Source organism: Quercus robur, chromosome 7 (genome assembly GCF_932294415.1).
Source record: "Quercus robur chromosome 7, dhQueRobu3.1, whole genome shotgun sequence".
NCBI lineage: Eukaryota > Viridiplantae > Streptophyta > Magnoliopsida > Fagales > Fagaceae > Quercus > Quercus robur.
The window spans coordinates 29,129,321-29,200,737 of NC_065540.1; the positions used below are offsets into that span (position 1 = coordinate 29,129,321).

The 71,417-nt window shown below is 37.1% G+C and overlaps 6 protein-coding genes across 9 annotated transcripts in view; 4 read left to right on the forward strand and 2 right to left on the reverse strand.

The window, feature by feature from the left end:
* The first annotated feature begins 251 nt into the window (after positions 1-251).
* Positions 252-11,491, forward strand: LOC126693049 (casein kinase 1-like protein HD16). 2 transcript variants are annotated; one of them, XM_050388911.1, is made up of 17 exons: positions 252-605; positions 1,402-1,848; positions 2,240-2,356; positions 2,634-2,707; positions 2,842-2,911; positions 2,988-3,043; positions 3,302-3,373; positions 3,493-3,587; positions 4,347-4,413; positions 4,485-4,614; positions 4,710-4,928; positions 5,050-5,180; positions 7,479-7,653; positions 7,750-7,840; positions 9,346-9,503; positions 10,480-10,668; positions 11,087-11,491. In XM_050388911.1, exons 2-17 carry the CDS (start codon positions 1,438-1,440, stop codon positions 11,144-11,146), a joined length of 2,115 nt encoding a protein of 704 aa, XP_050244868.1. In that variant the 5' UTR covers positions 252-605; positions 1,402-1,437; the 3' UTR covers positions 11,147-11,491. The 2 variants fall into 2 exon arrangements, with proteins under 2 accessions (XP_050244868.1, XP_050244867.1); XM_050388910.1 differs by having other exon boundaries at positions 253-605; positions 1,371-1,848.
* Positions 11,492-15,220: 3,729 nt separating this feature from the next.
* LOC126693050 (putative H/ACA ribonucleoprotein complex subunit 1-like protein 1) lies at positions 15,221-18,477 on the forward strand. The gene is made up of 4 exons (XM_050388912.1): positions 15,221-15,492; positions 15,607-15,755; positions 15,837-15,952; positions 18,037-18,477. The coding sequence occupies exons 1-4, from the start codon at positions 15,336-15,338 to the stop codon at positions 18,203-18,205; spliced, it is 591 nt and encodes a 196-aa protein (XP_050244869.1). The 5' UTR covers positions 15,221-15,335; the 3' UTR covers positions 18,206-18,477.
* A 315-nt stretch (positions 18,478-18,792) lies between these two features.
* Positions 18,793-26,622, reverse strand: LOC126693051 (glutamate dehydrogenase 1). 3 transcript variants are annotated; one of them, XM_050388914.1, is made up of 10 exons: positions 26,428-26,620; positions 22,935-23,086; positions 22,079-22,192; positions 21,475-21,696; positions 21,274-21,348; positions 20,782-20,898; positions 20,079-20,329; positions 19,712-19,787; positions 19,542-19,628; positions 18,793-19,256 (listed from the first exon to the last, which is right to left on the reverse strand). In XM_050388914.1, the coding sequence occupies exons 2-10, from the start codon at positions 23,040-23,042 to the stop codon at positions 19,071-19,073; spliced, it is 1,236 nt and encodes a 411-aa protein (XP_050244871.1). In that variant the 5' UTR covers positions 23,043-23,086; positions 26,428-26,620; the 3' UTR covers positions 18,793-19,070. The 3 variants fall into 3 exon arrangements, with proteins under 3 accessions (XP_050244871.1, XP_050244870.1, XP_050244872.1); XM_050388913.1 differs by having other exon boundaries at positions 22,935-23,090; XM_050388915.1 differs by lacking the exons at positions 19,542-19,628; positions 19,712-19,787 and having other exon boundaries at positions 22,935-23,090; positions 26,428-26,622.
* A 15,034-nt stretch (positions 26,623-41,656) lies between these two features.
* On the forward strand, positions 41,657-42,268 carry LOC126691253 (uncharacterized). The gene has a single exon (XM_050386313.1). The coding sequence runs from the start codon at positions 41,657-41,659 to the stop codon at positions 42,266-42,268; it is 612 nt and encodes a 203-aa protein (XP_050242270.1).
* Positions 42,269-67,055: 24,787 nt separating this feature from the next.
* LOC126693054 (uncharacterized) lies at positions 67,056-67,859 on the forward strand. The gene is made up of 2 exons (XM_050388917.1): positions 67,056-67,495; positions 67,589-67,859. Exons 1-2 carry the CDS (start codon positions 67,334-67,336, stop codon positions 67,691-67,693), a joined length of 267 nt encoding a protein of 88 aa, XP_050244874.1. The 5' UTR covers positions 67,056-67,333; the 3' UTR covers positions 67,694-67,859.
* Positions 67,860-67,944: 85 nt separating this feature from the next.
* The window catches only part of LOC126693053 (uncharacterized), a 13,051-nt gene continuing 9,578 nt past the window's right edge, over positions 67,945-71,417 (reverse strand). The window contains exons 2-3 of the mRNA XM_050388916.1: positions 69,360-69,428; positions 67,945-68,827 (exon numbers count right to left, since the gene is read on the reverse strand). Coding sequence (XP_050244873.1) covers positions 68,213-68,827; positions 69,360-69,428 — 684 coding nt within the window. The 3' untranslated portion in view covers positions 67,945-68,212. The remainder of the gene's footprint in view (positions 68,828-69,359; positions 69,429-71,417) is intronic.

Genomic DNA, 71,417 nt, shown 5'->3' on the forward strand with positions numbered 1-71,417 from the left:
ATTTGAGTAGGTGAAAAATTTATGGCAAAGACAAATACACCAAAATTTATATGGTAGTTGAAAAAAAAAGAAAAAAAGAAAGAAAGAGAGAGAAATAGAGATATCCCTTTGGTTATTACAAGGCCACATTTGCAATTACATGCCTCATGTTTTCCGCATAATATAAAATAAATATAAACATATAGTATAAGAGAGGAGATAAAATAGACAGAGATAGAAAAAAGACACGCACAGATACAACAACAACGCAACACAAAGAAGACTGGCACCACCAACACCCACACCACCATTGCCCCATAATCACAAACAATAATAAATATAAATATAAAATAAATGCCTATTTATATGTATTGTATTTTATTTTTTTCTCACAAACAATAACACATTATCACTTTCTCTCTTTCTTTCCTTCTTTCTCACATAAAAATCCTCACCTAATAATATCCATATTTTCTCGCTTCTCATAAGAACATGTTTGTGTGCTTTTCACTGAGGCAGCAGCAGCAGCAGAAGACGAAGATGAAGATCCGAACGCGATCGATCGCTTTTTTTTGAATCGATTCGCTTCCGATCCTTCTGCTTTTCCTCTTTCCGGAGATCGATCTGTGAGTGCTTTTGCTTTATTTTATTTTTTTGCTTTCGCTGTTGAGCTTTGATATTATATGATAGTGATCGGTTTGAAATTGTTTTCAAAATGTTTAATTTTTTTGTTGAGATCAATGATCGGTTTGAAGATTTTAAGCCTGCGCACTGTAATTCATGTCACTGATCAAAATTTATGTATTTATTTTTGTTGTGGTTGAATTTGGTTTAATCAGCTAATGTGTACGTCCATTTTTGCATATATTTGTTTATATATGCATTTAAGTGCATTGGCTTTGTTATTGAGGGAAACAAATTAAGATTTTGGGGGTGAATTTATGTTTTACCAAAAATAGTATCTTTCTTTATTATCTATTGCTTTTTCAGTACGCAACTTTTCTTTCTGTTAATCTCTGATCCTCTACATGACACAGCAACTGAGACAACTTTTTTTTCCTACTATTTTTTTTGGCTCTTTAAGTAGGTTTTTTTTTTCTTTTTTTTTAATTAAAAAAAAATCCATGCATTCACTGTAATTGTTGTAGTTGAAAAACTATTACATCATTATGGGGAAAAAAATTGATGTAATGTGATTTTCCTGCAAAGGTTACGTTAAAGTTTCAAGATTTAAAATTATTTAACTTCATAACCAAAAAAAAAAAAAAATTGTGTCTATGTTGGTTTATATGGAAAAGGGAAAGTTGATTTTTTTTTGTTGTTGTTTAAACAGCTTTCCTTGTATACATTCTTTTAATTTTGGTAGTATAAGGTGATCTTTTTGGCTGCAGATGATCTAAGTGAGGGGATTTTGCCATTTAGGTGAACTGAGTGGAATGTGATTTGCATGGGGTGAGGATGCCGGAGTTGAGAAGCGGAGCCCGAAGATCAAAACGAGTTGATGATCTTTACCCTGCCCCACAGCCGATTGATCAAGGAGATAATTGGTTACTGCCTGCTCAAAACAGGACCAGGAGGAGAGCTGCTGGAAGAGGAAGAGGTGGTGGTAATGCCGCTTTAGCAAAAGGGCCTTCACCGGCAGTACCAACTAGGCCAACTGCAGCAGCTAGAGGCCGAGGCATTAGGTTGATAGATTTAGACCCAGAACCCTGTGAGGTTCTTCCTGAAGCTGTTGCTCTAGGGGCTGCAGAACCCCTTTATAATCAAGTTGAGGTAGTGGCGGATATAGATATTGGAATGGAGGGTGGAAGCGCTGACAAAGTAATGGGGGTTGAGGAAGAAGCAAGCACAACTCCTGTACCTGAGAGGGTATGTCTGGTTTACTTGGTTTAATCAATATCTTTTGAAGTGTCTTGAACATAGCAGTAATATGGTTTTCTATTATGACTTTTTCTTTTTTTTCTGATTATACTCTCTTTAGATGACTATTACTGTCTGATAATGCTTGTGTCTCTCTATCTATCATTACTCCACTCATCATACTGACTTGGAATGGGCTATTTAAAATTAATGAGATGGTGTTGATGTTTGTTTTTAAAATTAAACCAACGATTGTTGTGCCATGTCACTCTGCAGATAATTCTGTTAGCTTAGATATCAATACCCTTATTAAGATAGTTTCCAATCAATGTATTTCTCATTGTCTAGTTGTTCATTCAAAGGTGTTTCGCTATTAAGATGGAGGTTCTGTTGGGTGCAGGTGAAAGTAGGTAATTCTCCTGTATATAAGATAGAAAGGAAGCTGGGTAAGGGTGGTTTTGGCCAGGTCTATGTTGGCAGAAGGGTAAGTGGTGGCACTGATGCTGACGTGACTGAGGTATGACTTGAGACTTCAATCTCATTTTTATTTAGAGTAATTATAGTCACACGCTCCTTATTACACATTCACTGTACATACTCTGCCACATGGACTGAAATTGTTTTTAAAACTGGATTTCACAGTTTTGACTGAAATCGTGTTTTAAAAATACGATTTCAACAGGCAGTGTGTATGGAGTGTGCAATAGGGAGTGTAATAAGATTTTATGTTTTATTTATAGGATTTTAACAAGTGAATCACATGAGACGTGATGGCTTAAAGGTACTTTTCACAGGTTGCATTGAAGTTTGAGCACCGAAATAGTAAAGGCTGCAATTATGGCCCTCCTTATGAGTGGCAAGTGTATAAGTAAGTTGTGTGTCTTTATCATTTGGATATGCTTATCAAGGCTATATTTGTTAAGCTTTAAATGTTTTGAATTAATTATCTGATTCTTGCCTATTTTCTTTTTGCTTTTTTTTTTTCTTTGGGATATTAAAAAGTACTCTAAATGGATGTTATGGAATTCCTTGGGTTCATTACAAGGGTCGCCAAGGAGATTTTTACATTCTGGTGAGATTTGATCTGGAGCTCCTTATCATCAGGAATTCTGAACTTGTTGTATCTGATGGACATTAATAAATTTCAGGTCATGGACATACTTGGGCCTAGTCTCTGGGATGTTTGGAATTCTTTTGGTCAATCGTAAGATATAAACTCTCTCTCTTACCTTCCAATGAACATGTGTGTTTGCTTGGATGTCTTATTTAGCTTACAAATAAATGAACTGGATAAAAGTAGAACTGTAATTAGAAAAAAGATGCACTTAGTCAAATAAGCTGGAAAACAATAAGTGGAACTAAGCAAGAATATATTTCGTTTATTCTATATATATATATATATATATATATTTTGTTAACTTTTACAAAAAATTTACTTTTAATTTGTTACTATCTGCAACAGGATGTCACCAAATATGGCTGCCTGCATTGCTGTGGAGGCTATATCAATTCTTGAGAAGCTTCACTTGAAGGGGTAAGTCCTGTTGATAATTCTCATGCTTTCACTTTTTCTTATGCTCGCCATATTTTCCCCTGTATTGGTCAAAGTCAACTAATTTGCATTTATAATGATTTGCCTTGTCCTTGAACTAGGTTTGTGCATGGAGATGTGAAGCCAGAGAACTTTTTACTTGGTCAACCCGGAACACCTGATGAGAAGAAACTATATCTTATAGATCTTGGTTTGGGTATGTTGTCCTTGTTTGATGTCTTTCATCCCTCCTATTGTGTGTTTACCCCAAATGTCAACCTTGGGTGAATTCCTTGATCCTGTGAGTTTTTGTCAAGGGGAAGAAAAAAGAAAAGAAAGTGAGGAAAATACATCAACATTCTCCCTGTGCCTACCCCCCCCCCCCCCCAAACCAAAACAAAATTCTCCAGGAAGAGGAAAAGAAAAAAAAAATGGTCAGTGGAGAAGAAAGGAAACAAGAAATGATTTTATATATTTTTTTAGTATGATTAAAAGAAAAGAAATGAGTTTACTTTTCTGGGTTTGGGTTGAACAAGGAAAGATATACCCAATAACAAAATTATGACATTTGGTAGCATTTAGGGAGGGTAACAATGTAAATTAACCAAGTAAGTTTGTTTCTCTTATCTTCATTTCTGTCCAAATTTGGTGGAATTCAAAAGGTGAAAAAATTGTGGGTCCTAGGGAAATGTTACCCCCATGAACTTCCTTTCTTTCCTTACTGTTTCTTCAACCAAACAAATATTTACTTTCCTTTCCTCCCATTGTTTTCTGTTCTATTCATTTTCCTCTCAACCAAACATAACGTGATAGAAAGTTTGGTAAGAAAGGAAATCGTTAAAAGTTCATTTTATTCTCTTTATTTTCTCTGCAGTTTCTTGCAATGACTAAACAAGGAAAAGTAATTTCCTTTCTTCATTTTATCTTCTCTAATGGAGTATTCATTTCTGGGGCCATTAACACGCTTCTGTTTCAGCATCCAGATGGAAAGATGCATCGTCAGGTCAGCATGTTGAATATGATCAGAGGCCTGACATATTCAGGTTTGTTGGTTTCATAATATTTACTCATATGTGCTCAACATTATATATTGAATGCATACCTCTTTTGGCAGGGGAACAATAAGGTATGCAAGTGTACATGCTCATTTAGGTCGGACAGGAAGTCGAAGGGATGATCTCGAATCATTAGCCTATACGTTGATATTTCTCATTAGAGGAAGGTTACCTTGGCAGGGATATCAGGTAAATCTGGTGGTGTTGCTTGGACAAGTTCATCTTTAGGTTTTGCTTAATCTGATATCCTTTTTATCCCTTTTTGTTTGTTTTGAAATTTACAGGGAGATAACAAGAGTTTTCTTGTTTGTAAGAAAAAGATGGCTACTTCTCCAGAGCTGATGTGCTGCTTTTGTCCACCCCCTTTCAAGCAGTTCCTTGAAGCTGTTACGAATATGAAATTCGATGAGGAGCCAAATTATTCCAAGCTGATATCTTTTTTTGAAAGCCTGATTGAGCCATGCACGCCGTTAAGACCAATTAGAATTGATGGAGCTCTTAAGGTTATTGCCATCCTTACAGCACACACACACACGCATGCACCCATAAATTCATACATATATTATTGAGTTAGATTGCACATTTTGTTTCTTACCTATTTCCTAATGTCTTTTATATAAATAGGTTGGGCAAAAGCGGGCTAGATTGCTTATAAATTTGGAAGAAGATGAGCAACCAAAGAAGAAAGTAAGATTAGGTAGTCCTGCTACCCAGTGGATTTCAGTGTATAATGCACGTCGTCCCATGAAGCAAAGGTAAATTTTACATGCCTATTATCCTTATCCCTTTTCTGTTTTTGATAAGTCAATTTTGTTTTTCTTTTCTGTAATTGAATGTTTCTGTTTTCTTTACTTTCAACATGTGTTAAAGTTCTGGACTGAAATTCCTGCATTGTGGTAATATACGTTATTACTTTGATATTTTAAGTACCTCTTTGTCCTTCCACTTTCCACCATATTTCATTAGTATTGTACCTTTTTCTGTCACTATATCTTCTTTTCAAGTTGGTTTTTCTTGTTGGAACTTTCCCGAATTTTACTTCATTTAATGCACCTAATTAATAGACTGTTGTATAATACCTGTATAAGCTCTTGTTTCCAGTGTTTGTTGCTTGCAATTTGAAGGGTTTTGATACTCCATGGCATGTAATGGCAAAATGTTCTAGAACAATTATATGATGTCAAACCATCTGAATTTGTTCTCGGTAACGGTGGACATTTTTTTGCAATAGAGAGGGTAAAGCAACTCATCTTATTTAATATATTAAAGCTGAATCTTAGAGAAATTTCAATTCTAGAAACCCTAGCATTGTCAAAATTATGCCATTTGGTTGTGTTTAGGCTTACTTCCACCACGTCTTTTTTCCTTTATATATATATATTAATTTATTATAGAAAAACTCAATTAATATTATAATTAAATGCATTAAAAATTATTGTTATTAACTTCTCGTTAGATATCTCATTAAAGTTATATCTCCTCATTATCAATGATTCCGCTTGGTTCTTTTAGTGAAAAAATGATCTTTTTGATCATTATTAGATATAATAGTCAAAGCTTAAAATAAGTTCAATCCTGAGCCTAGAGTAGCATAATATTATGCCAAGTGGCTAAGTCAACATTGCACAAATGTCTTGTCTTTAGAGCCCTCATGTTGTCCCACATACAAATTAATGCTTAACACTAAATATTATATTCAATGTAAATTAATATTGAATAATTTTGCTTAGGAGAATTCTGTAACTGGTTGTTGGATGATTGAGTTGTAATACTATGCTTATTATGCCCTCTAATATCTATTTCTTACTTTCTGGGTGTACCTTACATATGATATATCTTACAAGACTTCATAGGTTGTGCCTTTTGAATTAATTTTTAGACCTACTAACTTTAAACAGGTAAGAATGTCTACAAACAGATATGCCATCATTAAATACTGATCAATGCTTCCCATCCCCATGCAAGTTCCTAATGTTTGAAGTAAGCAATTAAGTTTATATACTAATTTGCAAAAAAAAAAAAAAAAAGAGTTTGAAAAGTGCTGTAAGGTTCTGGATAGCAAAGAAAATGACAAAAAAGGGTCACCTCCTATCTTGCAGGAGGTTTTACACAAGCTTTCTTACAAGCTTACATTTAAAAGGAAAAGCAAAAATCACAAGTAACTTAACCAAGATTTGTATATTACTATATTTACACTTTAGAGGTAATGCTTTAATTTCTGTATTCATAATATGACCATGTGATCTTTTTAACTCACAATCCAAACCTATACACTTAATCAAGTAGTTATAAGTACTGAAACTAATATATATATAGATATATATAGTTAGAACAAAGGTTAAATGATTAAATTCACCCTCTACTCGCCTAAGCTTTAGGGACAAGTGGTAGTTTATCATGGTAATAGACTAGGTGTTTCTACGTTTGAATCTTGTTTTTGCTCTACCTCCCATTTAAAAAGTTAAAATTTTCATGTGTTAGAATAATGGTTAAATGATTAAATTCACCCTCTAATAACATCTAAAGCTTTTGGGAAAAGTGCTACTTTGTCATGTTTATAAAAACGAGGTCAATAATGTAAAAATTCTAAAATCAAAATATTAGTGAAAAAATTCAAATCATACATGCACATGGTGCAGGTTGTAGGGTAGTGATAATGATTATAGAGAATATTAGTATTTCTCTTGCCTTTTGCTTAGGAGTAACTTTTTGTAACTAAAGATTTCTTATGAAAGATTGTTGGTTATCTAGTTATTCAACTTTTAAGCAAATTATGTGATGAATTTAACACATTGTATTTTTAGGAAGACCTCTGTGTTGTTTTTCTTTTTCCCTTGCATTTGTTTATTGTCAAATATGTTTGTACATGCATGCATGTAGTAGATCCATGTGATCTGATATGTGCATAGAAACATGCTTGTTTAGGCATGAGCAATTTTGTCTTGGAAAATGGTGTACTTCGTATATGTGAATTCTTGTTGGGGTTTGAATGCATTAGCTGGTTCAGTGATTCTTTTACATGGCATTAAATAAAAAAATTTCTTCAATTGCAGATATCATTACAATGTAGCAGATACAAGGTTGCGTCAGCATGTAGACAAGGGGAATGAAGATGGATTATATATCAGCTGTGTGGCCTCAGCAACAAATCTCTGGGCCCTAATAATGGATGCTGGAACAGGTTTCTCTTCCCAGGTTTATGAACTGTCAGCAGTCTTCCTGCATAAGGTTGTTATTTTAAAAGCATTGATCTATCATCTTTTCTGAGTGCTTCTACAATAATAGATTTATGGATCTTTATTATTCTGTTTGGATTCTCATCAGGACTGGATTATGGAACAATGGGAAAAGAATTTCTATATCAGTTCAATCGCTGGTGCAGCTAATGGGAGCTCCTTGGTTGTTATGTCCAAAGGTTAGTAACTATCTACGCTGTCATAGAACTGTATATTATTTGTATGTATGGAACTATGGGTATAGCTGAATTTAAAGATTTTGTGTGCACTCCTGTGCTCGCAGTCTTCCTTCTTAATTTCCATTTATTGTCTGTCAATTATTGTCTATGTGAGTTTTATGCTACTGATTTATTTAGCCGTCAACCTAAACTGTATCACTAGTGAATGGTGTAATCACCGGCTTTGTTGCACATGACCGAGCCATATCAAGTGGTTTCTTTTGTGTGTGCGCGTGTGACGCACACGCATGCTCTTCCTCAATTTTCATTTCTTATCATTGTCAGTTTTATGCTACTTATTGACTTATCAATAGTCAATGGAGCAATTACTGTCTTTGTTTCACATGCCCAAGGCATATCAAGTGGTTTCTCCTTTATTGTCTTCAGTTTCATGTCTTGTCTTGTTCGGTGTATCTTTAAGCATCATTCTCATTTTATTACGCCTATTTTATCTTGTTTCATGATAGCCTAAAACGTTATACCTTTAGGTGTGCTTAGTCTTATCATCTTATAGAATGTCACCTTGTCTAAATTCATGTTTTGATGGGTGTATGTTAGACATACAGCACCCAAAAATATTCTTCAGTCATTTCATGCATATTCTATGTCAGCAAATATTTAATTTATACCTCTTTGCAGAAATTTTGACTTGGTGCTTGTGCTTGGGTTTTTGCTACTGAGTAGCTAGCAATATAAATTCTGCAAGTCTTGCTTCTCAGCTTGTTTTGGGGCTTATGATTAGTCTGAGGCATGGCCCTTTGTGGTTTCACAGAATTTGTAACTTGCTATTCTCTCTCTTCTGATTCAGAATCGTGGTGTAACATGTATCCCCCTGTCTGGTCACATCATACATCCTCTTAAGGAGAAGTTTGGCATCAAAGCCTAATTTTGATTCGGTTTGGCCTCAACTATTCCCCAAGCCTGCCGATTAGTTAAACGTAGACATATTTTAGTTAATGGTCGTATAGTAGAGATACCAAGTTTGTTTCCTCCAAGCCATTGTTTGTAGGAGTCAAGTCTGCTACAGCTCTAATTTGTATAATCAGCTCCATATATTTATTTATTAATCCCAACAAGAAATATTGAAATTATCTATTACTTCCAGGGCTTGAATCTCAAGCATTTTTTGATTGCCAATTTCCATCCCATGTTTCCACCTAAAGGACTGCACTACAACACTTCATTTCTTAACTTTGTTGTCACTGAAATTGATGCAGCAACTTGATATTGTGAATTAGTTTTTATGATGACTACTGTATAACAAACTTCTAAATATCTATTATGATGTTTGTTTATGCTTCTAGAAGATGTTAGTTTGGATGCAAGGCATGCTGGGTCCTGTCAGTTGCCAAACCCAAAGTTGATCATGGAAACTCATTTCTTGTTTGCAGTGTTATTCTTTTCCTTAAATGACTGATTTAGTAGGCATACCTTTTTTTATCTCATGGGTTTCCGATATTTTGCAGGAACTCCTTACACTCAGCAATCTTACAAAGTGAGTGAATCTTTTCCTTTCAAGTGGATAAATAAGAAGTGGAAAGAAGGTTTCCATGTCACATCCATGACAACCGCTGGCAGTCGCTGGGGTGTTGTAATGTCCAGGAATGCGGGATATTCTGATCAGGTATGACTAAGTTACTATCATCGAAGTTTTAAATTTTGATCTGGTGACCATTTAGAGCTTTCCATATCATATCTTATGATTCTAAAAGTTCACAAAACTTGTTATTTTAAACAAGGCCCCTAAAACTTATTTAGGCTCACAAATTCAAAATCTAAAGAAACCTCAACTCTTTTTCCCCACTTTTACTTTATTTTTTTTTTTTTTAAATCTTGGTTCTCTCCCTTGTCTCCCCTCGCCCTCTCTCTAATATAGTGACCCAATTTTTTTTCCCTCTCTCTCTGACCATAACATCTTTTCTCTCCAACTGATCGTTTTCTTTTAAATTCTTTCACTATTTTCCTTATATTCTCTCTACTAAAATCTCCTTTTCTTATCTCTTCCACTCTTTTTTTTTTTTTTACCAGTCTATCCTCTTCCTTATTTCCATCCTTTTATCAGTATTCACTGCTCTCTCTCTCTCCTCTGTTAGCAGCCTCCCCATGGATGGGTTTGTGTGCGTAATGGCATCACATCCCGGTGCCCATCCTACTTCACCTTCCAATCATATCTTCCTTACAATTCTGTGGTGTCCATCGGCTCTTGGACTCCCAGCCTCCCTCATTTCTGTTGCCAAAATCTCCAACAACATGGGAAACTGAAGTTTCAAAAAAAGAAAAAGAAAAAAGAAGAAGGTTTTATTAAAATAAAAAAAAAAAAAAAAAGGCCTGAACCACACAAACTGGCCAGTATTGTCTGGTACTGAGTGGGATTTGAACTGATATGAAACTAAGGGGTTTCCTGTACTGGTTTTGGTATCGCTATGTTAAATACTGTGTCAACTGGAATGATATGGAATTTGAAATTTTGCTGTCAATTCAAATCAATATTACCCGTATGTCTTTTCAAGCCTCAATGAATGTATGAACACCAAGCTTTTATGTTTCTTTTGAACATAGCTGATCCATCTCTTCCCCGTCTGTTGATTTATTGGTGCAAGGTTGTGGAGCTTGATTTTTTGTATCCAAGTGAAGGAATTCATCGGCGATGGGAAAGTGGTTACAGGATAACATCCATGGCTGCCACTGCTGATCAAGCTGCTTTTATACTAAGCATACCAAAACGTAAAACAATGGATGAAACTCAAGAAACTCTGCGTACCTCTGCCTTCCCAAGCACCCATGTAAAGGTAGGTGCATGCCCTTATTGTCCCCACATAAAAGTAGTTCAATGGGTTGGGTGCTTGAGCGTGCTCCCTTGTCAAAGGGAGGTTTGTGTGCTTTAATTAGACTCCAACATGATTGTTGCTCATTCATTTAATGACTGCTTGTTAAAACTGATGGTTTAGATGATTTGCTCAGCAGTCTCTGCAATATTGAGTAGCTATTCTGCTTAAGGGAAAAGGAAAATGGAAATTAGAAAATTAAAACGGAAATAGAAACAAACAAGGGTGCTTCCATGCCTAAGATATTTCATAAATGAGTAATTGATTAAATGTGGTTTTATTGTATATTTTCTCATATTTTTCTGCTTTATTTATCTGTTTGTTTTTCTCCTGTTGTGCAATAATGACTGCTCACTTATATATATATAAACACTTTTTGCAGGAGAAATGGTCCAAAAATCTGTACATCGCTTCAATATGTTATGGAAGGACTGTGTGTTAAGTTGTGGAGGTGTATAATTGGTGTCACCCCAAAGAAGAATTTTGAAGGCTGAGAGGGTTTATGCAGGCTTGATATGGGAATGGGCGGGTTAGATTTCTCATACAGGTTAAAGAAAATCGAGGCTCCTTATATAAAATCTTCTTCATAGATGAATGTAAAAATGAAAGGAAAAAGAAAATAGAATTGAGAGTTGGAAAGCAAAGTACCCTTAACCAATCTGGTCTACTGGGGTAACAACGGTTTGCCAAAAACATATATATGGCAATTGCTGCCAAAGTTGTGTTTCATAACGGCCAATGTGCTTTTAAATTATTTTAAAATGGGAAACAAATCCCATTTGCATCACTGCATTTTCTTATTGAGAGAAAGATCAACCAATATTATTAAGGCGTTGGTAAATCAGCTACAACAACATTATGTATATTTATGTCTGGAGGACAGATTCCACTTAAACTGAAAGCACCCATAAAAAAAAAAAAAACTTGCTCTTAATTAAAGCATGAGCAACAACATTACCTTGTCTAATTGTATGACAGAAGCAAAAACTCTAAAGAGAGCTAGAAAAAGACGAAGTGTCCTGAATTAAATGATTAAAAAAAAAGAAGAGAATATGTCAGAGTTTATAATAAATCTGAGTCCCCTTCAAAAGAGAATGATTGAAATCCACCTCAGGAACAAACTGAACTGCTCTTCTAGTTGCTAAGGTCTCCAAAAAAAATTTTTTTTTTGGGTGGTTGGGGGGGGGGGGGGGGGGGTGGGGGTGGGGTTGGGTGTTGGATTTTTCCAAATAGGGCTGCCCTGAAAAGTTTGGGTGTGGTTTAAAGTTTGGCTGCCCTTGTGTCTCTCAAGCAGCCATAAAAAACAGGAAAGTTTAGAAATCCCACATATTGACATATGGGCACACGTGAAATTAATGTGATTTTTTTCCTCTTCTGGGTAAGTGTATAAGAAAAAAAAAGTTGATACAATAGCGCATGATATGGACCAAAAATACAAAGAAAGAAGCCAATAAAAATCCAATCCAATTGAAACCAAGGCATCTATTGAGAAAGCAACCCAGTGTCCAAAGATAGCCTGAGCCCGCTTCTCATAGTCTGTTCTTTTTTTCTTTTTTTGAGAAATCATAGTCTGTTCTTGATTCCGAGGAATTTGACTATAGTGTGCTCAATTTGTGTCTGTAACATATGCTAATTTTATTCAGCACAAATTTTAACCCACCGGGACTTATTTCCGGAGTCTTAGATATTTGGGAGAAACTTGACTCTTGACTTTGTTTTTTTAATTGGTTGACATGCATGCATAGGATTAACCTTATAGAATAATTAGCAATTTGTAATTATTATAACTAATTAATTATCCTCACAAAACAATAATTAATCTTGATAATTAAAGAGCCTAATTTCTTTTGAGGTCACCTAAATTTAGGGCTTTAATTGAGCTGAACTGAGCCAAGTAGTGAATGACCAAACACGACCTAACAATAAAAAATAAAAAGTTCAAGTTTTAACTCAAGTTAAGCCTACAAACATTGTTCGAATCAAACTTGCTGTTTGAGCTCTATTGGGCTCTTCTTCATTTGTTAGCAAAATTGAGTCCAAACTTAAAGTTAAACCCAACATAAGCCTTTGAGGTTGCCCTTAAAACACATGCTTAGTATCAAGCTAAAATTTGAGCCTTATGCTCCTGAAACGAGGTGGGAAACGAGCAACATAAATCGCAGTACATCGAAAGCAAACAAAGCCCCAATACAATAAGAAAAGGAACATAATTACCACTTTTACAGAGAGTCTAGCAACAAAACCAAAACAACTATAGCACAAATATATTAGATTACATCAATGAGACACCCCACTTATTACACATTGCTCTATTAACATCAATGTTTGGGAAACCAATCAAGATTATTATTATTATTATTATTATAGGGCAGCACTTTCTACCGTTAATCCTTTAGAGAGCCATGTCAAAACCCATAATACAATACACACACAAAAAAAACACAAACACACAAAACAAAACAGAGAGAGAGAGAGAGATTTGCCTTCACGGATGAAATCACTAACAATGAGTTAAACAGGTTGACATGAAGTTGATTAATTTCTTATTTGACCTATTTTAACACAAATCTATTTACGTTAATCACTAAGCATTAGCATCCGGGATGCAAAAAGAAGAAGAAGTTATATTTGCATCCTCACATACCACTTTATCTATTTTACAACTCACCCTACATTCCAATTTCTATTTTTACATACAACTCATTAAAATAATATAAACTATACAATCAAATAATATAAAAAATTTGTTTCTCTCTCTTCTCTTCTATCTCTTCACAGCAATCACCACTAGTACAACAATCAAAACCAACCACCACAACCTGGAATCCAACACAACCACCAGAATCACAGAGAGGGAGAGTGACGAGACATAAAGACCTTGCCAAACCCATCACCCACATCCGTTGCACAACCCATAACAACCACCAAACAACCCACCATTGAAACCCACCGTCACCGGAATCCACCAACATTGAGACCTATCATAGTGACCCACCACCAAAACCCAGCCATCGATTTAACTCCACCACCGAAACCCAACCCAACAACCACCGAATTGCCACCTCTAAAATCCAACCACCATTGAAACCCACCATCACCAAAACCCACCATCAATGAAACCCACCATCAACAAGACCCACCACCAAAACCCACCCACCAATTTAACTCCACCACCAAAACCAACCCAGCAACCATTGAATCTCCACCCCTAAAACCTAGCCACCACCGATTTTATCCAACCAAAAATGTGTCACACAAGAAAAGATAGATTAGAGAGAAACAAAGAGAATAGAGAGAAGATGGAGAAATGGAGAAGGAAGAAATAGAGAGAGTAGAGGGAGAGACGGAGAAGAGTGAAATAGAGAGAAGAGGGAGACATGGTGAAGAGTGAAATAGAGAGAAGACAGAAAAGTGAGAGAGTTAATAAAATATTAGTTTTTAAGTTTACATCTTGTGATCAATGAAGTTACATATATGCAACATTTAAGCATTAGCATTGGGGGTGTAAACACCCTCCAGTTGCTATTTTACAACTCAAGGCATTCAAAACCCACTCTATCCAGGTTTGTAAACATAAAAAAAATTGCAACCTATGAATAGAAAGGTTGCATATATACAACCTATTACTGTTCATTGGTGGTAAAGAAAAATATATTATTTTAATCTTGTGGTTTTGTGTGAAGAGAAAAAGATAGTAGGAGAAAAGAAAGAGAAAATAATACTTTTTATTATTTTATTAGGTGATTTATATTATTTTGTTGGATTGTATGTAAAAATAAAAACTGAGATGTAGGGTGAATTCTAAAATGAATTGGTAAAATAGATAAAATAGTGTTTGATGATACAAAATAGGGGTACGTTTGGTACATTGAATGTAGATTACATTAGGAATAGTAATTTATTACTGGAATAGAAGACATTGTAATGGAATAACTATTACTATTCATAAGTTTGGTTGTTATATATGGAAAGCTTGTAAAAGATAATGTATAAGGAAACTTTATATTTTTAGAAATATATTAATTTTAAAACCTATTATATACACTAAGGAATAATTATTACATCCATTTTAAAGAGGAATGACTATTCTTCAATTTAAAGAATAATTATTTCAATATAATAACTAATCCATATAATAAAGATGCAACCAAATGACCGAGTTGATATTACACGTGAATAACTATTCCATTACAATAGCTATTATAGCGTACCAAACGTACCTAAGTTTTTTTTTTTTTTTTTTTTTTTGCATCCCCGGATGCTAATGATATTGTAGCTAGGATGGAAAAAATTTTGGATTTACAAACTCGGATGGAACATAATTTTAAGGATTAAAGAGATAAAATAGCAACTGGAGAATTTTTATAACCAGTGCTCAACTCATAAAAAATTTTGGCGATGGATTTACGAACCGTGTCAAATGAGGAGTAATTGTTAGTGATGGGTTTCATGAGGGGGGTAGTTGAGTCATTTCAAATATTGTAACAGTTAGGCATACATTTAAAACCCTAAACCCTTCTCTCCCATGACTCCATAAGTCCCCATTCTGTGAGACTGCGCCTCTCCCTCTCTATCGTATATAACTCAGGAGCCACACTCACTACTCACTCTCTCTGCTTAATCACTGAACCATGAGACCACCGAGAGGCGGGGGCCGTGGGCGCGGCGGCGGTGGTTTTAGAGGTGGTCGAGACGGAGGTCGCGGCGGCGGTTTTAGAGGTGGCCGTTTTGGTGGTCGTGGTGGAGGCGGTGGCTTTCGTGACGAGGGCCCACCTTCCGAAGTCGTAGGTCTGTTTCGTTTCATGGTTATGGTTTGTGTTTTGTTGAAATAATGAAGCTTTAGGAGTAAATAACGTAATGGGTTTTTTTTTTTTTTTTTTTTTTTTTTTTTTGCGTGTGCAGAGGTCTCTTCATTTGTTCATGCATGTGAGGGTGATGCAGTGACAAAGCTCACAAATGAGAAGATACCCTTTTTCAATGCTCCAATATATCTGCACAACAAGACCCAGATTGGCAAAGTTGATGAAATCTTTGGCCCCATCAATGAATCTGTCAGTTCTGATCATCTTCTCTTCATTTGGGAAAGTTGCTTTTTTTGTGTTTGTTTTTGACATGTGGTATGGTTTTGACAGTTATTTTCAATTAAGATGATGGAAGGCATTGTGGCAACTTCATATGCTGCCGGGGATAAATTCTACATTGACCCTGCTAAGCTTTTGCCTCTTTCAAGATTTCTCACACAGCCTAAGTATGTTCTTATACTTGCCCACTTTCTTTTATGAAAATTGCATATATTGGTTGTGAGACTGACAGCGGATGACTATGGTGTTTTTCATAGCTTGGATTTGTTGGTTATTAAAAAAAAAAAAAACTTTTGTGTAAGAAATGTACTACTTTTTTTCTTAGAGATATGAATTAAGTCTTACATAAGAATGTCCACAAGCCTATTGTCCAATTCAGAATATCATTGATAGTTTGTGTGTGTGTGTGTGTGTGTGTACTGAAGAAACTTAGTATATGATCCCACTAGAAGTGCAAAAATGAAAGATTGACCTCACATTAAAAAGAATAAACACTCAAAGTGAGCTTTTTTTGTTTTATGTTTTTAAAATCTTGTTATTTTAGGGGGTGGGGGTTGGGTGGCCATGAAGGCATTGCAATTTGAAACCAGGCTTTGTACTGAGCATATGTAAGAAAGGAATAAGTCTATTTTGATTTTTTACATACGGCACCTTAGAAGGAAGATGCTAGGGCCTGGGCTTTAATGTAAGCTTGTAGGAAGACACTAGTCAATGTTCAGAGGGTTATGTCTGGTCAGTTGATTTGATGAAATGCTATATTAGATTTTCCCATTAAAGCAAAACTAGCCTAAGTGCTACAGTTTCATTAAATGAGTCTATCATTTATTCACTTTATATATATATATATATATATAGTATCATTTTATACACTTTTTGAGTTTCAAGCAATAGATATGCCTCTTGAGTTGCTCTTTTAAAAGCTTGACTACTACTTCTTGTTTTGCCAGTGATGGTGGTTTGTTTGGCATGTAAATGCTTACACAATGAGCTTGTTATATCTTGGGATTTGCCTGCAAAGGGACTCATTTTTGCATCTAATTTTGATAGATTAAATAAGTGATAGGATTTTTCTGGTTTTTATGTATGCTTTATATAATTGTTTGTTCCATGACACCTTCAAGGCATCCTACTATCCGTAGCATGGGCTTCACACCTTCATAACATTTACTTTTTAGATATATGCTATTGTACTGGATGCTTGTTATACACTTGTTGAAACTGGGTCCACCTATCTACTGCATTTTCCATGAAAGTTATCAATGGTTAGTAACATGTCATAAAGAGGAACTTCCAATGATTTTAAAATAATATTAGGCTTGGAAGCTGCCAATGAGCTCTAGCTAAAATGTAACTTACCAATAAACAAACAACATTTGGCTTGGAAGTTGGGGTAGACATGATTGACAATATTAAATCGTTTTTTAGATAGTTAACCTACAGCTTCTCATGATTTTAGGCTTTTTAGCATGTATTAATGACATTGTTTTTTTTATCCTCCACCTCAACCTCAATCTCCTCTCTCTCTCCATTTAGCTTAGCATAGCAAATGAGGGTTTAGTGTTAAATGCTTTACTATCCTATATTTTAACCTTTGAAATATCCATCAATTGTAGCAATACTCTTTACACTAAAAATATTCAGGGAGAAAAAATATACAGATCTTTGCTGGGCCACTGGGGTGTTGATAATGCATTAGTGTGTATTTCAATTGTTGTCTGATGTGTCACTAGTGTTGGAACTGTACCTTTGTCCAATTAGGGATATGTGTGTGGCACAGGCATTTTGTATGCTTTTGCTGGTTAGGATACACTATTTCCAGTTATACACTTTCACCCACAATGAGCCCTTGGCTGCTATTCATGCAATTTTCACTCCAAACTATATTTTCACTCATTTTTCTCCAATTGTTACTGTTGAAGATTTTGATTGCTTGCAGCTGTTGATTATAGCACAGTTTATTCATTCTTGATTTGCTGCAACAAGTGCTTGTATTCAGTCCTGCAACTTGATTCTTAATATTATCTTTATTAAGATGTTAGTTGATTATCACATCATATATGAATTGCTCACCACTTTGAATGCCTCCCCTACTACTGGATGAATGGAGAGTTATATTAAATCGCTTGAATGTACACTCATGCTTTTGAACACAATTGGTGGTATCTGTTTGGAGTTGTTGCATGGTTCACATGAGATTTTGTTAATTTTGTGCATGTTGTTGAGATCTGACAATAGTGGCTTGATGTTTTAGGGGACAGGCACAAGCTGGTGGTAGAGGCGGTCGTGGAGGCAGAGGTGGTGGTAGAGGAGGTGGTGGTCGTGGAGGAGGTTTCCGTGGAAGGGGTGGTCCAAGGGGTGGCAGAGGTCCTCCTCGAGGTGGTGGCCGTGCTGGTGGCTTCAGGGGCAGAGGAAGATTTTAGAACACCAATGTGTAATATTGTTAGTGCTCTTCTCATTTGCGTTGTCATTTTAAGAAGCATTGGGCCAAAAAGAGTCAAAATTTGAAATGATGATTTTAGCATTGGCTTTTGGATGTTATTGGAATATTTGTAATCCTTTTTCTAATTGCAGTTGGTACCTAGAAGCAATTTAGTTCAAGAATATTATAATTGTGATTTAGTCAATGTTCCTTAGATTTGATTAGTGGTCCAGTTTTGGCCTGCATTTGTTGCAATCCATTATGTTCAGAATATCTTCATTGTGTGGCATAAGATTAAACTCTCTTCTATATCCGTGCTCCTTGGTAATTATAATATGCATTCATTTAGTGATGAACCGCCCTTTCTTTTTGGAGAGAAACCTATGTTTATTTTGAGTGCGTCTTAATAGGACTTAATGGTTTTCTTTGGACTTTCTCTCCATCAATACTCTTGTTTTTTTCCTCCCCAAAAAAAAAAAAACCTTTTGGTACACTACATTCTTTTTTATTGTTCTAGTATTAACGGAGAAGCTGTTTAGAATTATTGGGAATAGCCATTAGAAAAATTATAAGTCATTGTGCCTGGTATTGCTTCAAATTTAGGATTTATTGCTATAAAATGAGAGAGTTGCTGTTACTCTGACCAGTCTGTCAGCCTTAAGCTGACATTAAAATGAAGAACGAAAAACTTATACAACTAGTAAAAAAAAACAAAAAAAAAAAAACTCTGAACTCATGTTATTGAATGCATTTAAACAACAAAGCCCTTTGTAAAATCACACGCTCAAGAGGAATACCGAAAGGCTCTCAACAGGAATATGGTTGAGAACCATTGGAGCCTTTATTTGAAAAGTAAACCAATTAACTCAGGCTCCCCAACCCCTAAGAACAGTAGCCCTTGCAACCCGATTAACTCCGAGGGTAAAAGCTCCCATACGAAGATCACAGTTGTGGGTCTTGCACATCTCCTTCACATCTCTGAAACCTCTTGTCATGTAAATTTTCAGCTCATTGTTCACTTTCTCCTCGTCCCACATGAATCCTTGGATGTTCTGCAATTAATAAATCCACCCAATAAATATAACTACATTAACCAACCCAACATATTTGTCAATGGCAGTTTTATGTTTGACTATAATAAAGGAGAAAAATGTGTTTTTGTTAATTCATGGTTGTAGAGTAAACTCCACAAATTGCTGCATCTGTATGCTCTTTTCTTTAAGAATGAACATGCAAATAATGAAAAAAATTCTGTAAACTAAATAATAGTAGGTGACAACCTGTAAGGAAACTGCCCAGGACTAATAAAGTGTAAAACAGGAAAATAAAAATACTACCTGAACCCACTCAAAGTAACTAACAGTAACACCTCCTGAGTTTGCATATATGTCTGGAAGGATAACAACGCCTTTCTTTGACAATATCTACAAGGTATTGCTATGAATTACAAGGTTTTCCTTTTCATTGTTGTTCTTGTAGTTTTATAAATTTCATAAACTGCACTGACCTCATCAGCCTCTGGGTCAGTTGGATGGTTAGCTGCTTCAATAATAAATTTGGCTTTAATTTCATTTGCATTGTCCCTTCATTCATTTACCAAAAGTTAGGCAATGATCATGATTAATATCCAACCAAAAAAGCTAATAGCAATTATGAAAGGCAAAGTAATGAGTGAAGGTTGAACTTTCTGCATCCTGGATGAAAAGTCATTAAGCCGAGTAGATATGGAAATTATAAGGATGCTGAAAATTTTGGGTAGATATATGTTGAGGGAAATCTTTTTCTCTTCTCCAATTCAAACAATGTTACACTTTAGTTCAAAATCAATTAGAAACAAGATCTTCTGTGAACATAGATATGGGTAGGAAAATAACCTGTTGATAACACCTCCAAGAGCAGCTGGAATGAGAATGTCACAGTCTTCAATCAATATTGTATTGGGATCAATTGGATCAGCACCCTTGAAACCTTTGACTCCTCGGTTTTCTTTGGCATGGTTGAGTAGGCTTGGGATATTAAGTCCTTTGCTGTTCTTTATGGCTCCAGTGATGTCACTTACAGCAACAATTTTCCCACCATTCTCACTAATCAGTTGGGCAGCCCAAGATCCCACATTTCCAAAACCCTAAGAGGAAATATATGATGATGGCTTAGATGATAACAAAAAATTGTGAAAGAATTGATAATTTTTTTTTTATCACATCAAGCTTCCCTCCCTCTACCATATGCCCCACCTTCCACGGTTTATTTTATTTATGATACATTCTCTTGTAATATGAACAACCTAGATGGTACTTGGTATTTATTTTTATCTTTTATTCTTAAGCTATACACACGACCTCACCTTCCACCTAGAACTTATAAGGAGTAGGAGGTGCTAGTTGAGTTAGAGCTCATTTGCAGCACTTTGTTATTTATTACTTATTACTATAAAAGGTTATTAAAACTTGATTATTGTTGTTGTTGTGAACCTTGTTCATGAATTACTACAATTCACAACAGAAGTTCAATTTTAAATGTGAGCATCACTCCACAGCATAAATGATAAAGGATAGTAGTATGGTATGGAAGCTGCACCTGTATGACAAATCGTTGTCCAGAGATGCTCTTCCCATGCTCATTGAGAAGTGCCTCTGTTGCAAAGAGCACCCCTCGTCCAGTAGCTGCATCTCTGCCTAGAGATCCACCAAGGTCCTAATTTAGACCAAAAGGGTAATATAAAAAAAAAGGCCTTAGGACATTTAAATCATGTGCTGAACCTAAAGTCTATAGAAACAGAATAAATCACAGTGATTTCACATAATTATCCTTGCACTTGGGAGCTATTATGGTACATAAAATTATTTTTGTAGTGCATGTGTTATATAAAACCTCAGAAGGTAATATTTAAGAATGGATTGAAAAAACATAACCAGAAAAACTCCAAAATCTCCCCTTGAACAGAAGAAACTTGTGTTCATGCCATCAGGCAAGTTAGGAGTCTATAAGAATATAGCCACAATTGGATGCAGAGTTGGATTTCTCTCTCTCTCTCTCTCTCTTTATATATATATATATATATATACTTACAGTAGGTTTTCCTGTCACTACTGCTGGTGAGTAGCCATGAAATTTTGAGTACTCATCTAGTATCCATGCCATAGTCTGTTTAACCCCAAAGCAGATGGAAGTGCCAAAATCAGTCAAAATTCATTACAATGTCAAGCCTGACGCACAATTATTCCACTTGTTAAAAATAAAAAGAACAGATTTAATGAATTTTTGCATGACCTGTGGACCTGTTCCCATATCAGGTGCTGGAACATCCGTGTGAATTCCAATAAGATCATGTATCTTTTGGGTGAAAACTCTAGTAAGTCTTTCTAGCTCAGAGATGCTTAATTCCCCTGGATCACATCCTATTCCCCCTTTTGCCCCGCCATATGGGATGTTAGCTACTGCTGTCTTCCAAGTCATCAATTGTGCTAAAGCATTTACTTCATCAGGGTCAACCTGTATCATCCATAGAATTATTCAAATTGAAATCCAAAATAGGAAAATAAGTGGCAAGAAGTGTCGTCAACTCCCGGTCAGAAGTGGACTGAAATTTGACTTTAACAATTGATTCAAGTCCTCTGTGGATTTTTTTGACATTTCTACTTAATGCTGCATATTGGAAAAACTTACAGTATATTGGAAAAACTTAAAATGAGGAAAAGAAACGAGAAGTTGTTGTCACCTTATTGAATATTTATATTTTGATTCCTTAATTACTAATCATGATAAGAATACATAAAAACTGCTTTTTGTTTAATCAAAATAATGACATTCCTATGAAAAGAAACTCCTTACAACTCTAGTTTCAAAAGATTTCAAACATCAGAATGTAAATTACCTCTGGGTGGTATCTGATGCCTCCCTTCATGGGGCCTCTAGCATTATCATGCTGAACCCTGAACCCAACAAAAGATGCCAGAGTGCCATCGTCTTTGGGTATGGTACACTCAACCTGCAATTTTTGCTCAAAAGCAGTGAAAAGAATCAGAGTCAAACAAACTAAATCAAATGTTATACATGTGGGAAAACTGAGCAAGTGATTAACATTTAATCTAATCAAATCAGCCTCATGGTCATCCAAACATGACATGAGGATATAATAAACTCCCACCAGTCAAAGAGGAATCTAAATAAATGATTTATCAAATTATGAACACTTTCCCAGCATGATTAGTGTAGCAGTACTTAAAGATAAGAACAGTATGTATGCGGACTTGATTAGTTTATTTATGATTGTATGGTCTATCCGTTAGCTTCCTGAACTAAGAAACAACAATTAAATAAAAAAGGTTAGAGAGTCTTGGAAATTTAAGCATTTAATGCCTCCTAGCTTCTAAAATCAGCATGAAGGATGCAGCTGAAATAACTAACCGAACGTTTTTAAATCCTATCCCCACTTGACATAAGTACTTAATTGAGAAAGAAAAAACAGTAGGTTTGAATTCTAAGTGAAAGAAAAGAAGTGAATACTGGAGTTAATCTTGACATCTAATTAAAAAAGATATGAAGTGGTTGAATGAGCAAACCATCTGGGTTGTTGACACTAAAATCACACTATAAATGAAAATGAAAATTTTCTTGAATTCTCTTGATCCTTTTCGTATGTTTTCTAACTACATAGCAACTACATTTTGAAAAATATGTAACATCAGAGGAAAACTGTATTAGGAGAATATATAGAGAGCTTCAATCACCTTGATTTCTCTAAAAGGAATTAGTAAGCTTTTTTCAAGCTTGGAGTCCAAACCCAAAAGCCGAGCTGCCAGCTTAAAGTTTCTGTTGGTTGCAACTAATGCATTCATGGTTGTCTGAAAACTCTGTAGAGCCAAACACAGAAGACAGGTCTCTGTCTTGTAAATGCAAATAAGGAAGATAGATCAATTTATATATCACTTACTCCAAGTCAATAAAAGACAATAATTAATTAATTAATAATATCTTAATAATATATCACTTATCATTAATGTGGAGCATGCTGCAGAATAAAATAAGAGAAAAAATGAAAACAAACGTATGAGACGTGCTGTTGCCTCCTACAGTGTCTAAGCAAAAGTTACTAGACAACATTGGCAATAGTTTGCACTTACAAGACACAATTTTGGTGAGCAGAACATTTTTAGTGGCAACGTCAAACTATATTGTTTCCATTAGAATTATAAAAGACTACTATTTGACGAAGATATTTGTTTGTTTGTTTGTTTTTTTCTTGGTTTGTTTGAAGTTCACTTTTTATTTCTCTGAACTGATACCAAAGACATTTTATCAAAGTATCCTACAATCCTAGTGGAAAAGAAGCAAAGCTAAAAAGCCTCAAATGTCTTGTCATCCAAAATTGATATAATTGTAAAACTATTGTAGCCATATATATATATGTATATATATATATATATATATTTTTTTTTTTTTGAGAAAAATTGTAGCCATATATTTAATTTAAAAGTAATATTCAGGTTCTGTATATTTCCTTAACGACATCATAGGTTCTATATCTTTCCTTAAGGACAATCATATATATAGTGACAGACCATTCTAATCAATTATCTACTACAAGAATTACATTTTAATAACCGTTAGAAAATTAAACAGATAAGGGAATTCCAATGAAGGGAGAGAGAACAAAAAGATGTAATGTCAAAAGGAAGATCTAAGAAGACACTGTTTGAAGAGGACTAGGAAATTGACCATAGGATTTCACATAGATCAATTTGTTCCCTGCAGGCAAGTACCACATGCAATATTTCTAGAATCTTAATAACAATATTAAATGCATGTAGAGAATAATATGGAACTATAGTATATATTTTAATCAATCTAACCCAATGTTAGTGATTAAGTTTATGAAGTTATGCGAAAGATCACAAAGCAGAAGAATTACTTGTATTATTCAATACATTTGTGCTAAATAAAAAACGTTGTGCTGACTCGATTTCTATCTTGCAAATGGATATATACACATGTGGCACAAGGGAAACGTGAGAATTTCGATTTTCAAGTCTTCATCTCAAGGAATGTGATCTTACTTCCAGGTCAGGGGATTAATATGTATGTAATTGCAGTCTTTTTTCTAGATTTCCAACTAGTGGCGTAATATAATTTGATATACTGTAAACCTGATACTTTTTTCTTTCTTTCTTTCTTTCTTCCTTTTTTGCTATCTACAAGTAATTGAAAGAAAATAAAATGGACTTTTCTAACCACTATACTTAGAATAGAATGGATGAAAATAATACATACTACTAACTTTAATTAATATGTTAAAGATCTATAGCTAATCCCAAAAATCTTGATCTCAAAACTTTATTGTTGTTGTTGTAACTTGACCATTATAGGTTATAAAAATAAAGGGACATTCAAACTTAAGCTATATATATACACACACACTATATTACGTTCGTTAATTTCCTAAAGGGGGTGATTTCCCTTTTACAATGGAATCGAAGAAAAAGAAACATAATAAAGAAGACAAGGATGACCAAAGTTTTTTTTTTTTTGGAGAAACAAGGATGACCTAAGTTTAAGTAGTCATTTATTCCAATAATTTTTTTAAATCATGAGTTGGTAATTTGCTTTTTGCAAAAGGATCACTCCCACTTAAAAATATATAAATATTTATTATTTACCATAATTAAATTAAAAGGTATACTTTACCTAGGAAAGGAGTTGGCATTTATGAAACGTATATGTACAGGCTAGCAGATGCAAATTTTAAAAATTTAACAAAAAAAAGAAGAAGGGGAAAAGGGAATGTATTAAGAAGATTTTACAATTAGTAGGCATGCAATAAAATACTAGCAATAAAAATCTGATTTGTACATTCTAGCCATAAAATATACTAAAATTCAGAACAATAATTAAGAATTAGTTGTTAAAAAGTAATATTTTGTGCCAAGATTTTTATTTTTTATTTTTTATTTTATCTCAACTGTTACTTCTTACTATTTTCAACAAAAATCTTCAAGGTTCAAAACTCCCTCTCTCCTATTATAACAATTAAATTATAATAATCATAAAAAAAAATTAAAAAAAAAAAAAAAAAGAGAGAAGAAGAAGTAATCTTTCGTAAAACAAATTGGGGGAATACGTAATGAATTTACTAGAACTAAAATTCTAATAAATTATTTAGTAAAAGACTATCTAGAATTGGAATTCTTAGGTTAACCGAGTAAACCATTTGAACCACGTTAGTTTTGGGCTTTGACTCTAATAAGGTTCACTCCAAGCCTAAATTCTCCGGACTTGGGTCAAATAGGGTTCACTAAGTGCTCAAGTTGGCCCAGCCCAGCTCTATTTTTTTCACTCTAATTTTATTTATTTAATTTTTTTTTTTGATTTATCTCTAAAAAAATGTATTGCGCTTGAAGTGATTTTAACCTTTCTTTGATATTTATACTCTCCTTTCATTTGAGCATAAAAGAAAAGAAAAATATATCTATACCCTTAAGCTTTAGGCATTTGAGTTACAATCTTTTTCTGATAAAAAAAATTTAAAAAGGGAAGTTCAACATACATTTGAAATATTTATAGATAATGCTAGTCTGACCCAAATCCTAATCCATAAACATACCTAGTTAGAATTAGGGTAGATATTGTGTCTAAAATCATATGAAAGAAATTAAATAATAACGATATTAAATTACTCATCACCTTTCTCTCAAAAAAAAAAAAAAAAAAAAAACTCATTACCTAAAACTAAATATCATGTAGTATTCGTGAGCAGTAATTCTAATTTTTCATCCTTTAAAAAAGAATTTAGAGGTGGAACTAGTCTACTGGAAATGTCAGAGTGCAACAGAGAAAATGGGGGGGCCACAATGTTGTTGCTAATTTCAAACCCAAAAGCTTGAATCCAAAAAAACTAAATTATTACATGTTCCTTAGATGTAAAGTCTAGGATCGATGAAACAAAACTGTCCCCGAAAGGTCACAAATCTTTGGGACTCTGGCCCTTGGTAATTGAGAAGGGCCAAGCAGAAGTCTCCCCACAAAGGTCACCAAAGGGTGCCACTCTGGAAAAGCTTCAAAAAGTGTTTATGAAGCTCAAAGACATGAAAATTTTAAATAAAAATGGACCTATATACATTAACAAAAACAAACACAAAGAGACAACATGATCACCAAGACTCGATTGTAAAAGAAAAAATCATATAGAATAAGACATGAGAGAGGATTGTTACAAAAGTTTCGTACCTAGATAGAACTTCAAGCTAAATTTGGCAGCAAATGATGAATGTGATGGGGGGCTTGAAGCAAGCAAGCACAAGATACAAGTTCATATAGCACCGAATCTAGGAATATATATATATATATATAAGTAGAGAAGTAGACGAGGAATCAGAATCGAATTCCTGAGGAATCCAAGAGAGCTCCAAAACCCTGTTAAATGTAAATTCAGAATCTTGCAGGTATTATAAAGAGCAACAGTGGATGATGGAATACCTCAACGTCACACTCCAACATGTCGTGTTTCTCAAAAGAATATGGTACCCTTTACCACACAGCATCAAACTCATCTTCCATTAATTAGCATTGTCATTTGTCACATTCTTTGGCATGATGGTAAGTGTCTTTTACCAAAAATAATAATTGGCTGGTTTGAATTAAAAAATCAAAATAAATTGAAAATAAAATTGACTGCTATGACGTCTCTAAGATCTCATAAAAAAGTGAGAGTTTTGTGAATTTATTGATACGACTTGTGGCACACTTGCATACTCTCAATCGGTCAAGGGAAAGAAAAGTGAGAATAATCAGATGTGGAAATGCAAACCAGAAACCACTAGCAACACAAATGGGTATACAACTACGTGCAATCCAACGCGATTCCCATACAAAACTATACCATCATTTGGAAAAGTTGATGAAAGGCCAATGTGTTAATTATTATAAGTACTTGCCATAATATCTTATCTTTTAGTCGTTGATTTGATTCTCAAAAATAAAATAAGACGTTGCTTTCAAATTTGAATCTTTTTTTTTTATTTTTTTTTATTTTTTATGAATCTTGTTATTAATATTATGGTGGGTATTTCATATTTGTAGGGCTTCAATTTGAATCAAGGATGTCAATACCGTACCGGAGGCCGTATCGGTTTGGCCACCAGTACGATATATTTCGGATACCGATCAATACCGGTGTACCGTTTCGGGTTTACTGCTATTTTTTATATTTATAAATATATATATATATATATATATATTATAATAAATATAAAAGTTTACCATAAAACATTTCCTCAATTCAGAATTAATTATTCATGGTTTTAGACTTAGTATCAATTAAAAAGGAAAAAAAATAAAAAAAATAAAATAGAAAGCTTAAAAATTACCATTGCATACTAAGAAAACAAATAATATTAATAAGTTAATACAAATAAGTTACCATTTTGTCCTAACAAAAATTCAAAAATTACAAAACTTAAAAAAAAAAAAAAAAAAAAAAACTTTTTTCTGTACCGGCCGGTATTGCCCGAAATTGGCCGATACGCCCGGTACAAGGCCGGTACGGCCGGTATTTTTTTCGGTACGAAACAGGGGGTCGAGTGTACTGGATTGTTGGCCGGTACGGTATATTCCAGCCGGTACGGTCGGTACGGTACGGAATTGATAACCTTGATTTGAATGCCTACTTGTATGTTTGTGCCTACTCACCCCATATCCGTGTATACTCATTGGAACAAAAGAGAGATATGTTTCATTTATAACAAAATTTAGGTAGTACCAAGATTTAATAAGTACAATGTCACAAAAAAAGATTTAATAAGTACAATTATGAGGTGTTATACAAGTTTCACAATCAAATTTAAAGGGATGTCAATCGATATTTTTTTGATGTTTTAAATGAAAATATTTAGAGTTTAAACTTTAAATTTCGACACTTATAAAAAAATAATAATAATAAAAAACCTTTTTCTTTATTTGTGATTAGTTTATAAATTTTGTGTCATAAAATTGTAATACTATTAAATACCATTGATAGTATTATTTTTAAAAGACCAATTTTATTGGAGAAATTAAATGTACAACACCTAAAAATCTAGTTTTGTCTTTTAGTTATCATTGGGTTATTCTTTCTCCAAAAAAAAAAATTATATATATATCTCATTGGGTTATTCAAATCTTTGCTTTTTTTTGCTTTTTCTAAGGTTTTGTTAGCCAAAAAGATTACGGTAAAGATGAAAGCTCTTCAAGCAACTTTTTTAAAATTAGATCATACTCTCCTTTGCTGACCTGACCACAATTATTGAACAATTTCTGGCTGAAATCGTGTAGGCATTTGCCTTTACTCACAGGTAGGCCATGTGCTTAGCCTAATGGACCACCGGTGGATGTCATCGAGCGTGTTTATTATTTGTTATTTTATAATACTCATATGTATTATATTGTTTAAAAATTTATTTTCGATTATGTATTATATGTCACTAAAATGATGAAAAAAATTGTAATACAATATATCTATATATAAATATCCATAATTAGTTAGACACCAAAAATGCTACTACATGTCTATTGATATTTTATATATATATATATATATATATAGGGTTTTTACATTTGATGTTTTCAATATAAAATTTTTTATTATTTCTTTTTCTTTTTTTAGGAGTATTTTTTTTTTAAAGAAAACACATGAACTTTTGAAAGTTGAACATTTAAGATTTAAGGTTTATAATTTTTAATTTGCAAAACTAAATATACATGTCAAGAGATTAAAAATATAACAACAATTGAATAGAGAAATATAAAATTATATTATTTAATATCTTAAGTTTAATTTTATATACATACAAGTACCTAGACCCTTTTGGATATACATTACTATAAGTTTCTTTAAAAAATCTTCTCCCCTCTTCCCGTGTGTGTGTGTTAAAAATATTTAGTATTCTCAAAAGAAATATATACATGTGAGTACCTCAATCACTTACCTTATTAAGCACTTCCCAAATATATAAATAAACACAAATAACACATACAAAAACTATGTCTTCCCTAAATATAACTTTTAGAAACCCCAAATGTCGCTGAAGCATTGTATCAAGTTTTGACAGTATTATTGAGAGGTTTAGATCATATGCACCTAAAACTAAATCCAATTTCATACTCTTCTTGATGACACGGATTCTCTCTCTCTCTCTCTCTCTCTCTCTCTCAAAAACTAATGAAATTAAAAACTAAATGAAATACTACTTTTATAGAGAGAGAGAGAGAGAGAGAGAGTTTGAATATCTTTATTTATCTACTATCTTTATTTTACGCAATACTAGATAGTAGATAGTAATGTTTATGGATGTCACTAGAGAAAAGATTGAAGGCCTTTCTATTAAAGGGCTTGTTTTTTTTCTTCTTTTTTTTACCATCACACATGTGATTTACTTCATACTAAAAATTTCACGCTCCAATCTCATACTCTGTTTAGAGACAAAGTAAATCTCAACAGATTCTCAAAAAAAAAAAAAAAAAAAAAAAAGAAGTAAATCTCAACATTTACCTTACTAGAAGAAAATGAAAGATTGAAAAGAAAATGACAGTTCTCACTTCTCATTAAAGCGAAAATAATATGAACTTAAAAAAGGTATTAGATCTCCATAAAAAAAAAATAAAATAAAATAAAAGGTATTATATCAGAAAATAATGCAAGGCCAAAGAATCACGTTTCAATTTTAACATGTGGACATATATAATATATCGATCGGGGAAAGGAAAACAAATGGATAGACTACTAATAATAATATCAAAATGGCATGGCATAGGATTTAACAAATGAAGCATCCATTAAAGTAAAAGTTGGAATATTCGCAGAGTTAGAGCTTGCATTGCATGCCTACCAATTCTATAATCTTCTATTTTAAAATAGTAAATACAGCTCCACCGGTCACAAATATTATTCGAATCTATGCAGCAAAGTACATAGAAGAAGGGGCTTAGCTTAAAAAATAAAAAGAAAGAAAAGATGCATTGAGAAGGGAAGCACGTACTAATTAGGCAGCCTTTGGTAAAGGTTACTGGTTTTAGATTTTAAATTACGGCATAATGAAATTTAGCCGAATGAATTTTGGTGGAATGTATTATTTTAAAGAAAATGCTAGAACAACAACTTTTGTCATAACTTGCTCACATGACCGATTATGAGTGGTAGAGTTGTGGACCCACCACTTTTATTTCACCCCTCAGAATTTGTCACATGAGCAAGTTGTGGCAAAAGTTATGACAAAATTTGTGGTCCTAACATTACTCTTTTTTTAAAATTCTTATACAATACTTGAATGGAAAGAAAAAGAAGGGAAGAGAAAGATGAGGAGGGAAATGCTTGTATTTAGGAGTGTGCATAGATCTGATCAGGTCAAGTTAGAGGATTTTTTGGGTTGAGAAATCCCCAACTCATCACATGCATACGAACCAACTCAACCTAGTCCACAAGGGTTGGGTTGGGTTGATGGATTGTTTCACGTTTTGTAAAAAATTGGACTTTTATTAATTATTTAGAAACTTTTTTTTTTCAATAAATTATTACAATTCACATAAGATGTCAAAATTATAGTCCAAAATTTTAAATTCATTAAAACTAGTTCTCAAAATACCTTAATAAATCAAATTAAAATTTTGAAATAAGAGTAATAAACTAAATTTATACATATAATGGGCCAGGTTAGGCTAGATGAGATGAAAAAATTTGTGGTCCTAACATTACTCTTTTTTTAAAATTCTTATACAATACTTGAATGGAAAGAAAAAGAAGGGAAGAGAAAGATGAGGAGGGAAATGCTTGTATTTAGGAGTGTGCATAGATCCGATCAGGTCAAGTTAGAGGATTTTTTGGGTTGAGAAATCCCCAACTCATCACATGCATACGAACCAACTCAACCTAGTCCACAAGGGTTGGGTTGGGTCGATGGATTGTTTCACGTTTTGTAAAAAATTGGACTTTTATTAATTATTTAGAAACTTTTTTTTTTCAATAAATTATTACAATTCACATAAGATGTCAAAATTATAGTCCAAAATTTTAAATTCATTAAAACTAGTTCTCAAAATACCTTAATAAATCAAATTAAAATTTTGAAATAAGAGTAATAAACTAAATTTATACATATAATGGGCCAGGTTAGGCTAGATGAGATGAAAAAGTATTAAATCAAACCTAACCCAACCAAAGGGTCAAAATAAAATTCCAATCTAATCCTCAATTCACAAAAAACAAACTTGAGGGATTGGATTGGGTAAGGTGGGGTCAGTTTTGTTCTGTTGATGGGTTGAATCAATGCATACCCCTAATGATGTGGAAGGACGCATTATTTGTGGGGCACACATTTTTGTTTTCAATCCCATTTGGGCTAAACAAAGGGGAAAGGGAGAGAGACTTTGAGGTGATTTTAACCTTTATATTATAAAATCACTATAATTTACCCTTAATATGTTATCACAAGTAACAAAAGTATTTAATTTCTCCAATTATACAAGAAAATTTTTTGATATTCTTGGAGAACAATGATGCGATGCTACATTTTCTCACATTTATAGTGGATTCTATTATGAATTTAATTAGTGAGATCCACCATGAATAAGAGACGAGAGCACTACATCACCGTGCTTTGAAAAAGTACTCAATAACTGCTTTTAAAAGTACAAAGGTAAAAACATATAGGTATTTCTCTTTCCATTTGTAGGGACAAGGGCCCAAAATTATATATTGGGCCTTAGGCCTTGGCCGAGGACGAATAAACAGTAGTGAGGGTGTTAAGCTCAGAGCCCCGTGGGTAGGTAACAAATGAAAAGGTTGGGAAGGCATGCCGAGAAGGAATGTCACCTCGGATGAACAGAGCATAAATCAAAAGTATATCATACCATTCAAGGTGATCTTTCAGGAAGTTCCACTGATAAGGACTTGCATCGTAAATGTACAAAAGGGATGAGAGTTCAGAAATATCTAAAAGAAAAACTGCTACCACCGCATTGAATGCTCTATAACTAACTCTTTGGCCGCATTAATGGGAAAGTGATCTTTGAACAATATTCTTCAGCCTTACAGCTACCCCCAAAGACTTCAGGAATGTGCTGATGGGACAAGGATCAACATAAGCAATCTATTGTCCACGTGTAGGGTAAAGATGAGAAAGAAGAGAGTATAAATTAGAGTGAGGATCCTAAGAAAAGGAGATCGAGAAACCAAGAGAAAAATACTGTAACAATCAAAAATCAAATTTGTAATAAACTCATGAGAAATATATAAGGATTCATCTCCTCGGATTGCGCTGAGAACGATTTTTCTTTAGATTAAATCAATATATCTTCCTGTTCTTTTCATTTGAGCCCATTGTATTTGTTGTACAACTCATTTTAACCCAGTTTTCCAATCCACTCTCTACAAATTCATTGTTTTGGGCCTAAGTCCATCTATCTTTTGGGCTAATGACTCAAATCTGGTCCTTACAATTGGCGCTGTCTGTGGGGAATCCTAGTGTTATAGTGAGTTTAACATCCAACCATAGTAGGTTCAGGTCCTCACCAAGCAGAATCTATGAGGTCTCAACATCAAGATCACTTCCATGATCTTGAACAAAGAAGAGACTAGGAGGGGAGTGTGCATACTACTCACACTGGTAGGACTCAATCTCGTGGTAGGAGCCACATCTCTCATGAGAGAAATGCCAAGGACAAGCAGCTAGAGATTGATCACTTGAAGAGAAGCTTACGCCATGAACAGCAAAAGAGAGCTCTCTCCGTTTCTGACTTCTCTTTTGATGGTGAAGGGGATGGTAGTTATAGGCGCAGATCAAGGACTCCTTCTAATGAGTCTTTCTCGTATGATGAAGACTACCATCATGAGTGTAGAAATAGAAATTCATCTTCGAGAGGCCTGGGAAATGATGCTATAAGTAGAGCACTCAACCAAATTTCCAGATCACCTTTCACACGTAAGATTGAGGGAGGAAGACTTCCTCGGTGGTTCACTCAGCCCACGTTCACCATCTACAATGGTCGAACAAACCCTGTGGAGCATGTTAGACATTTCAACCAGAGAATGGCTGTGCACTCCAAGAATGAGGCCTTAATATGCATGGTATTCCCATCCAGCTTGGGACCTGTGGCGATGAGGTGGTTCGATGGTCTGGGTGAAGGTTCCATTGATTCCTTTAAGGAGCTCACTCAGACATTTAGATCCTGCTTTATCACGTGCAACAAGGTTCCTCAGCCTTAGATTCCTTGTTGTCCCTATCCATGAGAGAAGGGGAGACCTTGAAAACATATTCGGACAAATACTAGGAGATGTTCAATGAGATAGATGGTGATTTTGACGATGTAGCCATCACCATCTATCTCATTGAACATCTCCTAGTATCTGTCCGAATATGTTTCAGGTCGAACCGATACAATAATAACAGACATCGAAGGGATTTTACTGGGCAGTCTGGGCCCACAGCTCCTTAGGGGGTTAACACCGTGTTCCGAGAACCGGTGCATCAAGTTTTGGAGAAGTTCAAGAACGAGCCATACTTCAAATGGCCGAACAAGATGAGTGGAGACCCCTTGAGGCGCAATCAGGGCATTCATTGCCAATACCACCAAGAACGGGGGCATACCACTAAGGACTATAGAACTCTGTGGAATCATCTAAATCAGCTGGTCAGAGAGGAAAGGCTACAGCAGTTTTTGTACTAGCCCAACGAGTAAGGAGACTAGTCAAGGTTAAGGGCTCAAGGGAACGCTTCCTCAAGGCCCCCATTAGGCACATTCAATGTCATTTTCACTTCACTTGGAAGGACTAGTTCTCAACCTTCCAGGATAATGTCTGTAGCTTGGATAAAAGCCGAGGACTCTAAGTCGGAGCCGAAAAGGGTAAGAGTGGAGATCCAACCGATGCTTAGTTTTTCGGACGAGGATAAGATGGGAACCATCCAGCCACATAATGATGCTTTAGTGGACACCCTCAAAATAGGGGGTACGATGTGAAGAAGGTGATGGTAGACTAGGGCAGTGGTGCAGAGATCATGTACCCTGACTTGTACAGAAGGCTGAACTTAAAGCTTGAAGATCTGACAACCTATGATTCACCTTTGGTGAGCTTCAATGGGAAGGTTGTCATCCCAAAGGGCTAGATTAGGTTGCCTGTGCAGGCAGGTTCAAAAGTGGTTGAAGTGGATTTCATTGTAGTGGATGCATACTTTCCTTATACGGCCATTGTGGCAAGACCCTGCCTTCATACCCTGGGGGCCGTTTCTTCAACTCTGCATTTGAAAGTAAAATATCCATCAGGGGACCGGATTGAAGAGCTAGTAAGGAGTCAATCCATGGCTAGGCAATGCCTCGTGGCTGCAATTATGCATCATCCTGCAGCTAAGTCCTCGGCCTCTGTTGAGGGAGGCTTATGGCAATCAAAGTCTCCGGTTCCACCTGTAGATAGGCTAGTCGAGGATGCAAAATGTGAAAATTTGGAGAGAATCGCTATAGGGAATGACTTAGAGAAATTTTTTCAACTTGGGGCTCAATTACCGCCTCAGGAGAAGGAAGAGCTGGTGGAGTTTCTCAAGAGGAACATTGATATGTTCACTTGGAATGCCTATGAAGCTCCGGGGGTGGATCCGAGCTTTATCTACCATCATTTGAACGTTAATCCATCTGTCATCCCAAGAAAGCAGCCACTTCAGCTCTCATCCAAGGATCATTCTAACGCTGTCAAAGACGAGATGATGAAGCTTAAGCGGGCTGGGGCTATTAAAGAAGTGTTCTATCCTGAGTGGTTGGCCAATACTGTGATTGTGAAGAAGAAGAATGGAAAGTGACGGATATGTGTGGACTTCACAAATCTGAATAAGTTCTGCCCGAAAGATCCTTTTCCCATGCCCCGGATAGACCAGTTAGTGGATGCCACTGTAGGTCATCCTCGGATGAGCTTTTTGGACGCCTTTCAAGGCTACCACCAGATACCTTTAGCCTTGGAAGATCAGGAGAAAACAACTTTTGTCACTCCTATTGGAAACTACCATTATAAGGTAATGCCTTTTGGATTGAAAAATGCAGGATCTACCTATCAGAGGATGATGACTAAGATGTTTGAACCAGAACTGGGCAAGAATATCGAAGTATATATAAACGACATGGTGGTCAAGAGTAAGGTAGAATCTGAGCACGTTAACAACCTCTGAGAATATCTTCGAGATCTGGAGAAGACATAAGCTTCGACTCAATGCTTCTAAGTGTTCTTTTGGGGTCGGATCAGGGAAGTTCTTGGGGTACATGGTTATACATCATGGGATTAAAGTTAACCCCAACCAGATTAAAGCAATCAATAATTTACAGCCACCTCAGAATCCCAAAGAAGTCCAGAGGCTAACAGGGATGACCACTGCTCTAAACCGATTCATCTCTCGGTTAACAGACAGAAGTAGGCCTTTCTTTCAGTTTTTAAAAAAAATTGAAAAGATTTGAATGGACCAAGATGTATCTCCTGGTTTTCCAGTAGTTGAAGGAGTATCTTTCTCGGCCACCCATTATGCCGAGACCCAAGGTTTATAAGGTTTTGTTTGCCTACGTTGCAGTGGCCCCCCACGCGATAAGCTTGATGCTGATACAGGTTGATAGTGGTGTACAAAGGCCAGTTTATTACGTAAGAAAGTCACTACATGAGGCCTAGGTCCATTACTTACCACTTGAGAGGGCCATTCTGGCAGTGGTGCACGCTACACACAAGGTCCCCCACCAATTCTAGTCACACACAGTTGTAGTCTTAACCCAGCTTCCACTCAGATCTCTAATTTGAAGTGCTGACTACACAGGGAGAATTGCAAAGTGGGGTATGATCTTAGGGGCTTTTGATATCAAGTACATGCCTCGCACCTCTGTCAAAAGTCAGGTCCTCGCTGACCTAGTGACTGAGTTTACTGAAACCTCATTAGAAGAGAAATTAGAGGAATAGAACATGGATGGAAAATTGGTTGATGCAATCTTTTTACAAGAACCTTTGTTCTGGAAGGTCTACGTTGATGGTGCGGCTAACCATAGAGGATCTGGAGTGGGGATGGTTCTGATATCTCCCGAGAAGATTACAATTGAGAAATCCTTAAGATTGGGCTTCTCGGCCACAAACAACTAGGCTGAGTATGAAGCTCTACTTGTGGGGATGGCCATGGTTCAGAAAATGTGTGGAAAAATAGTGGAAATCTTCTCTGATTCAAGGCTGGTGGTAGGCCAGGTTCAGGGAGAATTGGAAGTCAGGGATCTCAAAATGCAGGGTTACTTGAATCAGGTTAGACACTTGCAGCCAACATTTGAGTCTTTTAAATTATCACAAATCCCTAGAAATAGAAATACACATGCCGACTCTCTTGCCATGCTGACAACCTCCTCGGCACAGAATATGCCTCGGGTTATTCTTGTGGAAGACTTATGTAAGCCTACTGAAATAGGGGAGCAATGTGGTCCACATTCATCAGATTAGGGTAGGACCTAGCTGAATGGACTCTGTAGTATTGTTCCTTAAGGAGGATGTTCTACCCGAGGATAAGTCAGAGGCTGACAATGTGCGAATAAAGGCTCCTCGGTTTTGGCTGTCTGAGGACCAAAAATTGTATAAGAGATCTTTTTTTGGCCCATATCTACTATGCGTACACCCTGAAGCAGGTGAGCTACTCCTAGAAGAATTACATGAAGGAATTTGTTAAAGCCACACAGGGGGTAGATCTTTGTCTCACAGGGCACTCACTCAGGGCTACTAGTGGCCAAATATGTAGAAGGAAGCACTAAAGTATGTGAAAAAGTGTGATCAATGCCAAAGCTTTGTGCCTAACATACACCAACCAAGAGCTTTCCTTAATCCTCTATCCAGCCCTTGGCCATTTGCTCAATGGGGCTTGGACATTGTAGGTTCCTTCCCTAGGGCAGCAGGGAATAAGAGATACTTATTGGTCGGCACAGACTACTTCACCAAATAGGTTGAAGTTGAACCATTGGCGAATATCAGGGACGTCGATGCCAAAAGATTCGTTTGAAAAAATATTTTCACTTGGTTTGGAATCCCTCGCACCCTTATCTCGGATAACGGACTTCAATTTGATAGCAAAACTTTCAGGAGATATTGCTGTGACCTGGGCATAACGAATAGATACTCCACCCCGGCGTATCCCCAAGGGAATGGACAAGCTGAAGCTGTCAATAAGGTTGTAGTGAGTGGGCTTAAAAAGAGGCTGGATGACGCAAAGGGGAGATGGGTAGAAGAGTTGCCACATGTCCTTTGGACATACTGGATTACACCTCATAGGTCCACTAGAGAGACCCCATTTTCAATGACTTACGAAGCCAAGACTGTTATCCCTCTAAAGACTAGATTCCTAACATTGAGAACGAGTTCTTTCACTCCGAGCAATAATGATGAGCTGTTAAGGAAGAGCCTAGACTCAATTGAAGAGCGAAGGGAAAATACCATGGTCCAATTAGCCTATTATCAACACAAGCTCAAACAAAGGTACGATTCCAACGTGAAGCTAGACCACTGGCACTTGGAGATTTGGTGTTAAGAAAAGTTTTGGGTACTACAAAGAACCCCGCATGGGGAAAGTTAGGGCCCAACTGGGAAGGGCCATATTGCATCAATTCGGTTGCTGGAATAGGTGCATACCACCTTGAAGACCTAGATGAGAATGTTGTACTACATCCCTAGAATGTAAATAACCTGAAAATGTATTATTATTAATGAAAGTCTTTCTTGTCACATTCTCATTTATTACATTATCTATTAAGCTCCATATTATTGTTGCCCTAAGTATCAAACAGAACCTTGGTTATGCCTGGTTCCCTAAATCACATACCTTAGGTAAATTGATGCTTAAGGTTATTTTTTTAAGTGTTAAACAAAACCTTAGCCATACTTGGATCCTCAAACCACATGCTTTGGGTAAATAAACACTTCCTGACATCTATCCAAGTGTCAAACAAAACCTTAGTCATGTCTGGTTTCCCAAACCACATACCTTGGGTAAATTGATGCTTGAGATTATTTTTTTAAGTGTTAAACAGAACCTTAGCCATGCCTGGATCCTCAGACCACATGCTTTGGGTAAATTAACACTTCTTGACATCTATCCAAGTGTCAAACAAAACCTTGGTCATGTCTGGTTCCCCAAACCACATACCTTGGGTAAATTGATGCTTGAGGTTATCTTTCTAAGTGTTAAACAGAACCTTAGCCATGCTTGGATCCTTGGACCACATGCTTTGGGTAAATTAACACTTCCTGACATCTATTCAAGTGTCAAACAAAACCTTGGTCATACCTGGTTCCCACTATTCTGGTGAAATTGTATTTAATTATGATACTATGGGCATATTTGGTAGATTGTAATAAACACCGTAATATAAATTTTTTTTTTATAGGTTGTAATGTAATATTTATTTCTATGGTTTATCTATTTTGTAATTTGGTTTTGTTTTTATTATAGGTAATAATCATTCATTATGATTAGGTATTTTCTAAAATGAGGAATAATTATTTCTCTCTAAAAAAATTGTAATAACTATTCCTAAGTAGGTGTAATAATTTTTAAAATTAATATATTTCCAAATATACAAACTTTTCATATGCATATAACAATTATAAAAATAAAAAAAATCATAAAAAAAACCTTTCTCTCGAAATTTTAAAAATATTATTTTTTCAGAAATATAATTGTATAAATAAGATATTTCCTAAATATAGATATTTAGTTTTATTTATTCAAATATTATAATTTATAACAAAACTTATGAATAAGTTTAGTTAATCTATTACAAAACCTTTTATTCCCAATAATAAAGATTAACATTCTTGTCATAATCTTCATTTAGTGTACCAAACATGTCTTAATAAATACATTTTTTACCTCAAAATAATACTCATTCCGGCCCAATGTAATCTCCATTTAGTGTATCAAATGTGTTTTAATAAATACATATTTTTACCGTTCTTGCCCTAATCTCCATTTAGGGTTGTCCTACTTCATATTTATATGTTTCTCTAGAAATAAAATATAACTTTACATGCATATTGGGTTCCAAATATACGTCTAATGTAATTACTATATCTATTTAAATACAATTACACAAATACAATGAAAATGAATATATATATATATAGGGGAAAATTGGCTTTTGCCTTTATTTTTTAAAATATCTAGCATAATGTCCCTGTTTTGAAACTATTAAGCACCCTGTCCTTGTTTTGAAACTTGATTTTTAGAAAATCAAGTTTCCTATAGAACCCGATTTTATGATTATCGAGTTCTAGGTAAGTTTTTGCAACGCTGGAGGAGCACCCATGGCTTTCCCTAATTTAAAAAATCCAGCTGGAACTCAATTTTACTAAAATTGAGTTCTATTTAAATACAATTACATAAATACAATGAAAATGAATATATATATATATATATATATATAGGGGAAAATTGGCTTTTGCCCTTATTTTTTAAAATATCTAGCATAATGTCCCTGTTTTGAAACTATTAAGCACCATGTCCCTGTATTGAAACTCTATTTTTAGAAAATTAAGTTTCCTATAGAACTTGATTTTATGATTATCGAGTTTTAGGTAAGTTTTTGCAACGCTGGAGGAGCACCCATGGCTTTCCCCAATTTAAAAAATCCAGCTGGAACTCTGTACGGCACCGAGACCCCAAAGCCCATACAGGCATTGAGCCCAAGCCCATACAGGCCCTGGGCCCAGGCCCATGCCAGTTTTGGATGCAGGCCCAGCGGAAAGGTCCAGTTACCCTACGCCCTTCTTGAAACTGCCTTAACGTGAAAACAAGTTTTGGGGTCTGAGTTCCAACAGACGATCGGTTTAACTTTCCCGGGCAAGCGAATTGGCCGTGTCCGGAAAGGTCATGATATGCACGGGAAACTGAATTGCCGAACATAATCGATTAAGCTGGAACCAAGTTCCAAGGTCATAAATGCTGCACCGCCTTCTCACCTAAAAATCCACTTTAACCAGATAATATTAGACCTTCAGTAGCACTAACGGTGGCTGTAATCATAATCTCCCCACTAACCTTGGCTATAAATAGAAGAAATTGGGGAGAAGAAGGGGTTCAGAAAAATTGAGAGAAAACAATCAAGTGAGAAAGAATAAACTGAGTGTTGCTTTGAGTCTCTCTGCCGAGAACGACCCAAAGTAGGAAATCCTCAAACCCACTACAAATAAATTGTGAGCACAAGTATTTTAAGGTCCAGACGTCTCGTACTTGGTTCTTACAATTGGCGCCCACCGTGGGGCTCTCCTACGAAGCTGTGGTTCGATTGAGACTCAAACAAGGGAAATGTCTGAGGAGCGTTCAGGAGGGCATGCTCCGAGCAGTTCTATAGGATCTTCTCGGGGATCGACGTGGAGGGAGAGAAGGCAGAAACGGCAGGAGGATAGGGAGCATCCAAGAGGAGAGGAAAGGTCCGGATTGGGAGAAGGATCGGCCTAGACACACTGGACGATTTCAGGTGTCTCGGCGCATCGGCAATATGATGATAGAGACCGAGAGCTGGAGCGGTTACGCAGATTGGTAATGGATTTGGAGCTGGAAGCAAGGGGTCGGCGCCACGAAAGGAACCGCAACCCCCAACAAAGGAGAAATCATGGCGAGGAGGGCTCCAGCCGATCTGGTACGCAACAAAACCGAGACCGATCACGCTCTCAAGAGTCACATCGGCACTCCCGGTAGACACGTCATCAACGGGACCGTTCCCGATGGCATGGATATGATGACCGAGGATCAGAGTTGCCGGAGGAGCGGCGGCACCACAACGCCGCAATGGACGCCATGAGCAGAGCCTTGCGGATGGCAGCCCGGTCTCCATTTTCCGATGAGATTGAACGGGCCCCCATGCCGAGCAGATTCACGCGACCGCCATTCAATTCCTATGAGGGGAGGACAGACCCCGTGAAGCATGTCAGTCATTACATCCACATGATGTCTTTGCATGCGCACAATGATGCACTGATGTGTAAAGTGTTCCCCTCTAGCCTCAGTTCAACGGCCCTGAGATGGTTCAATGGGTTACGAAAAGGCTCCATACACAGTTTTGCCGAGCTGATACAAGAATTTGGCAGTAGATTTGTGACATGTAGCCGAGTGCAACAGCCGGTTGACGCGCTACTTTCCATGAAGATGAGGGTCGGGGAAACCCTTCGGAGTTATGCCAGCCGATACTGGGAACTCTACAACGAGATTGGTGGAGGGAATGAGAAAATTGCGGCAAGCACCTTCAGGATGGGGCTCCCCGAAGACTCTGAGTTACGGGAGTCGTTGACGAAAAGACCCCCCGAGGATATGAGGCAACTGATGAGGCGCATAGAGGAGTACAAACGCCTGGAAGACAATCGGCTGCAGAGCAGGGGGAAAGCCCCATTAATTGTGAGATCTCGGCAAGGCGTTTGCCGACAAAACCAAAGAGAGACTTCAGAATGCAAGAACCAGAGGTGCAAATCGAAGGGGTAAATGTGGCATTTAAGGAGCCCGTGCACAAAATCTTGGAGCGGATCAAGAACGAGCCATTTTTCAGATGGCCAAACAAAATGGGGGGCGACCCATCTCGGAGGAACCAAAACCTGTACTGCACCTACCACAAAGACAAGGGACACACCACCAAGCAGTGTCGGGTACTAAAGGATCACCTCGGGCAGCTGGTAAAGGCAGGGTACCTGAAAGACTTCATTGCAGACTCCGCTCACCAAGAAGCCGGACAGGGCATCCAACAGAAGAGGAACCCCCTCCCGCCTCCACTAGGGGTAATCGAAGTCATCCATGCTGCACCAAGAGGAACAGCAACAACAAAAAGGGTATTGACAGTGGCTTGCACGGGAGGAGGACCAGCTGAGAAGAAGAAGAAAGTTGGACGGCTTAACATCTCGTTCGGGGAAGACGATTTGGAAGGAACAGTCCAACCCCATGACGACGCTTTGGTGGTCACGGCCCGGATAGGCGGGTTCCTGGTGAAGAGGGTAATGATTGATCAAGGGAGCGGGGCTAACGTCATGTACCCAGACCTCTTCGAAGGGCTTGGATTAAGGACCTAAGATTTGGCGAAGTATGACACGCCGCTGGTCTCATTTGACGGGAGAGTCGTAATTCCTGAAGGACAAATCTCACTCCCAGTGGATATGGAAGGCAAAGGAGTTATAGTTACCTTCATAGTAGTCCGATCATTCTCGCCGTACACCGCAATCCTGGGGAGGCCGTGGATTCACGCCATGGAGGCTGTCCCGTCCACCATCCACGTGAAAGTAAAATTTCCTATCGAGTATGGAATTGCCGAGGTAAGGGGGAACCAACAAGTGGCGAGGCAGTGCCTTGTCACCACGGCCACATGGAAAAGTGAACAACCTAGACAAGCTGAGCAACCCGATAAAGAAACTTCATAGCAATTACAGAGGCTCCGAGGGGAAGCGGGGGCAGACGTGGCCGAAGAGGTACTGAAGGTTAGGATTCTTCCAGATACTGACAAGTATTTTCAGATAGGCACAAGCATGAATGACCGGGAAAGGGTAGAGATGTTGTTGTTCCTTTTGCAGAACGTAGATGTTTTCGCGTGGAACCCGTACGAAGTGCTCGGCGTAGACCCCGAGTTCATTGTCCACAAGCTCAACGTGGACCCATCATTTCCCCCAAAGAAGCAGAAACCGAGAAGAGCATCAAAAGAACACGTCGATGCAGTAAACCTGGAGGTCCAGCGGCTGAAGGAAGCCGGGGTCATAAAAGAAATATTCTTCTCGAGATGGCTAGCAAACACTGTCGTAGTGAAGAAGAAGAACGGTAAATGGAGAGTTTGTGTGGACTTCACAGATTTGAAGAGAGCGTGTCCCAAGGACCCATTCCCAATGCCCAAGATTGATCAGCTAGTAGATGCCACGTACGGGCACCCGAGGATGAGCTTTTTGGATGCCTTCCAAGGCTACCACCAAATTGCCTTGGCGCCCGAGGACCGAAAAAAGACAACATTTATATCCCCGAACGCAAACTATCACTACGAGGTCATGCCGTTTGGATTGAAGAATGCCAGGGCCACCTACTAGCGTATGATAACAAGAATGTTCCGAGAAAAAATTGGATGCACGGTTGAAGTTTATATCGACGACATGGTGGTAAAAAGCAGAAAAGAGTCGCAGCATACCGAAGACCTTCGGGGAGTATTCGAGATACTATGGCGGCACAAATTGCGCCTGAATGCCGAAAAGTGCACTTTCGGAGTGGGGGCTGGCAAGTTCCTGTTATCTGATCTCCACTCGGGGAATAGAGGCTAACCCCGACCAAATAGAGGTCGTCAATCGCCTCAAATCACCGAGCAATCCTAAGGAGGTGCAAGTGCTCACTGGAATGTTAGCCGCCCTGAACCGATTCATCTCCAAGTTTGCCGATCGCTGTCGGCTATTCTATCAACTTCTGAAGAAGTGGAAGGGGTTTCGTTGGGACGAAGGATGTGACGAGGCTTTTAGAGAGCTGAAGGAATACTTGGCAAAGACGCCGAAGTTGATGGCCTCGAAGCCCGGAGAGGATTTGTTTATGTACCTCTCAGTTACCAAGCATGCTGTAAGTGCTGTGTTGCTAAGGGACCAAGGAGTACAAATGCCAGTGTATTACGTAAGCAAAACCTTGGTAGATGCTAAGACAAGGTACCTGCCTCTGGAGAAGTTAGTTTTGGCCCTGGTGCACGCCACGAGGAAGTTGCCCCATTACTTCCAGGCTCACACGGTGTTCGTTCTCACCGAGTATCCATTACAGTCACTGTTGAAGAGATCGGATTTCACGGGCCGAATTGCCAAATGGGGGACTCGGTTGGGATCGTTTGACATAAGATACCGACCTAGGAGCTCGATGAAGGGACAAGTCCTTGCAGATTTCATCGCGGAATTCACACCTAAGAACGATGGCAAAGTAATCTGTAGTGCAGAAATTCGCCCGTGGAGGGTATTTGTGGACGGCGCCTCAAATGCTATGGGGGCCGGAGCTGGCATTGTCATAATTACCCCTGAGGGCATACGATTGGAACACTCCTTCAGGTTGGGATTCAAAGCCTCAAACAATGAAGCCGAGTATGAGGCCCTATTGGCCGGCTTGAGGGCCGTATTGCATCTGGGTGCAAAAGATGTAGAAATTTACTCGGACTCTAGGCTGATTGTTTATCAGATCACAGGAGACTTCGAGGCTCGGGACTCTCGAATGAAGGCTTATCTGAGTACGGCCAAGCAGATCATCAGCCAATTCAGAACAGTAAAAGTATCCCAAGTAGCTCGGTCACAAAATAAGCACGCCGATTCCCTTGCCACGTTAGCCTCATCGGCTACGGAGGACACGCCTCGGTTAATCACAATAGAACTTATAAGGGAGCCAAGTATCAGTGTGAAGAGTGTCCCCGGCCAAGCCAGAGTAGAGGTTGCGCAGGCAGCAGTGACTAATCTGTGTTGGATGAAGCCGATCATAGATTTCCTTGCCGAGGATATAGTTCCGGAGGATGAGGACGAGGCCAAGAAGATTCGTCGGGTTGCTCCCCGGTACTGGCTGTCCTCGGACCGTAAATTGTACCGAAGGTCCTTTGCTGGCCCTTACCTTTTGTGCTTGCATCCCGAGAAAGTCAGGGAGCTTCTGACTGAGCTACATGAGGGGGTGTGTAGCGGACACGTTGGGGGACGATCTTTGGCACACAGAGCGATGACCCAAGGGTTTTGGTGGCCTCAGATGCAGAAGGATGCCGCTGAATATGTTCGGAGCTGCGAACAGTGTCAAAAGCACGCCCCTTTGATCCATCAGCCTGTAGGGCGTCTGAATCCTGTCAGCAGCCCGTGGCCGTTCGCACAGTGGGGGTTTGACATTCTCGGACCATTCCCCCGAGCAACGGGGAACCGCCGTTTTGTATTGGTGGCAGTAGATTACTTCACGAAGTGGGCGGAAGCCGAGGCCTTAGCCAATATCCGGGATACTGACGTGAAAAAGTTCGTATGGAAAAACATTATTACAAGGTTTGGGGTGCCAGATGCGCTAGTAACGGACAACGGGCTACAGTTCGACAGCAAAGCCTTTCGGACCTTCTGCAGCGAACTCGGCATCAGGAACAAATATTCAACCTCGGCTAACCCACAAAGCAACGGTCAAGCTGAGGCAGTAAACAATACTATTCTGAATGGGCTCAAGAGGAGGTTGGACGGGGCGAAAGGAAGATGGGCAGATGAACTACCCAGTGTATTGTGGGCTCACTGCACGGACCCCAGGAGATCCACGGGGGAAACCCCATTTTCTCTGACGTACGGAGCGGAAGCGGTGATACCAACCGAGGTGAGCTTATGCAGCGTAAGGGTCGCCGGGTTTGACCCCGTCCAGAACGCCGACCTGATGATGGAGCGTTTGGATTGGTTAGAAGAATGCAGAGAGGCCGCGTCCATACGGCTCACCGAGTATCAGCAGAAACTGGCCCAAAGATACAACCGAAATGTAAAGGGGAGGGAATTCAGTGCCGGGGAGCTAGTACTAAGAAAGGTTGTGGGAAACATGCGAGACATAACTGTAGGGAAGCTTGCTCAGACCTGGGAGGGACCATACAGAGTTACAGCCATTGCGGGTGCAGGGGCCTACTACTTGGAAGACCTCGACGAGAGGCCGCTTCCCCGGCCATGGAACGCCAACAACTTAAAGAAATTCTACGCATAATTACCCGTGTAAGCCAAAACTTGTATTTCGTTAAAATCAAGATTATGATGAACTTATTTGTATATGCCGTTTTCGCGACTACATACCAAGAGAATTGCAAATAATATTTCTAAGGACAGAAACCTGACCCTCGGCTCGATCACAGTCGCCGAGCAGGTGGAAACCTTACAAATAAATCTCTAAGGATAGAAACCTGACCCTTGGCTCGATCAAAGTCACCGAGCAGGTGGAAACCTTACAAATAAATCTCTAAGGACAGAAACCTGACCCTCGGCTCGATCAAAGTCGCCGAGCAGGTGGAAACCTTACAAATAAATCTCTACGGACAGAAACCTGACCCTCGGCTCGATAAAATTCGCCGAGCAGGTGGAAACCTTACAAATAAATCTCTAAGGACAGAAACCTGACCCTCGGCTCGATCAAAGTCGCCGAGCAGGTGGAAACCTTACAACTAAAATCTTTAAGGACAAAGACCTGGTACTCGGCTCGATTAGAATCGCCGAACTGGTTCAGACCTTATAACTAAAAACACAAAGGACAGAAGCATGACTCTCGGTTAAGCTAAATGACCCAAAGCACTGGCATAATCCCCGTGAAACATACCAATTGACAAAAATTCATGCAACTGATTAAAATAAAAGTCAAACGGAAAGCATTTTACTAGTCAAATAGATAAAGGTAACTGTTCATGCACCACATCCCGGTGCCTTAGGCAAATAAACCTTTAAAATTAGAAAACTGGTAAAAACAAAGTAAAAATACAAAAGGGCTATAAGAAAATCAGCTGGAAGGTCAGGCAGGATCAGTCACTTTTGCCTGGACGGTTAGGGGGAAAGGCGGGTCTTCACCAAGAAGCTCCTGCACAGTCGGGATGCTGGTGGCTTCCATTTCCTCAAGCTCGGCGTGAGCATCAATTTGTTCTACCAGCTCCCTCATACTGGCCGTTTCATCCTCGTCAATAGCAGTCGGAGCTTCCTGAACGGCAGTGACAGGGCTCAGAAACGGGATTTGGCCGAGGTCTCTCAGATGCGAATCTTCAGGAGCTCCCATTGCTTGGAGAGCGGCAAACCACCCGACCTCAAAACCCAAATGCCGAGCCCGAGCCACTACCGGCTCTGTTGAATTCTCGGCATCAGCGAAGCCCTCGTTGTACCACTTTTGCTCCGCGGCCGCCAAGGCTGCCCTGAGGTCGGCTAACTCCTCAGCGTTAGCAGTGTTGAGGCTGATGGCTTCAGCTAACTTGACCTCCGTCTCATTCTGCTTCGCCAGGAGCTCCGCACACCTCTTCTCGGCCAATGCCCGGTTCTTCTCCGCAGCAACAACCTTCTTCTCGGCAGACTCAGCAGCTTTGAGCTTTTCCTTCGCCGTTTTGGCTGCCGACTCCCACGCTCCCTTCTCGCGCTCGACTTCCTCGGCCAGATCCTGTGTCCGGCTAGCTACTATGTAAGCCAGTTGAGCAGCCTGGCAAGCCCAAAAATTAATAAAGAGGCAGAAAAGGATGCATGGAAAGAAAACGAATAAGCTAAGTAATTACCGCAATGGCGTGCCACTCTAACCGACGCCCCACAGACTCCTTGGATCCCTCCTCAAAGGCATGCATGTCATCGGGAAGAAGAAGACCTTTGGCCAAAGTTTGGGCAATACAGCCGCCCTCGCCCTTCTCCCACATCCGAACACAGGCGGTTGAGGGCAGTGGTTTGCCGTCCAACAAAAACTTTGGCTTCCATGTTGGAGCCACCTGAGAGAAGGACGCAATCCCCGTGCCAGCTTGGGTCGGTGGCTCACGGATAACAATTCCTCCTGTTGGTTGGGGAGGAGTCTGGACTGCGGCATCCCCCGGACCCGTGGAAGGTTGATAGGTTACTTTCTGCTTCTTACGGGCCCGTCCGGACTGCGAAGGGGGTGGAGGCTGAGACACTTGACCCCGACCCTGAGTAGGTGGGGGTTGATTGGGCTGCCAGGTACCGGGCACAAACCGGTCGATGGTCATGACTCTCCTTGACACCATCCTTGCACCGGGTTGGATAGCTTCAGCTAGCAAGGCAGCTGCTTCTATCACTTGCTGTTGAGGCTCGGCGGGTGGATTCTCGGGATTGGGCTGCTCTTGGACTTGGTCTCCTTGCTGTATGGCTTCGTGGGCTATCTCTCTGAGGCGCTGAGATACCTGTTCCGCGGACTCGTCTCGCAAGGGAGCTAGCTCGTCCGAGGCAGTGAACCGCCGACCAAAATCTCTTGCCTCCCCGGTTGTAAGTTTTGGAGGCAAAAAGTTTGCGTACCGGACGTCTATATATGATAGCAGGGGGCTGTCAACTAATAGTGCCTGCTTGAAGGTCTGCCAGGTAGAGTAAACTGGCTCTACTCCAAGGATCAAGTGCGAGGCCCAGAGTTGTCCGTCCCAATGCACGTATATCTCGAAACGGAGGACGAAGTTCAGATCTTTGACGTGGACGAGTCTGATGTCCAGAACGAACACCTTGCCGTCTGCAAAAGAGCAAGTGTCGCATTAGTATCTAACAATAAAAATTTACTTCAATAAGAAGAAAAAAAGAAGCAGAGGAAAGCAATTATATCAAGGGAATAGTACGAACCCACTTCACGCCGTGAAAGGGGGCAAGGGATGTCCCCGGCAAACCAATTGCCGCGCACCCTTACAAACTCCCCGGCGGAGTTCCTGTTTGAATCAGGTAGGCATGATATCAGCCGTACCCGATTATCTCTTGTCTTTAAGTAATAGTTGGTGGATTTGTTCCCACAGAGGCTATACATGTGGTTAATGTCATGGTGGTTTAACTGTAAGTTAAAGGTATGGTTCAACTTACTGACGCAGCTAACTACCCGGTAAAAGTTGGGGGGAAGCTGGTCAGGACACAGCCCGTAGTACGTGAGTGCGTTTATCAAGAGGGGATCCACGGGGAACCTAACCCCTCCTTCTAAAATTGACATCAAAGGGAAAAAGGTTGTGCCCCGCCCTCGGTGGAGTTCAATATCACTCTCATGGCAGTAGGCCACATCCACGTCATCGGGAACATTAAATTTACTCCTAAAGGTGGCTAAAGCAGCCGGGGATTCTAGAAGGTAAGAGTAACCCATCTATAACGACTAAAACTACAAAAGGGGAACTTGAAGAAATAAAGCTGAAGGAACAGGAAGGGGAAGAAAAACTTACTTTGGGTTCTAAGGAGGAAAAGAACACTGGGCAAGCGAGTAAGCGCACAGTAATTTGGTCGGCAGAGAGTAAGCGCAAAAAATCAGAGGCGAAGGAAAAATGAAATGATGTTCAGAGGGGGACTATTTATAGAGCCAAAAGGAAAGAGGGGGGAGAAGAAACATTTAATCGAGCAATAAATGGGCACGATTTACAAGCGGCCCATCGAATGCCAAACGTAAGTGATTCGCGCGCCGCTTCGGTTCACGAACCAATAGGCAATAATGGCGACTGCATCTGGCGCCGCGAAATGGCGCGTCTTTTGAGATGAATATTAATGAGAAGCCGTAGTCACGAGTCCCAGGCTATAAGATTCCCGAGGTCAAAAGTCCCAAACAACTCCTTGATTCTTCTCGACGACCGAGTATGAATCAAGGGGGGGCTAATGTACGGCACCGAGACCCCAAAGCCCATACCGGCATTGAGCCCAAGCCCATACAGGCCCTGGGCCGAGGCCCATGCCGGTTTTGGATGCAGGCCCAGCGGAAAGGTCCAGTTACCCTACGCCCTTCTTGAAACTGCCTTAACGTGAAAACAAGTTTTGGGGTCTGAGTTTTAACAGACGATCAGTTTAACTTTCCCGGGCAAGCGAATTGGCCGTGTCCGGGAAGGTCATGATATGCACGGGAAACTGAATTGCCGAACATAATCGATCAAGCTGGAACCAAGTTCCAAGGTCATAAATGCTGCACCGCCCTCTCACCTAAAAATCCACTTTAACCAGATAATATTGGACCTTTAGTAGCACTAACGGTGGCTGTAATCATAATCTCCCCACTAACCTTGGCTATAAATAGAAGAAATTGGGGAGAAGAAGGGGTTCAGAAAAATTGAGAGAAAACAATCAAGTGAGAAAGAATAAACTGAGTGTTGCTTTGAGTCTCTCTGCCGAGAACGACCCAAAGTAGGAAATCCTCAAACCCATTACAAATAAATTGTGAGCCCAAGTAATTTAAGGTCCAGAAGTCTCGTACTTGGTTCTTACAAACTCAATTTTACTAAAATTGAGTTCTATTTAAATACAATTACATAAATACAATGAAAATGAATATATATAGGGGGGAAATTGGCGTTTGCCCTTATTTTTTTAAAATATCTAGCATAATGTCCCTGTTTTGAAACTATTAAGCACCGTGTCCCTATTTTGAAACTCAATTTTTAGAAAATCGAGTTTCCTATAGAACTCGATTTTATGATTATCGAGTTCTAGGTAAGTTTTTGCAACGCTGGAGGAGCACCCATGGCTTTCCCCAATTTAAAAAATCCAGCTAGAACTTGATTATACTAAAATCGAGTTCTAGGGAAAAACTTACCTAAAACTCAATAATCATAAAATTGAGTTACATTGAAATTCGATTTTTAGAAAATCGAGTTTCAAAACAAGGACAATTGGCTAGATATTTTAAAAAATAAGGGTAAAAGCCCATTTTCCCATATATATATATAAACTCATTCGCAAGTCTCAATGACAACAAAAAGATTTCCAAACATAATAACTTCGAAAGTGTTGCACCCATACCCATAGTAATTTAAACATAATCATCTTCATCTTCTTCCTCATTTCGTCCAACTCCTAAACAATTAATCCCACTGATTTCTGTCACAGCCAACATTGTTGATTTCCCTATGAGCCACAACCAATATTGTCGGTTTCATTGTGACAATGATAATATCGTTGTGCTTCCTCGTGAAATGTGTATCTAGCTCCCATTGATGGCAAGAATGAAAATTAGAAGGGTAAAATACAATCAACATTTTTGATATTTGAGCTAATGCTAGTCAAGTCCCAGACACATCAAAACTGACCAACTTGGTTTCTAATCACAGTAACAAATTAGTTAATTTTGAAAAATCTTGGACCTAGTTAGCATTAGCCCAAACATCAAAGGTATTGAGTGTATTTTATCAAAATTAAAAATTAGAATATGATTTTCATTCCACCTTAAAAAGAAGGGGGGGAAAAGGAAATCACAAAATCCTATACAAAGTAGAATTAACAAACAAGACAAGAAAAAAAAAAGCAAAAAAAAAAAAAATATATATATATATATATATATATCTCATGTCCAGGAATCTGCGAAATACATTTTAAGTAGAGATACCAAAGATAGTCTTTATTCACTATACTTGAATGCAGTGACAGATCTAGGATTTTGAGTTAGTGGGGACTGGATTATAAGTATTAACAAACTATCAACAAAGACATTTCATCAGAATAAGCATCAACAAAGACAAATAAGCATTGTTTCGTAATACATTACAATCTAATCATCTACTAACAAACACAGATCCAGGATTTCAAATAAGCGTCTATTTCGTATTAATATTATCAACAAAGATAAATACACAAAATCATTATTTCGTAATACATTACAATCCAATCATCTACTAACAAAAATAAAGACACAAAACACCATTGTTTCTTACTACATTAAAACATTTGCATCAACTCATGCAAAAGTTTATGTCTATTTTAGAGTAATAACCTAATTTTTTAATTTTATGTACTTACTTTTCAAAATACCTCACACCAGATTATTTATTTTACACTACATTTCATCAAAATATTATTTCCTTATCAATTTTTTATTTTTATCTCAAATTATCTCTCTCTTCCTCAACCAAAAACCATTGCTCTCAATCCAAATAATTTCTAAAACACTCATTTGCATAGCTACAATAATTGTGTAAATTTGTCCAATCAACCTTAAAATACACCCACATCAGTCTACGTATCATTGTATAAAAATACATTTATGTTATAGTAATTATATAAATTTGCAAAAATGCATAGATTGATGTGGGTGTATTTTGGGGTTTAATGGACAAATTTGAGACCTTATGCTATGTTACAACTAATGCAAATGCTATTACAATGAAATTAATGTAAAATTGTAGGGGAGGGGGCTCAAAATTTTTGAAAGAGAGGGGCCCATATATAAAATTGTAAAAAAATACCTATATATATATATATATATATTATTTCTTCTTAAAACTAGGGGGGCCCCGGCCCCCACCTAGTTCCATCCCCGCTTGAATCTGTTTTGGATTTTAAATTGAAATTTTGTGGTAAACTACAAGTATAATATGATTTATATTGTTAGATTGAGTTGGTAATTAAAATTATAAAGAGGTTTTAAAGGTAAGAAATGACACCAAAACAAAAAAAAAATCACAATAAAAGTGTTATTATTTTATAAATAATTATTTGGGTAGAATATAGTTAATGCCCCTGAAGTTTGGACTAATACCTACCAGGTTCAAGATTTTTCAAAACTAACCAACATGGTCTCTAAACTTAACTTGATCCCTAAACCGTTACTCATTTTTCTTCTCTTTCTCACAGTGATTAGGGACTAAGTTAGTCAAAAGTCTTGAATCTAACTGACATTAACCCAAACTTCAGAGGTATTAACTATATTTTACCCTAATTATTTTTATACTTGAATCTAAATACAAATAAGAGAAAATACTCTTCTCTCTCCCTTCTCACTCCTCTTATGCTCATTCTTCCTAAAATCATTCTTAACTCATAGAAATTAAATATTATTGTTATTATTGACTTTTATACCATGGGAGTCAATTTTGTACCATTTCAAGATTATATATATATACCACCGCACACCCTTGGTGCGATGGTCACTTTATAAGTATAAGTGCTTGTGGAGTGTGGGGGGTAAGGGCCAGGGTTCAAGTCTCCAGAAGAGAGCTTCACACACATATACACTTAGATTAGGCTAGAGTAGAATTCTATCTTGTATCAAAAAAAAAAAAAGATTATATATATATATATATATAAATATATATATATATATATATTACATATAATTTGAAATACACATATTTTATAAGCCCAAACATTAGACTAAGTTAAATAAACCAATATATTAGCTTAAGTAACTTGTTTTATAATTATTTTTAGGGTAAACTGCGCATTTGGTCCCTATCCTATACATCATATTTCAATTTGGTCCCTAACCTTTTAATTGTATCAATTTGGTCCTTAACATTTTAGTTCTGTGTCAATTTAGTCCTTACTATTAATTTTTGGATGAAAATTGATGACGCGTCTAATGGCCAAAATAAAAAATTAGCTTTCATTGATGTGACAATACAATAAAATTTTATTCTAGCCATTTGACATGTCATCAATTTTCATTCAAGATATAACAATAGGGACTAAATTTACACGACATTGAAATATTAGGGATCAAATTGATACAATTAAAAGATTAAGGACCAAATTAAAATATGTTGTAAAGAGTAGGGACCAAATATGTAGTTTACCCTTATTTTTATTATACAAACCCCGAATAATCTTTGATACAACCTTGTATTTTATTTGGTAAATTTTAGAAGAATATCGATACCGAATTTATAGTCGGTATGATATATATTGCCGTTATGAGTACTCATTGACTTACTTGCTCGTACCTCCCTCTATGTCGTCACAAACCCACTACCAAACTTGAGGAGCTTGGATAGAAGCCCCACCTCGGATATCCTATATCCAAATGTTTTGCATTGTAGTGGTTATTGCCTTTACACTCAAATCTTCACCATGCTTTTGTTGTGGGGGCAAGAAGAAGTGGTATACAACATGACGGCATAGTCATGAGTCATGACCCATGACAAATAACAGTCATATTCATATGCTTGTTGGATCACAGTTAATGTTTAAATTAGGAACACTGATTATTTTCACACAGAAAGATACAACGGACTTGGGGGTATTGATCATTAACTGGGGTCCATATTGTGACTTCACTACCAAATATTTTGAATAAGTGCTAATTATTTAGCATGACTTATGAGAAACATGCTGGAATCTCTCACCTCCACCGAAACTAGCAACAATTTTTGAATCTCAGGAGTTCGATCTTAATTCTATAATCATGCAACAGATACCCTATAGTGGTCATTGAAATAATATTTCCTAAAACATTTGAGACTGGGTGCTTTTTCTTGGGAAGAAAGGTGGTGATGAAGCCAATGGGAATTGTGGGTCAAAAAGATTGGATTCCACTACATCCTTATCCCTTCAAAGTTGCTTAAGAGATACAAGAGCAAGATAAAAAGAAACCCATATATTGATAGCATTGATAATTAAGCAAAAAATTTCACATAATTTTTACTGGTTTTCATTTGAACTCACTACTAACATTATTTTTTTACCTACCACTAAATTTATCATGTAAGCAGCTGTGAAAAAATTGATTTTTTTTTTTCTTTTTTGTCTATAGACTTTCTCTTTCATCAATATCTCCCCCAATTGATAGAGAGAAGCTTCTTGCTTGCAACATACTGTGTACATTGTTGCTCACTTTATGTACAGCTTAAAAGTTTCCTTTGGTATGATACTTAAACTGATTTTTTAGACAATTGTTGCACCGAATGTCAGGCAATGAAAGGGTGATTGTTCTGAATTGAACCGAATATTATGTATCAGAATGGTGGAAGAACATTAATATTCATGAGGCATAAACTTAAAACAAGGTGCGTAGAAGCTAGGTCCAATTAGCATAGCAGTAAAAGCTAGGCACAAGGCTTTTTACAAATTTGGCAATCCTAATTTTTTATTTTTTCGGAACAGACTTCTTGGAGTCTTAATTTGGACTCCTTTTTTTTTCTTTTTTTTTTTGCACTAATTATTTGCCTTATCTCCGAATAAGTGAGTATATGTAATTCATAGCCACTACAAAAAAAATACGCCAAAAAAAAAAAAAACAATTGATAGATATTTTACACTTTTTAATTCTCATTATTTGGAGTTAGAAAGAGGTAATTTTTTATCCCCTATTTCATTCTTCATACGTCAGAACTCAGAACCTGGCCACTTAAACAAGTTGCTCGAATAAAGTGACTTGAAGTTATCCAAAAAAATATTGTTTTTTTTTTTTCTTTTCTTTTTTTTCACTTGCTTCTCCTTTTTAGGATTAATAAAAAATTTGTTTCGATTTCTTTTTCTTTCTTTTTTTCCTTTTTTTTTTTTTTCCTTTCACAATAACTAATATTAATATCCAAATAGAATAATATATTGGATGGACAGCTTTAAAACTTCACTACAAGGAGAAATGTAATCCCAGTAGCATTTAATATAAATAATGTGGGGGCCAAAGTGTAGTGAGAAACTTTAGTAATGTAACGGCACTATAGAGTAAAGAGAATGGTTGATGGAATTCCATCTCAGAATCTACAGCACCTCCTCCATTACGGGCATAGGATAGATTCCCTTATATTTGGAGAAGCACTTCGAATTTATTTTATTAAAGCACTTGCAACATTTTTGTCTTCGGGCTAAACTACACAGAAATTAAACCATGATTTCATCCTTTCTTAACTCTTTTTCTTTTTTTTTTACTGGGTATGGTATTGTTACTAGTAATAGGATTACACTTACACTTACACTTACTAGTAGTAATTTTCTCACATCTATTACTAACACGTGTCATATTAAGCCGTAACTTTGAGAGAAAATCAAATAAAATAATGTTTACGTCAAGTTTTTATAGTGGATTCCATCACATTACATGTTTTTTTTTTTTTTTTTTCTTTTTTGGGGGCCAAATAGTAACAATATCGCCCTCAATAAATTTATCACATTTGTTAGCCATCATATTGAACATTAACTTAATGTTAGGTATCGTGTGGGTTCCAGTTAACTCAACTAATAAAATCTCTGATGATTGTATAAGAGATCTAAGGTTCAATCCCTGATAAAGAACTATCATCAAGAGTAAACGTCATAAGTTGAAACACTCTTAAAATAAAATAAAAAAATGTTAGGCATCGTAGACGTAGTCCTAAAAAACATAGATATCATAGAAAGCCCGATGTGTGAATTGTTGTATATAGCCTTTCTTTCGGTCCTTTTGGGTATCAACCAGCTGTTAAGAATTCGACTTAAAGATAATCGCTGACTAGTTCAAAGCCCAGGTGAGTTTCAAATTCATTGTGCACTGTGATAAGCCCAAAGGATGAAACTCTAGTCCTTGTAATAATGGGGCCCAGCGCTTTCAAAAAAGGCCATCTGACTCGGCCTTCTAGTTCTAGAATCTCAAGTCAAACAATCTTTGCCAACCTTGAATAAAGTCAACAATCATCCTGGCAAGTGCAAGGGGTATGACCCACATCCTTTTATTATTATTAATATTATTATTCTAATTTTTTTTTTTTGAAACTATTATTTTTCTAATTCTAGAAACATTAGAATATACCAACTAGTTTTTTATTTTTTTGAGAAACAAACACACACACAAGGGAGAGGGAAATTAACCAACTAGTTGAGTTACCAATGCTTTTAACAAATCCACAAGAAATTAACCACACAACACAGTCCATGCACAAAATTTCCACATTTAACAAATTTATATTTTTAAAAAATGAGAAATATTTCTGAAATTAATAATGAGATTTTTAATTTTTTCTTCCAATTCAAAATAATAATGTTGTTAAAAATACTACAAAATGAGAACCCACATTATCTCTATTACATTATACAATGGATAAGAATCACAAAAGACTCCAATGGACATTTGGAGTCTACAAAATTTATAATATATTTTTTGAGAATCACGAAAATTTTACATTAAAGGTCTGTTTGGATACAGCTTATTTTGCTGAAAACTGAAAATAATAAAAAAATAATAAAAAATTTACTGTTCACATGCAAGTACTGTTCATTGGCCTGTTTGCACTGTTCATATCCCATGAACAGTGCAAGAGGCACTGAGCTGAGGAAAAAAAAAAAAAAAAAACCAAAAACGCTGAACGCAAACGCGCAATACAAACAAATACTAAGTTAATTGTGATTGGTTAAACAAATGTCATTGGAGTTGATTGTTTTTTCACTTCAAGTTTGGAGTGGAGTAACATTCTCCAAACCTTAAGAAAGGGAAGTGCAGTTACCAAAAAAAAGAAAAAAACTACTTCTGCTAAAACCTAAAAAATTTGGGCCAAACATTAATCGTAGAAACTTAACTTTTCCAACGTCGCTCCTCGCCACTAGTTGAGAGTGCCATCACCATCACTAGGGTTGTCCGCGGGTCGAGTTCGTGCCCAACCCACAACTAACCCAATTAGAGTAGGTGGAGAGTTTCCAAACCTGCAACCGACTTGTAAGGAAGTTGGGTTTTTGTCGGGTGGTGATTGATTTCGAGCAAAGCCGAAAACCAACGAGATCTTGTCAGATCTAGGGAGATTTTCGAAAAATCGTGCGGAGAACTCAACAGATTTGAATAATTTCTTCCGAATCTAGTGTATCTCTGCCAAATCTAGTTGGTTGGTTGTTGAAATCCATCAAATCAAGCTGAAAAAGTAGTCGAAAAGCTTGAGAAATCGTCGAAAATGACGTATTTAGGTTGGGTCAAGTTTCATGAGTTTTGAAGAAAGAGACTCGAAACCAACCTGCCAGGAACAGATTTTTAAAGGTAGGGACCTGCATCCAACCGCCAAAGCTGTTGGATCGGGTGGTGGCAAGTTAGGTATGGCCAAGTTTGGTAGGTTGGACACCCCTAGCCGTCACAATTACATTTTCTCTTTACTCTCTCTCTCTCTCTCTCTCTCTCTCTCTCTCTCTCTCTCTCTCTCTCTCTCTCTCTCTCTCTCTCTCTCCAATACATAAATTGCATTAAGGAGGTTCCCGGCGACAAACCTCAAGTACCATAACTATTTCTTCCATTTTAGTTCTCTTGTAAATGTAGTTTAATGGATAGAGTAACAATTAGATGGATATTTTGATGATAGATGCTTGCTTTCTTTTTACATCCAAATGGTTGGTTTTATTGTAATTGGTTATGTATGCAATATTCTACCTTTTGCTACTAACAAAAGGATGTTTGGGTGTGTAAGAATAGAGATGAAATGATATCACTAACTCATTTTTAGTTTCTTCCAATATTTTAGTAATTTTCTTTGTATAAAATTATAATCAAACTGTTCTCTTTTGTAGACAAAATAGAGGGTTTGTGAAACTTTTGGCTGTGACAACGACATTGGAGTGAAGCTTGGCAAATCTACAACGTCGGTTTTGTGGTTGGTTTGAAAAGCTTGGTTGTGAAACCAAGGTTGATGTTGTGGGTGTTTGTGTTGGATTTGTGAGATGTTTGTTGACTACCAAGGAGATCTATGAAACAATTGAAGGAGGTGGCTTTGATGCCATGTTAAAGATGCTCTAATACCATGTTAAATAAATTGTAGGAGATTGAAAATAGATGCAGAGATATAAAAGAATAACACAAGAGCACACAAGAAGAATTAAATGGTTCGGACTAATGACCTACGTCCACAGAGGAAAATCATTGAGTGTTACATCTTTAGTATAAACTCAATTCATGTGTTACAATGAACTTAGTATGGGTATTTATAATTGGTTTAACCCAATGATGGAGTCGTGACCTTTTAGGTTGGTTAAATCAAAGATTCGACCAAAGTAAATGAAAATAGTTTCGGGATGCCACTCAATAGGAGGTAGCGGATTTCAGTAACGCAATCAAGCCACATGCTTGATTGTTAGGAGGAATCACTCAGCTCTAAAGTAAGAACACTTGCAAATAATTTTATGAGTCAAACACTCTTTACCTTATTTCTAATTTATGATTGATACATACATACATACATACATACATACATATATATATATATATATATAGAGAGAGAGAGAGAGAGAGAGAGAGAGAGAGATTGCTTTGTATTAGATATACTTGCATACAAATAAATGCTAGACAACTTCCTAGATAAAAGTACTAGGATGGGAGTACTACCAACAAAACTCCATAGTTAACTTTGACTGAACAATAAATATAAATAAAACACAACTGGACTCATAAATAAATGACACATGTTGCCTATGTTGCTGCCACATAAGTCGCCACTATGCTCTTACATTACCTACATTAACTACAGTTAAAAGACTTCTAGCACAAGTATATGTCTAGACTTGCACACCAAGCATTAATGGGCATAGGCCTTGATTACTTGGACTAATATATCTCTATTCTCTAACACTTAATATTTACTACTCCTCTCACTTTATCTGCTTTAAAAATAAAAAATAAAAAATACAATGGTGAGATGTTGTATCTCCTCATTTACTAGAAAAAGTATCATTAGATTATAAAATTACTAACTATATATCTTAATTTTTAATGTATGAGAATTCTTGTACTTATTTACATTTTATGCATCAATTTGATCACTCGTTACATCGATTGCCTTTGTAAACCTTTAATTTTATGATTTGACATTGTTATAAAAAGGTATATATATACGTCCATAATATTGTCTCCACAAAGAGGATTTTTCTCTTATCAAGAGTAATTAAGTCAACTATGCTACATCAATTATGGGATAAGTATTGTAAGGACCTAAAGAACATACAATGGATTGGGCCTCAACTGGACTCTAACTGAGCCCAACTAAAGGTATTAGTGATCTATATAAGCTCATCCAAGCCAAGAAAGAAAAATCGTCCGAGGAAATTGTAAGTACGAAGAAAGAGCTAGGAAGTGGACGTGCTGAAGAAGCCACAAAGCTCACAGGCAAAGTTAAATATGCCCAACCGAGGAGTTCAATAGTAGTTGACCTGGATAAGTCGCAAAGGAAACTTCCTGGTGAAGACACCTCCTCCTCTGCATTAAATGTTCTGTACTAACTAGGCATGCTACATTAATAACTGAATGACACTTGAACAGTGCCCGCATAGCCTCTTTCCTACTCAGCATAACCTCAAAGGGAGGGGATAAGGGGAATGTGACAAATATCCAAGAGAAGAATCACTTGCCATCCAAGTGGAGGGCTAGGATTGAAACAATGAGACTATAAGTAAGTTCTTATACTAAAATAAATATAAATTTTTGCACGAGTTGATGTAAATGCTCAATGTATATAGAAAGAGAGATCATTAAGAAAATTTAGCATAGAATCACAAATGATTTTAGTACTATAACACAAAAATGAAGTTTTCAAAGCATAATTTCACCTTTTTAAGTAGTGAGCTTAATTTTTTTTTGACATTAGGATTTAATTGAGTTTCAAATTATTTTGAATAACATTATATGGGAAAATTCTATGAAATTCACATTTTCTTTTGTGTGTGGGTATGGTCCTCTTAGGCTATTACTAGTAATATGATCAGTAATTATGTCACGTCTACTAATTCACGTTACATTAAATAGTAATTTTGTGAGAAAGCCAAGTAATATAGCATTTACATCAAATCTAATAATAGGTTTCGCTAATTTTTTTTTTTTTGGGTTAAATGTTTCGCTATGTTACACGATAACACATGTTTCTTTTATTATTTTTTTATTTTATTATTATTTGGACATATACTTACAAAATCACACATGGAAATATAGTTCACATTCATTACCCATATTGCGTTGATCGTACCATAGAATGTGTGAATTTTTTTATATGGTCCCTTTTGTCCTTTTGGGCATCAACCTATTGTTAAGAATTCGACTTAAGAGTTAACAGAAGTCACTGACTAGTGCCTAGTCCAAAGCCCAAAGGATGAAAATTCTAGGCCTTGTAATAATGGGGCCCAACTCATTCATAAAAGCCCATCTGACTCGGCCTTCTAGCTCTAGAATTTCAAGTCAAACAATCTTAGCCAACCATGAATAAGTCAACAATCAACTTGGCACGTGCAAAAAGTAGGACCCACAAACAATTGACCACCACAACACACATCCATGCACAAAATTTCTAAATTTAACAACAAAAAATTATTTAAAAAACTCAGAATTATACTTCTATTTTAAATTAATAGTGAGATTTTAATTTTTTTTTAATTAAAATTATATTGTTGCTAAAAGACTATAACGTGAGAAGTCCATTTATCTCTATTATAAAATGGAGGAAAATGGTTCTAAAAAAAAAATAATAATGGAGGGAAAATGGGTTTGGTAAAATGATCAATTTCTCAATAGCTTTTTTTAACTCGTCTATTTCTCTTTCTCCTCCTCTAGATAAACCAGTAGACTAAATTGTACATTACTTAATGTGCTGCTGTTGTATTAGTACCTTTTTCTTTTTAGGTCAACTCCTCAACAAAAATTAGTAGACTAAATTCACTCATTTTTAAAATACATAGAGATATGATAAAGGTAAAATTGTGAATGTGAATACTCATGAATATAGTATCATGAAGCGACGTTCAAAATAGACCCGTCGGCCTAACTTGTCATAAATGGAAAGCTAACACTACTAAGCTGAAAGGAGTAGGTGAAGTTGACGACCCCAACAAAGGAGTAGGCGAAGCTGACGACCCCGACGAAGGAGTAGGCGAAGTTGACGACCTTGACAAGGTAGTAGGCGAAGCTGACGACCCTGACGTGGCCTTGCTTGGTCTTCACGTTTGCATATATAAAGAAATATCTTGCACCCCACACTTGGTATTAATCAAAAGACTCCTACAAGGAAAGGATTTAGAAAAATACGCTCATGAGGATTCCTATAAGGAAAAGAACTCTACACCAAGGAAGAGAGGTCAGCCATTTACTACTATAAAAAGCCCCAATATCCTCACAAACCAAAGTACGCATAATTGACCCTGCTCTAGCACTTTAGAGTTGTGAGAAGTTCTAACTTGACCTTCGGAGGGTATTTGGCCGGCACCACACCGGTGCTCTCTGCGAGGTCTTCTCCTTTTGTTGTGTAGGTGTTATTTCGGGTGTGCGAGAACCGTGTGGCTTGCTAGCATTTTTTCGGCATCATCAGTTGGCGCCGTTTGTGGGGAAACTCATTTTGTGCTATTCTTAGGAATCTGAAAGCCATACGAACGCTTCCCAGACCAAGAGTTGCATTGTACTTACTCGCTTGATGGCGACCACCAATAACGTTCAGGGAGACGAACCATGCCCAACTGCCCTCGAGAGACAAATTCAAACTCTCACCACGGCTATGGAGTGCCTCACTCAACAAAACCACGATTTGGAAGAGCAGTTATGCCAAAAGAATGTGGGTCACGGCACTCAGCAAAAGGACCAAGAAGGTACCAATGCCGAGCGTAGAGACCAAGAGGGGCCAGAAGGCAGTAATGCCCCAAGCAGACCAGAGCGACAAGATATGAGCCATCCATCCGTCACTGATATGGCTTCACCCTACATTGTCGCAGAGATGCAGGCGATGAAGGAACAGATGGATGTCATGATAAACGCCCTCAAAGGATAGGTGTCCAGCGACCTTGATAATCTGATCCACCAAACCGACTCGTCGTTCACCTTATCTGTCAACTCCTTCTCCCTTCCACCAAAATTCCATATGCCGCAAGTGGAAAACTACGACAGAAACAAAGACCCTCTAGATCATTTGGAGTCCTTTAAGACCTTGATGTACCTTCAGGGGGTACCCGACGAGATCTTATGAATAGCTTTTCCTACCACGCTGAAGGGTCCCACAAGGATATGGTTTAGTAGGCTGACGCCTAACTCCATCAGTACTTTCAAGGAGCTAAGCGCCCAGTTTGCTTCGCACTTTATCAAGGGACACAGGTATAAGAAGTCTACAGCATGCTTGATAAGCATCAAGCAACAAGAAGATGAGACGCTAAGGTCTTACATAGCACGCTTTAACAAAGAGGCGCTTTCAATCGATGAAGCTGATGACAAGATACTTGTAGCCGCTTTCACAAATGGGCTGCGGAAGGTTAAGTTCCTATTTTCACTATACAAGAACAACCCGAAGACTATGTCGGACGTGCTTTACAGGGCAACTAAGTACATGAATGTTGAAGACGCGCTTTTGACTCTAGAGAAGAGAGAAAGGCAGAAGGATACGCGACAGGACAGAGGGCGGAAGATGGCAAGAACTGGAGTCGCTGGACAGACAGAAGCTACACCACCCGTGGAACACTAAGCCCCTATGGAAGTACTACCAGTAAAAAGGATGGTATGAAGAGCAGCACCCCTTTATTTCTAGTTTACCTTAGTGAATTTTAGCTATACTCCTCATTTTTTCTATTTACTTTAGTTTTTGCTACAATAACTCTTTTAAAGCCCAAAGGGCAGGTCTTCGTTTTCTTTTTAAGAACTACTTTTTCTACGAATACATGGTTTATTATAATAAGAGGAGTTTATTCAGACATGGCCAAAGTCGCCTACGGGTGGACGACCACTACGCTAAGTTACCTACTGGTAGACGCATGGCCAAAGTCACCTACGGGTGGATAATCACTACGCTAAGTCACCTATGGGTAGACGCATGGCCAAAGTCGCCTACGAGTGGATGGTCACTACGCTAAGTCACCTATGGGTAGACACATGGCCAAAGTCGCCTATGGGTGAACAGTCACTACGCTAAGTTACCTACGAGTAAACACATGGCTACGGGTGAACGGTCACTACGCTAAGTCACTTACGGGTAGACGCATGACCAAAGTCGCCTACGGGTGGACGGTTACTACGCTAAGTCACCTACGGGTAGACGTATGGCCAAAGTCGCCTATGAGTGGACGGTTACTACATTAAGTCACCAGGTTAAGTCACCTATGGGTAGACGCGTGGCCAAAGTTGCCTACGGGTGAACGGTCACTACATTAAGTCACCTACGGGTAGATGCATGACCGAAGTCTGGGTGGATGATCACCATACTAAGTCACCTACAAGTAGACGACCAAAAAGGTGATGAGGCACCGAAATTTAGTCACCTTAATTAGTCCACGACCCCAAGTGGACGACTCACAAGGTGACGAGGTACCAACACTCAGTCACCTCAACAAGTCCACAAAGTGGAGGAATCCAAGTCTACAAAGTAGACGACCCTAATATACAGTCCATCAAGTGGACGACCTCATCTCAAGAGGATGAAATGTTATCAAGTCCATAAAATGGACAAGCTTATTAAGTCCACAAGATGGACAATTTCATCCCAGGAGGATGAAAAAATTATGAAGTCCATAAAATGGACACAAAGTGGACAACCATGTGTTATTAAGTCCACAAGTTGGACGACCTTATTAAGTCCACAAGGTGGACGACCCTATTAAATCCACAAAGTGGACGACATTGATAAGTCCAAAGTGGACGACCCTATCCTAAGAGAAAGAAAAATTATTAAGTCCACAAAGTGGACGAGTTTATCATTGAGTCTACAGATTGGACGAGCCAGTTAGTAATACCCACGAAATAGACAATTGCGCCAAGTCTCCAAAGTGGACGAGCCCATAAAGCTGACGAGTTCGTCCACCAAAGGATATGACTAATATTACAAGACGACAGTTTTAACATAAAAGATAGCGAGATGAACAAGTCTACTGAAGAGACGAGTTGGAATTGTCCAAATGAAAAGGACTTAAACTCCATAAACCTGTCAGTTTAAGCTGACAAGATCATGGAGTGAGGGGCAGCTGATAAGGGTAAAATTGTGAATGTGAATACTTATGAATATAGTATCATAAAGCGACGTTCAAAATAGACCTGTCGGCCTAACTCGTCATAAATGGAAAGCTGACACTACTAAGATGAAGGGAATAGGCGAAGCTGACGACCCCGACGAGGGAGTAGGCGAAGCTGACGACCCCGACGAGGGAATAGGCGAAGCTGACAACCCCGACGAGGGAGTAGGCGAAGCTGACAACCCTGACGTGGCCTTGCTTGGTCTCCATGTTTACATATATAGAGAAATATCTTGCGCCCCATGCTTGGTACTAATCAAAAAGACTCCTACAAGGAAAGGATTCCGAAAAATACGCTCATGAGGATTCCTATAAGGAAAAGAACTCTACACCAAGGAAGAGAGGTCAACCCTTTACTACTATAAAAAGCTCAAATACCCTCACAAACCAAGGTACGCATAATTGACCCTGCTCTAACACTTTAGAGTTGTGAGAAGTTCACCTTCGGAGGGTATTTGGCTGGCACCACACCAGTGTTCTCTACGAGGTCTTCACTTTTTGTTGTGCAGGTGTTGTTTCGAGTATGCGAAAACCGTGTGGCTCACTGGTGATTTTTTCAGCATCATCAAGATATATATATATATATATATATAGGATTAACTTGAAATGAAAATCTGGATAATTTGTTAAACACCAAATATATACTTTAGCTATTTTCTTAGTATTGACTACTCCTCTCACTTTTTCATATTTTTATTTTTTAACACAATCGGTGAGATGTTGGATCTCCTCCTTTACTAGAAAAAGTACCATTAGATTATAAAATCATTATCTATATATCTTAATTTAAAATTTTGAGAATTTGTTTGTATTTATTTAGATTTTATTCGTTGTTTTGATCAAAGTGTGATAATTACCTTAACACAATCAGGGAGATGTTGGATCTCCTCCTTTACTAGAAAAAGTACCATTAGATTATAAGATTATTACCTATATATCTTAATTTAAAATTTTGAGAATTTGTTTGTATTTATTTAGATTTTATTCGTTGATTTGATCAAAGTGTGATAATTACCTTAACACAATCGGTGAGATGTTGGATCTCCTCCTTTACTAGAAAAAGTACCATTAGATTATAAGATTATTACCTATATATCTTAATTTAAAATTTTGAGAATTTGTTTGTATTTATTTAGATTTTATTCGTTGATTTGATCAAAGTGTGATAATTGCCTTTGTTAAGTCTTTAATTTTAATTTTGAAAAAACCTTGTCTCTTCTAAAAGTAAAAGCTAGTACAAAGTAATTTTTGAAATTTCATATTAAATTTTCAAGGTATAAGTAAATTATGGCAAAATCATATGACATTAATATACTTTAGAAAAAAGATGTATAAATCCAAAAGTTATTGTAAAATCATCTACCTGCAAATGTTAAAATTTTAGTTAAAAAGATTCAAATATTTGAAACTACTAAAAAAATAATAATTAACTTCCTTGTAAGTTGTAACACTAGATGATTTGAGACCACATTTTTTAGCTGTTAAGATTGTCAAACAAAAGATCATCATAAAAATTGAGTTTTTGAGTGATTATCTAATAATGTATATAACATATAGAAAGAGAGATAATTAGGAAATTTAGCATATAATTATAAAGGGTAAAATACTATTTTGGTCCCTAAACTTTACTAAAAATTTCCTTTTCATCCCTAAACTTTAAAAAGTTCATTTTTTGTCCTTAAACTATTGAAAAGTTCATATTTCATCCCTAAAATATTAACAATATTTTATTTTTGTCCTTAAATTTTACTAAAAGTTTGTTTTTCATCCCTAAACTATTGAAAAAAGTTCTTTTTTCATCCCTATTGTTGTCTCTAAACTTTTGAAAAAACTTTTTACAAAGTTTAGAGATGAAAAAAGAACTTTTTAAAGTTTAGGGACGAAAAACAAATTTTTGTTAAAGTTTAGGGACCAAAATTGTATTTTACTCAATCATAAATGATTTTAGCACTATAACAAAATATAGACTATAATTATTTTAAGTAAAAATTAATTTATGAAAACATTTTATATTTGTTTAGAGTAAGGGTTTGTTTGGATACCACTTATTTTACTGAAAACACTGTAACAAAATATTTTTTAAATGGCAAAACACTGTTCACACTGTGCCGTGGGTCTATGTTTTTCTTCAATTTGTGTTTTTCTTCATTTGTTTGCAACAATTCCATGGGTCCCAAGCTTAAAATGCGTGAACAGTGCCTAACGCTACAAAACGCGTTACTCAAACGCACGCTAAAAAAAAGAGATTATTTTGATATAAATCTTATTATATATGAAACAATTAAAGAAACTATTTATTTGTAATTTTAGACATTTGACTTATTTAATGAATCATATAATTGTTTTAAAAAAAATTATGATTCCTTGTCACGGTCTGAAGCCGATCATTACTAGCTGACATTAGCTTAGGACTGTTGCATTATATGGAAAGTGGCCTCCACTTTCTGCCTAAGGGCTGGTTTATTTGAATAGTTCCTACCTAACATAACATAAAGCTGGTATGTATAAGAAATTGACAAAGCAAAGTTTTGTAGTAGTTGGTGAAAATAACGTTGACATTGTAAACAAACTATTGGCATACCGAGTACGTAGTCATAACAAATAAACCTTTCAGAAACCTCCATCACCACTCAGTCTCACCCACAACGCGTTTTCTATATCCATCCCTCTCATATGCTTTACTATTTTTAAAACCACAGCCTTTTCATTCTTTTCATTGTCTTTGTTTTGCAAACCTCCCTGGTGAGAAAGCTAGGAAAGTTTTTGTTAGAGAAGCTTCAACCCCTTCATTCATCTCTCTCTTCTTCCTCTCTGTGATTCCCCAAAAACCAACCTAAGAAAATGTGTCCTATGAGGTTCATCTTGGTGTTTTTCTCTGCAATACTAGCAGGATATTTTGCATGGCGGACGGTTCGTTCTTCGCCAGAGACAGAAAACATTTTTGAGGACTCTACGGTTGAAAATATATCAATGAAAGATAAACAAGAATTCAATCTGAGAAAGGTATGGTATTTACTTTCACGATTTTGCCCCCCTTTTTTTCTGTTTCCTTTTGTTTTGTTTCTTTCTCCTAACTTGGATGTTGTACCATTTCAGACAATTCATAATGGGTTCTGGGTATTCGTTGACATGGCCAGCGGGAAGTACTTATGGAGGAATCTGAGGGACATGAGGAACAATGAGAAAGTCAAGAGCTGCTAATATTTGATCATGGAAGTAATTACAAGTTCTGTAATCAATCTCTTTTTCTTTTCTTTTTTTATTCTTTTTGAAGGGATCTGGATCTAGGTTGGGTTAGAGTGGATATAAAAGTGTAGACTTCATACAATTCTGCAAATAGTAGTGTCAAATTTTATTTTCAAATGCACATCTCTCTTTAGCTTTCGAAGAAAAAGGATAAAGAGCGAACAAATTGGTGAAGACAGACTAAATTTCAACAACAAAAAAGCCAGTAATACAATCAAAACAGGTATATTTTGCTCCAAAATTATAAGATCTGACGAATCCAAATTCTTGGTCCAACAAGAATTTCAATGTCTAATCTGCAAATTTTACAATTCTATTCATCAAACCTGTAGACACTAGAGTTTTATATCCAACAGGTGAGTCTATGTAGTATGTACAACAAGAAGAACATCATATGTCAGCATATGCACAACTTCATTCTAAAGAACAAAGACCTGTAATTTATTACAGAAGATAAGATAGGAGTGGCAAGAATTACTTTAAATCGACCTGCAGCTTAATAGACATGTACAGAAGAGTAAGCAGTGCGCCCTGTGGAAGTGGTGCATACCTTGCAAGATTGGAGCCTACCCACATGGCTACCACCACTAGAGCAACTATACTGCTACTGGTTTTTCCACAAACCCAACTTGCAAATGAGAGGCACAATGTTAGCAAAACACCACCCCTCCCACCCAATATCCATGCAATTACATAACCAATCTTATACCCAGCATCCAACTTCCTATCGAACAAAGCCATGAGGCTACTAAAAGTGAGAGACAATCTGGATCCAAATGTCTGCAGTAAAAATAAAGATAGAAAGGCAGATCTAAGCACTTCGGTGAAGGGACCTCTCTCTTCATCTGTATTCCCTTCTTCAACCACCTCATCTACTTCATTATCGGAGGAATTATCTTCCCTGACATTATAACGTTCCCAATGTCTCTCATGTTGCATTTTCCACCTCAGTTCAGCCCACCTATAAATCCTTACCCTGGCTTCATATTCAGGGCTTTGGTCCCATTTTCCTCTATATGGCCTGTCAGTATCTTCATGAAATTTGAGTTCTTGGTCATACTGAGTCCTTGTTGCTTCATTAGACAGTACCTTTAAAAGGATACATAAAGCAGAAACATTGTCATAAGCTTTTAGAAGTATGAGCCGACAAAGGAGTTTTAGGAAAAGGAAAATGCACTATTTGAATGTGGAAGCAAATGTTTGACATTTCTATTACGACCAAGTTCATTAAAATCAGGAGTCAGTATTTTACCGATATTGAATGTGGAAGCAATTGGTTATGACATTTCCAGTACAACTAAGAATTATCTCAGTCAATGTTTTCAATATTCCAGAAACTATTTCGACTGATAAACAGCATTCAGGTTTTCAATATTCGAACTTTTCTAAAACTGTTCACAACATATCTTTTCTTATGGTCACAAATAAAATAGAATTGTTTATATCTTTTTCAATAGAATCACAAATCAACAATTTCCAGACACCCCATGAAAAATTACCAACCTCCTAACCTTGAGTAGTAAAATAAGAAGTTCATGTGAACAGATTAAAAGAAGTTTCTAATTTTTCATTCATATATAAAGCAGTTGCTGTAAATCACAGATGATTAAGAATTGCTCACTTCATATGCATGACGGATACTCTTGAATACCTCACCAGCTTTTGAATCCTTGCTAACATCAGGATGATACTGTAATCAAAACAGACAAATACATGTAAACAAATTTTTCATGCCTTTTGTAATCGAGAATTAACAAAAAAAACTCATAAAATTTAGACTAAACTACACCCTCTAAGTTTGTGAACATTTTGATTTTACCCCCTTATATTTCAAATGTTGGATTTTTGTCCTTGAAATTATTTAGTGTTCTAAATTTCGTCATTCCATCCATGTCTGTTTATGATGTGGCCGTAAATGCCACCTAAGCATGCTGTGTTTGTTAGTTGAACCAATCAAAACATGTCATGTCCGGTAGCCCAATTAAATAGCGAAACTTTAAAAAATTAAAACAATTCTCTAAAATCCAAAAATTACATCTACTTAAAAAATAAAATAATATATTTTTTCTAGCATTTCCTCAGCATCCAAATGGAGTGCCAATGACCCAATCTCCCAAAAGCACCAATTTGTTGTTCCATTCAAAGCAACTTTGACCATTGCTGGACTCCATCGCTCAACATTGCCATTAAAATAGTGCTCTTTTACAACCATTTTGGGTGAAATCAAGGATTAGTGGAAAGTTGGATGAGATGAGTTGTTTGGCTTTCATGGTGTAGTTTCATGGAGTTTGTGTGTGTTTAATTCAGCTAATAGGCTGGCTGTGTGGTGGGGTTTGGTCATAGCATACCAGCAAATATTTAGATGAAGGCGACAGCTCGTCTGGGTTGGGATCTGGGGAAAGCTCGGTATCTAGATTTGGGGATCACCTTGGCTTGGAGGGTTCGTAGATGTGGGAGACAGAGATTTGGTGAGGGTGGAAATAGGATCACCAAGAAACGAACGCCATGGGCTAAAGAAAAAAGAAGGGTAAAGGAAAAGGAAAAGAGGAAATAATAAATTGATTCTGTGAATTAAAAAACTTAAATACTAACAAAGTCAAATAGGGCATTTAATGGCCACATCATTGACAGACACAGACAGAAGGATGAAATTCAAAATGCTAAACAATGTCAATGACAAGTATCCAAAATTTGAAACATATAGAGGGTGAAATTTGACTTGGTGAAACTTCCCAACAACAGAAAATCCATCAGGAAAGAGCATTTCAGTTTAATTCTGCAATTTTGTAACGTTATCATATTGACTAAAAAGAATAAGAATGCACACAGTGATCTGGGAAGAAATTTTAGAAAAAATTGAAAACATGAAGTAAACAAAGTGGAAGGGCATTAGCCCAAAAAATAACATCCATGCAGTGTGCACAGTGCACAAAGGTATCCCTGACATCATTTGGGCCACATGGAAGGCACAAGGCCTGAAACTACACACTAACATACATTTTCAAGTCAATCTATGATGCATTGTGAAAGTTACAATACATTAACCATAGACCATATACAATGAACACCGAAGGCATGCAGTCCTGATGATATGGATGAACATTCGGCGACAGAAACTCCCTATATTCTGGAAAAGCACAGTGATCCAGCCATAGAAGACTAATTTGTTGTTGCTTTGAAATTTTATCCACTCAAGATTTTTGTATTGAGTCAGTGTGTGAAGTTCAATTGAAGCAAAACTTGTATTTTATTTTAAAGGTCTTAGAAGTATTCTAGGGTTGAAAGAATTTTATTTATTATTCTTTTTAAAAAACATGTTATGGTCAGTTTTGTATTTAGGGGCAAAACTGTAACTTCAGAAACTCATGCATATAAGGGGTAGTTTGGTAATTTAGTTGAGGCTAGAATTATCTAGGAGATTCTAAGTATCTTAGGCTTAGTTTCCTTGAGTCCAAGTTGTCTTTTATTACCTTATAAGGAAGTTAAGATTTACAGTGTATGTAAGCGTGTTATTGTACTAGAATAAGATGGAGTTGATTAATAAAAAAAATTTATTTGATAAATAACAGAATTGTATTAACCAAAAATCTAGGTACGCTAGGGGTGTACATGGATAACAGTACATCAAACTCTTAAATTACAATGATCAAGCATTTCTAAAAATTTAGAACAAGGAAAA

What these genes read in the sequence shown, in the direction of transcription:
- LOC126693049 (XM_050388911.1), top strand. Translation starts at nt 1,438, where the DNA reads ATGCCGGAGTTGAGAAGCGGAGCCCGAAGATCAAAACGAGTTGATGAT. An exon ending in GAATTGATGGAGCTCTTAAG is followed by an intron (nt 4,929 to 5,049) that starts GTTATTGCCATC and finishes TTATATAAATAG; the next exon opens with GTTGGGCAAAAGCGGGCTAG. An exon ending in CAGCAGTCTTCCTGCATAAG is followed by an intron (nt 7,654 to 7,749) that starts GTTGTTATTTTA and finishes GATTCTCATCAG; the next exon opens with GACTGGATTATGGAACAATG.
- LOC126693054 (XM_050388917.1), top strand. Translation starts at nt 67,334, where the DNA reads ATGTGTCCTATGAGGTTCATCTTGGTGTTTTTCTCTGCAATACTAGCA. An exon ending in AAGAATTCAATCTGAGAAAG is followed by an intron (nt 67,496 to 67,588) that starts GTATGGTATTTA and finishes GTACCATTTCAG; the next exon opens with ACAATTCATAATGGGTTCTG.
- LOC126693051 (XM_050388914.1), bottom strand. Translation starts at nt 23,042, where the DNA reads ATGAATGCATTAGTTGCAACCAACAGAAACTTTAAGCTGGCAGCTCGG. An exon ending in TTCCTTTTAGAGAAATCAAG is followed by an intron (nt 22,193 to 22,934) that starts GTGATTGAAGCT and finishes CAAAAATTGCAG; the next exon opens with GTTGAGTGTACCATACCCAA. An exon ending in CTTGGAGGTGTTATCAACAG is followed by an intron (nt 19,788 to 20,078) that starts GTTATTTTCCTA and finishes AAATGAATGAAG; the next exon opens with GGACAATGCAAATGAAATTA.
- LOC126691253 (XM_050386313.1), top strand. Translation starts at nt 41,657, where the DNA reads ATGCAAGAACCAGAGGTGCAAATCGAAGGGGTAAATGTGGCATTTAAG.
- LOC126693050 (XM_050388912.1), top strand. Translation starts at nt 15,336, where the DNA reads ATGAGACCACCGAGAGGCGGGGGCCGTGGGCGCGGCGGCGGTGGTTTT. An exon ending in TTGGCCCCATCAATGAATCT is followed by an intron (nt 15,756 to 15,836) that starts GTCAGTTCTGAT and finishes TGGTTTTGACAG; the next exon opens with TTATTTTCAATTAAGATGAT. An exon ending in AGATTTCTCACACAGCCTAA is followed by an intron (nt 15,953 to 18,036) that starts GTATGTTCTTAT and finishes TTGATGTTTTAG; the next exon opens with GGGACAGGCACAAGCTGGTG.